We start from the raw sequence: 71,312 nt of genomic DNA, 5'->3' as shown, positions 1-71,312 counted from the left end.
AAACAACCAAGACTTCTCTCAGCACAGTGCTTTGCCTGTCTGTAACCATGGCCTCCAATTATCTGCCCTAACACATCCCTGGGGAGGCTTTGTTAGTAACAGCCCTCAGTGGGCCCATTAATACTCCAAGTCACTTCAACTTTTCTTTCTGACTTTACTTTCTCTAGCAGTTGCAGCATTCTCATCTCAGTACATGATCTTCATAGACTTAGCACTACAATACACCATGGCACTCATTAAAATGCAGAAATTCCTAACATCTCTTCCATAGTATTCTTCATGCCTTGTGTAGCTAATTACAGAGCTTGCATGATGTAGTCAAAGAAGATTTGAAAAAGCACCTAATAAAAAGATTTTCTTGTTTCAAAGGCTGAATTTTGCTGCATTTCAGTTGTGAACATCATTCTATTGCTATTGATCCATGGTGACTTCTTTGGAGACCACTGGGAGGAAAAGCAGAGTCAGGAGGTCTGACACCTCCACTGCCAGCAGTGGTCTTTGTCCCTGTAACTGTAGCCCAGCCCAGCACATGAAACCCTTATAAGTCAGGGGTGCCTTCAGAAAATAAATAATAAAATAAAATAAAATGAAATGAAATAAAATAAAAAGATTTAAATGACCATTGGATCCTGAGAAACTCAGCCTGAATCTCAGTAGACATCTAGACATCCATGGACTATCTTGGGTCTTCTGTGGAAAACTCAGGGTGAAAAATAAAGAAAATATATCATTATTGGCTGTAGCTGTGCTACAGATGCAGAAATCAAAAAGAATTGCATTGTGCCTGACACTACTCTGGGACGTGTAACTCAGGTCAGGCAACTTTACCTTAGTGCTGACAAGTCCATCACATATGCACGCTCCCAAGCTCTACATCTACCCCTTGGCTCTCCAGTCAATGACCCAGCTCATGGATGGCAATCAGGGAGTCTCCGTTAGCGTGACGCTGCCTCAGGTGCGCCACTATGGCAGCCATTGGCACCTGCTGTTCTTCAACCCTCAGCAAACCTACCACAGAAGGATTCTGTGGAAGGCCAAGCAAGGTAGACAACAGTTTCATGTCCTTTGTCTCCAAGGCAGCTCTGCCAAAGCCCCACCGGTGGTGCCCTCTTGGAACTCTGAATTCCCTCTCCTGAAGCAGTCTATGCCGAGGATGCACATAGCCTCTGGGCCAGTCCCAATCGGGTGCTTTTGCCATTCCTTCCCAGTTCGACTCAATTCAGCCTCCAGTACAGTTAATGCTTGGGATGCCCCTGTCGCTCCAGAAATACAGGTGGGTTCTACCTCTTTCTAGCTTGATGGCATTAGGGTACACTGTGCACTGGTGTCCAGTAGAGCCTGATGCATTTGTGGATCTGATGTACCAGGCCATTAAATATACCCAGTCCTGTAAACCCAATTCTCCCTTTCCTCCCTGCCTCCCCCTGGCTGGAAGCAGGACCCTTCTAGTCCTGCTCATAGTATTCATTACCGTGTCCGGTAGACGGCCCAATGGAAACACGTGCTGCCCTAGCACATTCATTCCATGGGGCATGGGAATGGAGCCGACAGTCAAGGGACACATTTGGGTGGGGAATGTGGGGCCCAGCAGAGACAAGGAGTCAAGGCAGTGGGGTGGGGGAAGCCAGCAGAAGCAGCCCAAGGGGTGGTGCTGCTGGTGAGGACATGTTTGTGGCAGCAGCCTGAGTGGGCAGAAGCTGTGCGCAGGTGAGGGGAGGCCAGGAAGCGCATGCCAAGAGCGCTCCTGCCAGCAAAGCCAAGGCTGGGGCCGAGCCCAAGGGCAGAGGCAGGCCCAGGGCAGGGGGCTGCAAGGGCCATGCTGAGCTCCCTGCCCCTGCAGCAGCCGCCCTGGCACTCAGCAGACGTGCTGGAAGGCTGCGGGGAGGGTTCGAATGCCCTGGGCCCCCTTCCTTCTCTGCCCACCCCAGCAAGGGCCCAGAGCGGCCTCCTCTCCCCTGCCCCTGCAGCTCTGGGCTCCCTTCGCACAGCCCTGGCTCTGCAGCACCAAGCCCTGCTGGGAGCCCTCCCCTGCATGCTGCCACCGCTCCCTGATGCTGCTGTTGCCCTCTGCCGGGCACTGCCCAGCCCAGCCCAGCCCCTGCCCACCTCTCCCCACCTCTCTGCCCTTGCCTGCTCGCCCAGTCTTTTGGCCCATTCTGCTTGTTAACTGAAGGCCTTTGAGACCTTTGTTCTGTGACCCAGCTGTGTGCCTTGGCATTGCAGAGCTCCTATCAGCCCATGAATCCTTTGGCTTAGCTTTACTGTGAAGATCCACTCACTGCCCACTCAACACAAGGCACTCAGTGTCCCAGGCGAACCCTTAGCATATATTGGTGGCACCCAATACCTCCTTGATGCCACCAGTCCTGTCATGTTTCAAAACCAGGAAGCTGCTTCTTGACAGGTCAGGGTCTCCAGGGGCAATGAGCATCCACCAGTGACGACTCAGTCCAGCCCTGACTCCCTCACCCAGCACCCCATGCCCTCATGCCCCTGTGTCCAGGTGGAACCCAAGTAGAAGACCGAGGCCTTGAGCCTGGTATTAACTGAGCATCTTCTTCACTCCAGTTTGGGAAGAAGAGCCCTGAGCACTGAGCAACTTCATTTTATGAACAAGATGCCACAACACACTACAGGTGTCATTTAGAAATAAACATATTCAGAGAAAGCCTCTGGGTCACACAGAGGACTGGTCATCTGGAAAAGAGGAATGAAAGCAAACATCTAACTGGAAACAGAATTTTAAAGAATGCTATACCTAAAGGTCACAAATTGCCTGAGATTAACATGAGTAAAACCAGAAAAGTGAGATAGCCAATTTAATGCTAAGTAAATAGAATCAGTTTCTTCAGTGTGGCTTTCAGCTCCTGGTTCCTCATGCTGTAGATGAGGGGGTTCAGTGCTGGAGGAACCACCGAGTAGAGAACTGCCATCACCATGTCCAAGGATGGAGAGGAGATGGAGGGGGGCTTCAGGTAGGCAAACATGACAGTGCTGACAAACAGGAAGAACACGGCCAGATGAGGGAGGCACGTGGAAAAGGCTTTGTGCCGGCCCTGAGAAGAGGGCATCCTCAGCACTGCCCTGAAGATCTGCACATAGGACACCACAATGAAAACAAAACAACCAAAGGCTAAAGAAACACTAAACACAAGTGCCCCAACTTCCCTGAGGTAGGCATCTGAGCAGGAGAGCTTGAGGATCTGGGGGATTTCACAGAAGAACTGGTCAACAGCATTGCCATGGCAGAGGTGGAGAGAAAATGTGTTGGCCGTTTGCAGGACAGCATTGAGAAAGCCACTGCCCCAGGCAGCTGCTGCCATCTGGGCACAAGCTCTGCTGCCCAGGAGGCTCCCGTAGTGCAGGGGCTTGCAGATGGCAACGTAGCGGTTGTAGGCCATGACAGTGAGGAGATAGTACTCTGCTACAATCAAGAAGACTGAAAAGAAGACCTGAGCAGCACACCCTTGATAGGAGATGGTCCTGGTCTCCCAGAGGGCATTGGCCATGGCTTTGGGCAGAGTGGTGGAGATGCAGCCCAGGTCGAGGAGGGCGAGGTTGAGGAGGAAGAAGTACATGGGGGTGTGGAGGCGGTGGTCACAGGCTACGGTGCTGAGGATGAGGCCGTTGCCCAGGAGGGCAGCCAGGTAGATGCCCAGGAAGAGCGCGAAGTGCAGGAGCTGCAGCTCGCGCGTGTCTGAGAATGGCAGCAGGAGGAACTCACTCACACAGCTGATGTTGGGCATTTGCTGACTTTGGACATGGACACTGCCAAATGAGAAAAAAATATAAATAAAGAGAGTGTCACGAGTAATGTCTGTTAGTAAAATTCAGTTAATTCCCGTTGAAAGCCTTAAATTCCCTGTTTCAAGAGGACCTTTGTCTATCTCCCTGTCTGGAACCCTTCTGTGTGCTTGCTGAGTGTCCTGTACACTGCAGCCTCCTCTGCCCAGCAGCTCTCAATGAGCCTGCTCTGCTCCATTCGAGGTTCCAAGAGGAAGGTTCCTGGGCAGTGGCTCCCTCTGCTGAGTGTGGGGTGTTTGGCTGTGTGACTCTGTTGTGCGTCTTCCCTGCTCAATACCCAGGAGACAAAACCAGAAGGTGGATTGTGCATGTCTGGGCAGAGAGAACAGGGAGCATCTCCTCCTGCTTCACCTGCCGTGCACAGCACTCCCTGTCAGAATCAGGCACCACCAGCTGCCACGCTGGACAAGGGAGAGAAACAGGCATGGGCAGGCAGGGCGGACCCCACCCAGTGCAGAGGCTGCAGTGTCGGTGAGGTAGAGCCTGTCCTCACAGCCCTGTGCCATCTGCCCTGCACAGACAGCAGAGGGACAAGAGCTCTGGAGTTTAAGAAGCATTTGGAATGTGCTCCTGGTCATATGGTAGGAGTTTGGGGGTAAGACCTGTGTGGAGCCAGGAGTTGGACTCGAAGATCCCTGTGGGTCCCTTCCAACTCGGGATACTTTATGATTCTCTGATTCTGTGCCTTCTTCCATGGAGGAAGGTAGAGGGGGTCTGCAGCAAATGTGACTACTTACACAGAGATTTAGGGTTCAGACACCTCATATTCTCAGCCCCACAGGTTATACATGCTGTGACAGAAGCTGTGAGGGGAAGAGAGAAGACCAGGGGCTGCTGCAAGGAAGGCGCCTGAACTGCAGGGGATGGCAGGGAGGGAGAAGCTCCCTCTCACTGCCTGCCCATGTCCCTGCTGCCTGCAGATGTTCTGCCAGCAGCTCCTTCTCTCTCCCCACGGCTCCTCTCGTCCATGCTCACAGCCCCCATCCCACCACCTGTGTGCCCAGCTCAGCCCTGCAGACACCTCCTGGGGATGGGGACAGCTTGGGGACATCTCCCTGTCTGCAGCTCCTAAAGAACAGCTCAGAAAAGCTCTGGTGCAGTCTGTAAGCAGAGAGAAGGGAAGGGATACTCTCAGGTTCATCACTGATGTGTTCATGTCTCGTTTAAATGCAACAGGAAGCTCCATCACCTGTGCAAACCCAGCCAGGCAGACCCTCTCTTCTCTTTGCAGGCAGACCCTGCCCTGCCCTTCCTCTGTCCAAGGCTGCCCTGCAGCACCTTCTCCTCCACACCGCACAAGCCACGAGAGGCATCATGGCAGCTCCTGGCCAGGCAGAGATGCCCCGCAACCAGGAGCCCCTTCGATAAACCTGCCCTGCACTGTCCTGCAGCCAGAGACTTACCATGGGCAGAGCTGTGAAGGTTTCTCCTGCTCTGAGCTCTCCTTTGCACTCACCCTCCAGGCTGCCTGGAATCCCTTTCTGCCAGGCTGCCTGCGGTCAGAGCCCCCAGCTCTGCTGCACTGTGCAGAGGAGCTGCTCCTGGGCACAGCTGTCTCTCTGCACCAGGGCCCTCTTGCCACGAGCTCTCTCTGTCCCATGAGCCCAGTCCAGCTCAGCAGCACAGCACCAGCCCAAGGCACTGCAATCACCCCTCTGGGGGCTTTGCTGATGAGCCCACGAACCTCAGGCCCTCAGAGACAATTGAAGACATCTCTCCAGAAGTCCAAGTCAGAGGCAAGTTTCCTGCAGTGTCCCCCTGAGGGCCAGCACTGACACAGCCTCCCTTGGAGCTCGTTAGAGCAGAACCCTGGAGGCAGTGAGGACAAGGAGACAAAGGCAATGTGAAGGTGACACTGATGTGTGGACAAACTGTATGTGTGTCACCAAACACAAGGGCCAGGGAAGGGACCCCAAACGCCAGGGAAGGGAGATCCTTTTCCTTCAGGCACTGCTCAGGGCTCTTTGTGGGGCAGTAGGAGATGGGGATGTGCATGGCCAAGTGCAGGAGAATGGTACGACCCCTGCGTGGTTCATGGCTGGGGGCGAGGAGGCAATGAGGCCCTGGTGCTTCAACAATAAGCTGTCTCCTCATAGGCCTCAGTGACAGAGACAACAGCCATAGCCATGGATGCAAGGACCTGGGTCCTGTTGGGACTTTCAGCCTTGGTAGAGCCCAAGATCCTCTCCACACCAGGCTGTCCTAGGGACTCCTAGACCTGTACCTTTTTCCCCATTCCTGTAAACCATTGTGTTTGTGGTGTCTCACTGTATCTGAGCTGAGTCTGATAACTCACATTTTCTTGGTGGCCGTGCTCTTCGTAAGGCAGCTCTGTAGGAAGCTGACCTGGTTCCTGGTGAGCAGGCATCACTGCTCGTATGGCATCCCTCATGGTGCCCAGGCCTTCCTCCTCCTGGGCACTGCTCACACAACAGGGTCCCAGTCTGCCCTGATATGTGGGGTTCCTCTTCTTCTGGTGAAGTACGAGGCTCATCTCCTTGTAAATGAAAAGATTTTTCCATAGGCAAAATCCTGCAGTTTCTCAAGGTTCCTTCACACTGATGCTCCATTCTGTCAGCCATACGTGGCTGCAGGCAGACAGTTCAACCTTCGTGTGATTGTGCTGTCTCTGAGAAGAGACAGTTGCAGGAAAGTTTGGATAATACAGGAGTAACCAGTTGAATGGAATTGCAGCACAGAGTCATTGAAGGGTAGGGGATGGAAGGCTGTCAGGTTCCATTTCTTCTGTCTTCCTTCTCATGCATGCTGTCAGTTTGTCTGGAGCTGTTTCCTGAATGTTATGGGGCTGTGCAGGTAAAAGTTAGAAGGGCCAAACCCAGCTGGAGTTCAATCTGGCTATGACTGTCAAAGACAATAAAAAAACTGTTTATATAAATACTTTAAATAAAGCAGGATTAAGAAGAATCATAATCCCTTATTGGATGTGGGGAGAATCTGGTGAATATCTAGAGATAAGGTAAAGGCAGAGGTACTTAATGCCTTCTTTGCCTCTGACTCTAGCAGCAAGACCAGTTGTTCCCCTGGACATTTCTTCCTCCTCATGGCCAGTGCCAACCTTCCAGGGCACACTTAGTGGGTGTTTCTTCTCACCTGCTCTTTCCTACTACCAAAGGAAGCTCCATCAGGGTGGAAACCACTCCTGAAGTAGGCATCCCAACACAGCAGGCTCCTTGCGGCCTGTCAGCCAACCAGACACAAGTCACCTCAGCAGCACCTTCCAAGCCAGGGGCCTGCTGCTGGCCTTGCAGCTTCTTGGCTAGACACAGCCAAGCCTTGTGCCTCCTGCTGCCCACTCATGGACTGAAGCAGAAGGGACAGAACAACCTATCTGGGGGCCTTCTTTCTGTCTGGGTCTTCCTGGGTCTGGAGGAAGAGGGGATCCCACAGTCAGCATGCCAAGCAGGTGCCTTCTGCTGGCCTAACAGGGCCACTGCCAGATGTCAGCCCAAAAGTGCAGCTCCCAGGGAGAAGCCAAGGCTTACCTGCCACCTCCAGACACAGGTGACCTCCCAGTCCCTTTCCGTGACATGTTCCTGCTGCTGCCCTATCAAGTGCAGAGACAGAAGTGACCTCACAGTCACATTCCTCGTGCTGGGGCAGGAGATCCTGAGGCAGAGCTGAGCTTTCTCTAGCCCTCTTGGTATCTCTTTTTACTTTCTGGGTTAAGCAAAGTTTTTGTGGGATTGTTTGGTGTTCTGCTTGTGCTATCACGTCTGTGGTTGAGATATGGATAAGCTCTGTGGTTTACGGGTGTACATCTGCCAAGGAGTTTAGGGTTAAATAGAGCATTTTAATGTTAGTGTTTAGTGAAGGGATTACGGTTATCAAGAGAGAAAATTGATTCCTTTCAGAGTGTTGTAATAGCATTTAGGTTTAGGGATTAAAATCACTGTTCCCAGTAAGGTAACGGCCATATGTGACTGTTTTAAGTCAGTGTTCCTGCACTACTGGCATTGCATGAATGCTCTTACCTCTATGAAATCATTAATTTCTGCTGGCCATGATCCTCTTACCACCCCAAAATCTCACATGTCTCTTGTTCAGGCTGCTCCTGACCTCCCCATATGTTACTGGGATCAGCTTTCTGATGACATTTACCATCTCAGTCTATCTGTCTCACCTCTGTTGGCTCCTCCATTCCTGAGAAGGAAGTGGCATTGTAGTCAGGAGGAGAAGGACACAAAGATCTTTAGGCGCGTCCTGCACAATGTGCCCATCAGCTCTGCACCTCCACAAAATCACAATTCCTACCTACAAGTTTTTTTTCCCAAGTGGCTTCTGTGGATCCAGGGTTCCTTTTCCCAGGCTCTGTCACATGTTTCAGTTTTGGATGTGCAGGGATGGGATAAGGAAAGCCAAGGCATGGATGGAAATGATCTTCTCAAGGGATGCAAGTAATAATAGGAAGAGATCCTATAGGTACTTTGCTCAGAAAAGAAAGGCCAAGGACAGTGTACCCCCTTCTGATGGATGAGAAAGGTGGACTTATAATGACAGACATGCAGAAGCCTGATGGACTCAACAAAATCTTTGCCTTAGTCTTCCCTGCCAGTCAGGCTTCCCAAGTCTTTCACTTCCCTGAACCCATAGATGCAGGCTGGGGAGCAAAGTCCTACCCGCTGTAAGTAAAGAGGACATCTGAGACCACCTGAAGAAACTGAGCACATGCAAGTCTATGGGGCGTGGTGACATGCATCCCAGAGTCCTGAGGGAACCGCCTGATGTAGTTGCCAAGCCTCTCTCCATCATATTTGAAGAGTCCTGGCAGTCAGGTGAAGTCTCTGCTGAATGGAAAAAGGAAACATCACTCCCATTTTTAAAAAGGGTAGAAATGAGAATCCATGGAACTACTGAATGGTGAGCCTCACCTCTGTGCCTAAAAAAGATCATGGAAAAGATCCTCCTGGAATCGATGTCAAGGCACATGCAAGACAAAGAGGTGATCTCAGAAAGCCAGCATGGCTTCACCAAAGGATAAATCTTGTCTGACCATTCTGGTGGCTTTCTACAATGGAGTGACCACATCAGACAACAAGGGAAGACCAGCCTATGTCATCTACTTGGATTTCTGTAAGACCATTGCCATGGTCCCACATGACATCCTGGTCTCCAAATTAGAGAGATACACATTTCATGGGTGCACCATTAAGTGGATAAAGGAGTTGGCTTGAAGGTCACACGCAGAGAGTGTTGCTCAATGGCTCTATGTCTAAGTGGAGGCTGGTGATGAGTGATGTAGCTCACGGGTCTGTCTTGGGACTGGTACACTTTAATATCTTTATCAATGACATAGTGGGATCGAGTGCACCCTCAGCAAGTGTGCAGATGACACCAAGCTGAGTGGTGTAGTTGATGCAACAGAGGAAGGGGTGCCAACCAAAGAATGCTGGACAAGATTGAAATTTGGGTCCCTGTGAATCTAAGGAGGTTCAACAAGTCCAAGTGCAAGATACTGCACCTGGGCTCAGGAAATCCCAGACACGAGGATAGGCTGGGAGAAGAACTCATTGAGAGGAGCCCTGCTGGGAGGTACTTGGGAGTTCTGCTGTACAAAAAGCTCGACATGAGCCAGCAGTGTGCCCTTGTGGCCCAGAAGGCCAACTGCATCCCGGGCTGCATCAGCAGAGCAGTGGCCAGCAGGTGGAGGCAGGTGATTCACCCCTTCTACTCTACCCTTGTGAGGCCCATCTTGGAGTCCTGCATCCAGGACTGGGGCCGCCAGCACAAGAAGGGTGTGGGTCTGTTAGAATGGGTCTAGAGGAGGGCCACGAAGATGATCAAGGGGCTGGAACACCTCTCCTATGAAGAAAGGCTGAGAACACTGGGGCTCTTCAGCCTGGAGAAAAAAAGGTTCCCAGGTGACCTCATTGCAGCCTTTCAGTACTTAAAGGGGGTTTATAAAAAAAAATGGAGAGTGACTCTTTGCTCAAGGACATCACAGTCCCTGCCCTGCCCCAAGGGGACAAACAGCTGAAGATATGGATAGGAGTGGGTTTGAAGATGAGATGTGTTGTGTGTGTGGTGGAGGGTTAGGTGGTCAATTTAACGTTTAGGGATTAGAGGTCAACTTCTAGGGCTAATGCAATGGAAGGGCTTTGAGGGAAGGACTGGTGTTCTGCTCAAGATGCCTGCTCAAGTTGTAGGATAAGGGCAAGCTTTGTGGGTCAGATTTTTGTTTAGTTCTTGGCTGGGGGCTAGGGCTAACGCTGGCATTCTAATTCATGATTAGGCTTAATCATCATTCTATTTGACCTTCAAGTACAAGATGTGTTTGACTTTTGCCTTTTCCAAGTCCCGAGGAACCTCTGATCAATCTGTCCTTTCCAAGGCCTCTCAGATAGATCTTATGACAACGTCTGCAGCAGTTCCACCAGCATGTCTCTCACCCTTCCCACTCAACTGCTAAGCAACCTGAGGACTGAGCAGGGGGATGATGAAGGTTTGGGAAAGGGCTTGGTTAAAACCTCTGAGCACAGCCTTTATGGGCTTCACACAGACAGTGAGGGTGGTGTCACAGAAAACAGTGACACTCATGAGAACTAAAGAGCATGTGGATAAGACCTTGGGCCTGCCAACATAGGACACACACACATTAAAACTGTATGGGAAGGAAGAGGAAGATTGGATCCAAAATGTAGATTATGAAAGGAAAGACCATGAGTATCACCGTGACACTGCAGGACAGCTCCAGAAATAGAACAAAACCACAGAAGGTGTCTATGACACTGGGGCCACAGAACTGTAGCTGGGAGGAGGAAAAAGAATTCCTGTACATGAGAGAAATTCCCCGGGTTCAGGTACAGCTGCCTTCTGGAGTCAGACCTTCCACTTCTCGAGCCTTGCAGAGAACAGGGATGGCATACAGCCCAGGGCTGACCGTAGGACATGGCCCCAGCAGGAAGCACTGTGGTCATGCAGAAGGTGCAGCTCAGAGTGCTGCCACCTCTGTGAGCAAAGGGGGTGCTGTCCCCAGCCAGGAAGCTGGCCAGCATCTAGCACAGGGTGGCGGAGCTGTACAAGGCCTGCAAGGAAGAGAAATCTCCCTCAGGAAGAAGGCCACGGGCATCTGCAGGTGTTTGGTGTCAGGCACCAGCACAGTGATGAGGGTGTTTCACATCCCAGTCACTGTGCTGGTCACGTAAGAGAGGAGGAAGAGATGTGTGTAAGGGTTGAGGAACTTCCATATTCACAGCAGTGGAAACTCAGCCAATGATGTCTTATTGCACCATTCCCCTTTCCTCATGGAAACCCCTTTTAGAGCATTCTGGTCCCCGCTGTCTTGTTGGGATAAAAATTTCCAAGCAGTTTCTTCCCCAGTTCCTAAACGGAACAGTGAAGAAATTTCAGAGAGGTGAAATTATCCCTGCCTGTCATGGCCGAGGTATCCTGCAATACAACAGGAACAAAATAGGGGTTAAGGAATCATTGGTTCTCATGTTTGACAACCACACTCTAATAGCACAAATCACACTCCTAAAATGTATCTTCCCTTTCTTCAGAGAAGAGAATTCGGTGACGACTTTGGTCTGCCTCAATCAGCACACCCCAGGAGAGACCCTGCTGCCTTGGGGAGCTGTCAGCTCTGAGGCCTTGGGGACACCTCGAAGGAGCCCAAGGGCACAGAGCAAGCCATGCCATGGTCGGGTGCTGTGGTGCTGAGCTGGGCCGGGCTCGTGGGACAGAGAGAGATTGTGTCAAGAGGGCCCTGGTGCAGAGAGACACCTGTGCTCAGGAGCAGCTCCTCTGCACAGCGCAGCAGGGCTGGGGGCTCTGACCGCAGCTGGCACACAGAGAGGACAGAAGGAGAGAGGGCTTGGAGACACTGAGGAGCTCAACTACAGAGGGCAGCGTGTGGCAGGACACATCTGCAGGCTCCTGACACTGTGAGGCTCTGGCAGAAGGGCACTGCAGGTGGGGTTGCCAGAGGGGTCTTCTACAGCTGGCACATCTGATGGCTGATAGCATCTGCCAGGGTCGTTTTCTCTCTTTCTACAGAAAGGAGTAGTAAATGCTTTCGAGAATGGGAAATATGACTGGATATTTCAGGAGGAAGACCAAGGCAGGGGCTACCTGAAAGGCAAGACTTTTTTTGTAGACTGTGCTTGCAGATTCCTGCAGTGGAGGGGAGGCAGGTTTCATGGTAATGGATTGTCAGTATTGTATTGGAGACTGAGACTCCAAGAGAATTGCAGTGAAAGATCAGTTTGTCAGCAATGAAGTTTATAAAGTTCCTCCCCACACCTCAGAACAGAAACTGCACAAACATCATGCTTGTGGTCGTCTCAGGTTTTATCCTAGCTGATCTTTACGAGCTGCAAGCCCCCCAATGTCCAGTGCTGGGAGACATCCCTGTCTTTGGGAGGTCTCTGCTGGCTTGAAGTGAGCACAGATCATTTGCAATGAGCATGAGCTGCCTCCTCTGCAGGCAGAGCTGCAGCACAGGAGGGTCTGCTGAGTGTCCGTCTTTCCCTCCCTGGCCTTGCCTCCCCTGGCAGCAGCACGCTGGCATTCCTGCTGGCTTCTCCAGCTGGCTGTGCTGCTGCTGGTCTTGTTCCCAGGCTGGCTGGGGATGGGGGTTTCAGAGGCATTGGTGTGCCCTCCGGGTGTTTGGGGAAAGGTGAGTACGGGGACAAGGTGAGGGGTGTGGAGATGGGCATTTTGAGCCTGGATTTCTCTGCCCTCAGAAGTGTTCAGGTCCTTTTCACATGAACAACTGAGTACAACTTTCCTGCAGCTCTCAAAGGGCAGCTGAGACCAGCACTGATGGAGAGGCTGGCTGTCGGCTCTGACACTCTGCACTGAAGGGACAGTCTCTTTGCCTCTGAGGATCCTCAAGGTTTTACTTGGAGAGCAGCAGACTGTCCAGGATTTATGCCTTAGAAACAGTTCTCCGGTGTGGTGGGGCAGCTAGAACCAATAATACAAAACGAATAATTACATAGCTCAACCTCCACACGTCTGCTCTGCAGTTGGGTGAAATAGCAGCAAAACTGGGGAAATCTCTTTGATATCAGCAGTAAAGTTAATCTGAGACTACCCCATGTTCCTACCATGTTCCTACCATGCTACTCCCTCTGGCTGTAGTGCAGGACTGATTCTTCCATTGCCCACAGAGGATCCCCTGATCCCAGAGGCACTCTCAGGCAGAATCAGTGAAAGAGAGCTTAAAAATATCTTCCTGGAAATGGGCAATATTTTGGTGATTTTAAATGAGAATATGGAAAGGGGTTTTCGTCAGATATGTCTGTGGTACACAATCACTGCTTTTCTCTTCTTTGTACAGGACCTCATGACCAGAAATAACAGATGTCCAACATCAGCTCCATCACAGAGTTTCTCCTGCTCGCATTCGCAGACATGCACGAGCTGCAGCTCCTGCACTTCGCGCTCTTCCTGGGCATCTACTTGGCTGCCCTCCAGGGCAATGGCCTCATCCTCAGCGCCGTAGCGTGCGACCACCGCCTCCACACCCCCATGTACTTCTTCCTCCTCAACCTCACCCTCCTCGACCTGGGCTGCATCTCCACCACTCTGCCCAAAGCCATGGCCAATGCCCTCTGGGACACCAGGGCCATCTCCTACCAAGGGTGTGCTGCACAGGTCTTTTTCTTTCTGTTCTTTATATCAGCAGAATATTTCCTTCTCACCATCATGGCCTATGATCACTACGTTGCCATCTGCAAGCCCCTGCACTACGGGAGCCTCGTAGGCAGCAGAGCTTGTGCCCAGATGGCAGCAGCTGCCTGGGGCAGTGGCTTTCTCAATGCTGTCCTGCAAACGGCCAACATATTTTCCCTGCCCCTCTGCCAAGGCAATGCTGTGGACCAGTTCTTCTGTGAAATCCCCCACATCTTCAAGCTTTCCTGCTCAGATGGCTACCTCACGGAAGTCAGGATTCTTCTGGTTAGTGCCTGTTTAAGTATTGGTTGCTTTTTTTTTCATTGTGCTGTCCTATGTGCAGATCTTCAGGGCAGTGCTGAGGATGCCCTCTGTGCAGGGTCAGCACAAAGCCTTTTCCACGTGTCTCCCTCACCTGGCCGTGGTCTCCCTGTTTGTCAGCACTGGCATATTTTCCTACCTGAAGCCCCCCTCCATCTCCTCTCCATCCCTGGACCTGGTGGTGTCATTTCTATACTTGGTGGTGCCTCCAGCAGTGAATCCCCTCATTTATGAGGAATAAGGAGCTCAAGGAGGCACTGAGGATGTTATTGCAATATTCAGTATTTCAGAGAGGAACCCGTCTTCTGCATCTGATTCCCTGAAAAATACATGGACAAGGCAGAAACATCTTTGTTCGTATATTTAAAAAATTGTTCATTATTTTCAATATTATTCCAATATGCTAAATATTTTTTATCTTTTTATTTTATAAATTTAAGATATTTCTATTCCTCTTCTACCTTTTCTTTTAACCCAAAGACCTCATGTAGAGGTGCTGCTAAGCTCTTTGTAACTAACTAAATAAAGGAACCAGCAGGTAGTCAGTTTCTGTGGATCTCATTTCTCATACACTCTTCTCAGGTACAGCAGTGGTTGTGGGATGAAGATCCCTGCTGCAACGTGGTGGAAAGCCCTGGTTTACTCTGGGGCTGCCCTTTCTGCCCTGGCAGGCACTCCCTCCCTTCAGCCTTTGAGTCAGGGTCACCACTTCCTTGGACCCACAAACACTGACAGCAGCAGGACATGGTCGTTTTAGTGCTGGTCACCCCTCTCTTCCACACTGTTGTCTTGTAGCACCACTGAATCAGAACTGGCCTTCCATCTAGCACCCCTAGAAGTGCGGCTTTCAAAAGTGAGGTGGAGGAAGCACTGAGGAAGCAGCCTGATCTAATGTGAAAGTTCTTCCCAGCTCAGTGCAGATCTTGGCACTGGAAATCTCCAGAGGTCCTTTATGACTCTAATCCTGAAGGAAAGAAGGGGCAGGAGAGTGGAGGCAGGGGGAGGGAACACTGCTATGGACAGAGGTGTTGCTGACATTTCTAATCCCTGCTTCATGTTGTCCTCAGGGTTACATCATGAACGAGTTCATCCCCAGAAGATCCTCTGCCCATGAGCACCCAGTGTCCAGCTGTTTTGAAGATACTGTAGAGAAGTTCTCAGAAACAGTGCCAGGCTCTGCAGAGTGATACGTTCACTGAGACTGGAGGGGACCTCCAAAGCCCATCTAGCCATGCATGGACACCTACACCAGGCAGCCCAGGCCCATTTCCAGTTGGGTTTGGGGTATCTCCAGTTGAGTAGGACTCTCCCACTTTTGGGGAAACCTGATCGAGTGCTTGGTATTGGAAACATGATCCAGTTCTTGATATTGCTCACAGTAAAAGTGTTCTCCTGTGTGCAGTTCCCATGTCTTGTCCAATCACTGGGCATTGCTGAGACTGTCAGAGGAAAAGATCTGAGAGCAAATCCATGTCTCACAGTCACTTCATAGCAGCAGAAAGAGATGGGGCTGAGGGACTCCATGTTTCATCTGTATTAGTTTGTACCAAAAAGTACAGGCCCTTGCAGCCCCCTGGCCTGGGCCTGCCTCTGCCCTTGGGCTCGGCCCGGGCCCCGGCCTTGGCTCTGCTGGCAGGAGTGCTCTTGGCATGCGCTTCCTGGCCTCCCCTCACCTGCGCACAGCTGCTGCCCACTCAGGCTGCTGCCACAAACGTGTCCTCACCAGCAGCACCACCCCTTGGGTGGCTTCTGCTGGCCTCCCCCACCCAACTGACTTGACTCCTTGTCTCTGCTGGGCCCCACCTTCCACACCCAAATGCATCCCTTGGCTGTCAGTTCCCTCTCCCCTACCCCATGGGATGAGAGAGCCATGGGTGGGACACGTTACCCTTAGGTGTTGTAGTGTTTGTTTGCTTTTTTGATGGCACAAAATGTTCCTTCACCAGTGATGTACATCCTTCTTCATGTTAGGCCCATGATTCAGTAGCCTTCACAATTTTTAAAGTGTTTGCTTTATCTCAGAGATGAACTGGATTATGTCTCCTTGATTAGTCTGAGGCCCAATGCAATGCCTTTTGCCTTCTGCCACTCCAGCACAATACCTATGACTTTCCCTTACTCTGTGCATTGACCTGATGGGTCATCTCTTATTTTGCACTTTCATACCCATAGTTGGAAGGGGATGGATTCCCAAAGTGCAGCAAGCTGATGGGTTGTATCCTGGCTATTTGACGTTTCCTGTTCTTGAGTCTTGTAACCTGAATTTGCTGCAGATGACCCAAGATGGTAAATGGATGCTCAGCTGTCTACTAGGAAGAAAGGTGAGTATCTTGGGTTCCCAATGGTCATTTCAACTTTAGGTCAATCTCCGAAATTCACTGAAGAAGGGGCATTGTCTTTGAAGAGGTTTTGTGTGCTGGACTGGACTGTAGTTGCAGGGGTAAAGACCACTGCCAGCAGTAGAGGTACCCTGGGAACTCCACCTGGCTCCACCTGAATCCCCCAAAGGGCTCTGGTCTCCTCCAGGCCCTTTCTGATAGCTGCAAATCCAGGGAAGTACTTCAAATACAAGGTCTCTGGTGGTTTTCCCTGATTGCTTATGGTCAGACAGCAAAGCTCTGCTTCAATACCCAGTAAATTCATTTGTACTTAACTAATAGAGCGACTACTCATCACTTCAAATGATTCAATCTCTTCCATGAAATGTCACACAGTGTAGTTTCTACCATGAAGAAATGTGAATTTTCCAGATGTATTTTCATCACAGGAGAAGAAATACTGGTGTTCATCTGTAGTTGCAGTGTCCTCTCATAGTCTGTCACAATGTGCTCCCTCATCTTCCAGGCACATCCACAGGTTTTGATTAAACAGACCCTGTTAATGTAGCTTTTCCAGCTGCCTGTCTGGACCCATGCACTTCCCATGGTTCTGGTTTGCCCTCCTCTTACTCTTTGATCATTCAGACTGCTCTCACCAACATAGCTGCTGCTTTGAGCTTCAGGTAGAAGCAGCTCAGCTTGCCCATCTATCAGCAATCTGTAATTTTTTCCTTAGCAAGAACCTCATACTTCATCGCTGAAGTCGTATGGTATGGATCAATGCTAATACTATTGTTCATAATTTCAAATCTATCAATATAAAATACTTCTTGTACATTCAATCTTTTGGAAAGGTAAACCTCAGAGAAGGAATAGAAGATGAGGAGCTTGTTATTTTATTTTATTTTATTTTATTTTATTTTATTTTATTTTATTTTATTTTATTTTATTTTATTTTATTTTATTGCTGCATGTTTTCATTTTCTTTGGTTGGAAATAACAATGACCCTTCTGCACCTGTGTACAGCCACATCTCTTAGGAAAGCAGGTAGAAGCTGCTGCAAAGGGGCTGTAACATCCAGCTGCAGCCTTGAGTGAAGTCTGGTGTAAGGAAATGAGAAGCAAGCGCCAGGTGGCCAATGAGAGAAATGGCAGGGCTGGGGTGGTGAGGAGCAAGGCTGTCCATGCAGTGTAAGACCTCCAGTCTGCTTTTCCTCCCCAAGCGCATCTCTGAAGGAGACACTCAGGATCAATATCAATTAGGGAATAATGCTCCCAACCAAAAGTCAACTAAATGCCACCTTTAAGATGAGACAAGATTTTTATTAGGTGCTTTTTGAAATCTTCCTCCTCAGCTACACCATGAAAACTCTCCAATTAGCTGTACAAGTCTTGAAGTCCTGAACAAAAATACAGAGGAGATGTTAGGAGTTTCTTCATTCTAATGAATTCCATGGTGTATTTTGGTGCTGAGCCTGTGACGCTCAGGTACTGAGAGGACAATGATGTAACCGCTTGAGCAAGTAAATTCAGAAGGAAAAGTTGAAGTGACTTGGAGTATTAATGGGCGCCACTGAGAGTTATTACTAAGACAGACTCCCCAGAGACTTGTTAGGGCAGATAATTGGAGGCCATGATTACAGACAGGCAAAGGCACCGTGCTGAGAAAATCTTGGTTCATTTTAGTGAAGCAGAAGAGCCAAGGCCTGCCACCAGCTACTGGGAGAGAAGATCCTGCTCCCCCACGTCTGGCTCAGGGCTTTTCCTAGGGATCTGTGGGATGTGGTGGGCAGTGTGATGGCACGAGATCGGTGGTATGATACCTCTGAGCTTCTGCACAGGGTTGCAAGGAATCAATGTGGCCCCATTGCAATGAGTATAACACATCTCCTCATAAGCTCTAGTCAAGGGGACAAAAACCTCAGGGCTGTTGGGGCCTTCCCTTTTTACCAGCACCCTCTGCCTTCTCCTCTGCAGGCTTTCCTATCGTGTGCCACAGTCTGACCTATTTCCTTGAAGTCTGCAGACACCCATCTCTGTTCACCACCTTGCTCTCATCCCTTTCACCCATATCTCGTCAACCCTCACCAGCTGTTCCATGAAACACAAAGCCAGGGTCTGATCAGAGGGTGACCTCTGGCACCACAGCATGACCCTTTGAGAGATATTTCTTCCTCCTCATGGCAAATGTGTAACTTCCAATGTATACTCCATGGAAGTTTTTCTTTCCTGCTCTTTCCTACTACAAAAAGGAAGCTCCATCAGGGAAAAAAAACCCTCCTGAAGTAGGCATCCCAACCCAGCAGGCTCCTTGCGGCCTGTCAGTCAACCAGACACAAGTCACCTCAGCAGCACCTTCCAAGCCAGGGGCCTGCTGCTGGCCTTGCAGCTTCTTGGCTAGACACAGCCAAGCCTTGTGCCTGCTGCTACCCACTCATCGACTCAATCAGAAGGGACAAGACAACCCATGTTGGGGCCTTCTTTCTGTCTGGGTCCTCCTGGGTCTGGAGGCAGAGTGGATGCCACAGTCAGCATGCCAAGCAGGTGCCTTCTGCTGGCCTAGCAGGGCCACTGCCAGATGTCAGCCCAAAAGTGCAGATCCCAGGGAGAAGTCAAGGCTGACCTGCCCCCTATGGACACAAGTGACCTCACAGTCCCTTTCCGTGACATGTTCCTGCTGCTGCCCTATCAAGTGCAGAGACAGAAGTGACCTCACAGTCACTGCCACAGTCACATTCCTTCTGCTGGGGCAGGAGATCTTGAGGCAGAGCTGAGCTCTTCAGAGCACTCCCATCCATCTCCACTTTGTGGCCCTACAAGCTGATCACACCCATGACCCCTCACATCCATCTTTGCATGCAATGTGACTACACAGCAACCTCACATTTCTTGGCCTGCACCAAGGGGCTGACCCAGTACATTGCCTAAAGTTAGGGGTTAGGAGAGGGGCTGAAGGTGAGGAAGTTAATGCACAGGAACGGGGGAATCAGCTGTTAGGTGTTCATGCATGGGTTCAGGGACTAGGGCTCACCTTTCTGGGTTTGAATTTAAAGAAAGATTTATTGGGAGGGTTTGGTGTTCTGCTTTGCGTATCAGGTCTGTGGTTAAAGTGTGGACAAGCTTTGTGATTTAGGGTTTGTTTATTTTTTCCTATAATTCTAGGCCTAAATAGAGCATTTAAATCTAGTGTTAAGGGTAGGTATCAAGGTAAGCAAGAGAGTAAGGGTAAGGAAAAGAGGCTATGGACTGAGTTTTGGCTTCAGTGCATATTTAGAGGTCAGGCATAGGAGTAGTAGATTCCTGTCTGGGTGTGAAGTAGCATTTAAATTTAGGAATTAAGTTTACTTTTTGAAGCTGGGGAATAGCCTCATATAACTGTTTTAAGACACGGTTACAGCAGCTTCCGCATAGCCTGAACCCTCTTACATTTTACAAAATCTTTAATTTCTACTGGATAATCCCCTATTCCCTCCTCCAAATCTCACATTTCTCCTGACCAGGTCTTCTCCTGACCTCCCTATATCAGTTATATTCTTAGGGGCATTTTTCTGGTGGCTTTCATGATCTCAGAGTATCTGTCACAGCTCTGTTGGGTACTCGATTCTTGAGAAAAGCGGCTCTTAAGACACCATAGAAAAGGACAAAAACATCAATCAGAGCACCCTGCACAATGTGCCCAGCAGCTCTGTACAATCACAAAAGTGCGGTTCCTGTCTACAAGTTTTCTTTCCAGAATGGCTCCATGAGGATCCCCAGAAAACAGAAGAGCTGGGAGCAACCCCTTGGTTCTATTCCTGACAGCACATTTAGAAGAGGTATCCAGGCTTCTGGGTTTGCCCTGAGCAAGACCCTCTTGGTACTGTTGTGCTAGCAGGGAGGCAGTTGTGACCCAGGGCTGCACAGTGCCTGCTGCTGCCTGCAGCCACAGGGATGCCACTGCAGAGACAACAGGACTGTCACCAAGGTACACAAGATATCAGGGCTTACACGGATACAAAAACCACGATGTGGAAGCCAAAAGAGAGTGCCCGAGGGCTACTGGGGCTGCTCCTGCATGTGGCAGCGGGGCTCTTGGCCCTGAGCTCCTCCTGCGTGCTGGGGCTTCTCCCCCAGCTCTAGAGGGAATGGGAAGAGATGGCAGCTCAGACCAATGAATTTCTGATGGCTTTCTTTATACCACCCTGGCAACGCCCGATCTCGTCTGATCTCGGAAGCTAAGCAGGGTCGGGCCCGGTTAGTACTTAGATGGGAGACCTCCTGGGAATACCGGGTGCTGTAGGCTTTTTTTTTTGTTTGCAGATGACACCAAGTTAGGTGCGTGTGTCGATCTGCTCGAGGGTAGGAAGGCTCTGCAGGAGGATCTGGATAGGCTGGACCGATGGGCTGAGGTCAACTGCATGAAGTTCAACAAGGCCAAGTGCCGGGTCCTGCACCTGGGGCGCAATAACCCCAAGCAGAGCTACAGGCTGGGAGATAAGTGGTTGGAAAGCTGCCAGGCAGAGAAGGACCTGGGAGTGATGGTGGACAGTCAGCTGAATATGAGCCAGCAGTGTGCTCAGGTGGCCGAGAAGGCCAACGGCATCCTGGCTTGTATCAGAAACAGTGTGACCAGCAGGGCTAGGGAGGTGATCGTCCCCCTGTACTCGGCTCTGGTGAGGCCGCACCTCGAGTACTGTGTTCAGTTTTGGGCCCCTCGCTACAAGAAGGACATCGAGGTGCTTGAGCGGGTCCAGAGAAGGGCGACGAAGCTGGTGAGGGGCCTGGAGAACAAGTCCTACGAGGAGCGGCTGACGGAGCTGGGCTTGTTCAGCCTGGAGAAGAGGAGGCTCAGGGGCGACCTTATCGCTCTCTACAGGTACCTTAAAGGAGGCTGTAGCGAGGTGGGGGTTGGTCTGTTCTCCCACGTGCCTGGTGACAGGACGAGGGGGAATGGGCTTAAGTTGCGCCAGGGGAGTTTTAGGTTAGATGTTAGGAAGAGCTTCTTTACTGAAAGGGTTGTTAGGCACTGGAACAGGCTGCCCAGAGAGGTGGTGGAGTCAGCATCCCTGGAAGTCTTTAAAAGATGTTTAGATGTAGAGCTTAGGGATATAGTTTAGTGGGGACTGTTAGTGTTAGGTTAGAGGTTGGACTCGATGATCTTGAGGTCTCTTCCAACCTAGAAATTCTGTGATTCTGTGATTTCTTGTGAGGTTTATCTACACAGGAATCCATCTTCTACAGAAAAATAATTGACTTGTAGGGGGCTAGGAATAATATTTAATCAAAAGTGAAATAATGAGAGAAAATAATAATACAGACATTTAATAATAGAAGACATCATATTATTTTCTTTCTGAGAAGAGCTGGGATTTCAAATATTGGACATAGTATTATAGATGAATTTGCTGAAGATGTGTGTATTCAAGTAGAGTCCTGATGGAATCCCTTAGTTCCCGGTTCCTCAAGCTGTAGATGAGGGGGTTCGCTACTGGAGGAACCATGGTGTTAGAAATGGCTCAATCTTCAAAATAGGATTAAATAAAAAATAGGATTTATTAAAAGAATATAAAAGAATAGAGGTAAGCAAACAGCGCTGGGTGCACCGGGAGTCTCCACTCCACCAGGACGCACACCAGTTACATCAAGTAGCTGAGTTTTATGCTCCTAGACTAATACATATTCATTACTACTTCTAAAAAAAACAGGTTATTATAATTAGCTTCCGGGGTCCAGTCCCTCCTACTGGAGCATGCGCATCAGTCTCCTCCGGGGGTCTCTAGGGGTCTTTCATGCTGAAGGCTCGTAGTCTTCCTCTCCAAGTTTTTTTCTCGTCCTTCCCCTTTGTACTCCTTTGGCACCATATCAAGTTTATAGAACATTCCCTGCAGGTCTTGTCTCCCAGCCATCCTTCAGCTTCTTTTTTCTTCTTAATCTCTTGGACACATGGCCAGATATCAGAGGGCTTCATAGTATCCCATAACAGTCACTAGTTGTTATCAGTTGTTCTGAAACCCCCAGACATCAAAGACGTCATACAAACACAAATAGCTTTCTTATTGACACTTCACCAGTAATTAAAACATTCTTCACCAGCCATTCACAGGGACAGTCACACCTATAGCAGTGTTAAGTTAATCTCGAAGAAGACAGAAAAAAGGCTGTAACTGTTAGAAATAGAAGTCCGGAATAACAAAAGCAAACAGGTTCATAAATTTAAGGAGTATTTTCTGAAGACTTGATAAATTGACTAGAATGAGGGGGAGACTGGGACACACTGCATCTGTGGTTCAAGAATTAAACTGCCAGTGCAGGGCCCAGAGGCAGACAGGACTGTTCTTTATTGACACGAATTGTTAAAACATTCCTCACAACGGTGTACAGAACTGTGACCCCCAGGTCCAGGGATGGGGAGGAGATGGAGGGGGGCTTCAGGTAGGCAAACATGGCAGTGCTGACAAACAGGGAGACCACGGCCAGGTGAGGGAGGCACGTGGAAAAGGCTTTGTGCCGGCCGTGCTCCGACGGCATCCTCACCACTGTCCTAAAGATCTGCACATAGGACAGCACAATGAAAACAAAACAATCAAAGCCTAAAGAAACACTAAACAAAAGTGGCCCAACTTCCCTGAGGTAGGCATCTGAGCAGGACAGCTTGAGGATCTGGGGGATTTCACAGAAGAACTGGTCCACAGCATTGCCTTGGCAGAGGGGCAGGGAAAATGTGTTGGCCGTTTGCAGGACAGCATTGAGAAAGCCACTGCCCCAGGCAGCTGCTGCCATCTGGGCACAAGCTCTGCTGCCCAGGAGGCTCCCGTAGTGCAGGGGCTTGCAGATGGCAACGTAGCGGTCGTAGGCCATGACGCTGAGAAGGGAAAACTCTGCATCAAAAAAAAAGACTAAAGAAAGTACTTGGGCAGCACAACCTTGATAGGAGATGGCCCTGGTGTCCCAGAGGGCATTGGCCATGGCTTTGGGCAGAGTGGTGGAGATGCAGCCCAGGTCGAGGAGGGCGAGGTTGAGGAGGAAGAAGTACATGGGGGTGTGGAGGCGGTGGTCACAGGCTACAGCGCTGAGGATGAGGCCGTTGCCCAGGAGGGCAGCCAGGTAGATGCCCAGGAAGAGCGCGAAGTGCAGGAGCTGCAGCTCGCGCGTGTCTGCGAATGCCAGCAGGAGGAACTCGCTCACAGAGCTGATGTTGGGCATTCTCTGACTTTGTACTGGCTTGTCTGTTGAAGCGGGGAAGGCAGAGCAATGTTAGAACAGACTTCTCTGAGGAAAATAGGAAATAAAACAGAATGGTGGATAACTCAAAGTCAGAAAAATGCCAGACCAATGAGCTTTGCAGTATTGTTGCAAACAACTGAGCTGATTGTGGAGCAAAGCTGCAACTATTTTCCTCACTTTATTTTATCCTAGTTGCCCGTATAACACATAGGAGAGGTATTGAAGAGTGGAATGCCCTGACATTACTTCCACACTCCAGGTGATATCCTGTGGGTGCCAAGAGGCAAAGGACTTGTCCTCTGGGGAAGACTGAGCAGAGCAGCTCTGCCCATCACTCCTGCTCTCTGCTGCCCTGGGCTACCCCTCTATGAGCTACAGGACCATCCCTCTCAGGTGCTGCCCTGAGAAGAAACAGGAGACAGCTGAGAGCAGAGAAGCCCCACTCCAAGTGCAGCTGAACAGAATCTTCACCTTTTCTCCAGGGGACTGATCAGGATCTCAGCTCTTCCCACCTAGACAGGGCTGCAGAGGCCTCATTCCTGCTGCCCACAGACAGCCAGCCAGCAGCATGGACATGATGTTAGTATGGTGTCTTTTCCTTGGGCACCTGGATAACACAAGGATGCCACGAGAGAGCTGCATCCTGCGGGAGAGCAGCCTGCAGCCCAGGAGGATGCCCCACGGACAGAGCTGGATATCTGAAAGCTGGAGTGTCGCATAGCTCAGCTGCACTCCTGCAGTGTCTGGAGGAGGCTTCTCCACTCCTCTCTTATCTGACCAGGGGTAGCTAGGTTATGACATTCCAAGGGGCTTCTGCCAGACTTCCTCACCTCGCAGGGCAATCCAGCAGGGCTCTCAAAGCCTACTGCATTGCCCACTGCCCTCCCAGAAAGAAGACCCAGCAGGAGACCCTTCCAGGACCTGCAGCTGCATGGCCCTGCAGCCAGGCACTTACCTTGTCAAGGGCTGTGCAGGTTTCTCCTGCAGGCAGCTCTCAGCATCTTACTACTCACAACTGCCTCCAAGCCCTCTCTCTTTCTCTGCTCTCCCCATGCCAGCTGCGGTCAGAGCCCCCAGCCCTGCTGCGCTGTGCAGAGGAGCTGCTCCTGGGCACAGCGCTCTCTCTGCTTCATGGGACTTTCTGAAATGTGTTTACTCTGTCCCATGAGCCTGGCCCAGCTCAGCAGCACAGACTCAGCCCGAGACATTCTGTTGCCAGAAATGCTGTGGCAGGGGGGATTTGGGCACCTCGTGGCCATGCCCTGCAGTGCAGATGCCTTCCCCTGGAGCAGCCCCTCCCTGGCCTCCTCTCCCCCTGCAGCCCATGGACTGTGGGGCAGGCAGGGGTAGAAGAGAAGGTAGAGCTCAAAGAGATGCTCCCAAGCTCTGTCTGTGTGAGAATTTCACTCAGAGACAAGGTGAGGTTTCTGTCCAGCTGCACTTGGACTGGGGATTCTCTGCTCTCAGCTGTCTCCAGTTTTTTCTCAGGGAAACTCATGAGCTGGATGGTCCTGCAGGCTAGATTAGAACACGACTTGTGGGCAGTGGTGTGTAACTGCCTTCAGATTTGTTGTTTGAAATAACACTGAAAAGCTTACTGATCTGACCAGTGAACTGAACTTGAGCTTCTCCCATGTTCCTGATTTATTCCTGATGTACAGCAACAAGGACTCTCTGCAACCCTCAGCAGCCCCTGCTCTCAGTGCCACTCTCAGCCAGCACCAGCTGGACCTCAAGTAAGAGAGCTGCAGAAAGGTTCTCCTGCAAAGAGAGATGCTCAGAGAGATGCTTGTAATAAGTCTCCCTCAGAGATGTGCGAACTAACATTGTTCTGGCTTCTCCTCTTCAACAGACAACTGTGTTCAATGTCAGTAAATGTCCAACAGCAGCTCTGTGAGCGAGTTCCTCCTGCTGGCATTCGCAGACACGCGCGAGCTGCAGCTCCTGCACTTCGCGCTCTTCCTGGGCATCTACCTGGCTGCCCTCCTGGTCAACGGCCTCATCTTCAGCGCCGTAGCCTGTGACCACCGCCTCCACACCCCCATGTACTTCTTCCTCCTCAACCTCGCCCTCCTCGACCTGGGCTGCATCTCCACCACTCTGCCCAAAGCCATGGCCAATGCCCTCTGGGACACCAGGGCCATCTCCTACCAAGGGTGTGCTGCACAGGTCTTTTTCTTTCTGTTCTTTATATCAGCAGAATATTTCCTTCTCACCATCATGGCCTATGATCACTACGTTGCCATCTGCAAGCCCCTGCACTACGGGAGCCTCGTAGGCAGCAGAGCTTGTGCCCAGATGGCAGCAGCTGCCTGGGGCAGTGGCTTTCTCAATGCTGTCCTGCAAACGGCCAACACATTTTCCCTGCCCCTCTGCCAAGGCAATGCTGTGGACCAGTTCTTCTGTCAAATCCCCCACATCCTCAGGCTCTCCTGTTCAGGTTCAGACTACCTAAAGGAAGTTAGACTTCTGGTGGTTAGTGAGTGTTTCTTTAACATTAGTTTGTTTTGTTTTCATTGTGGTGTCCTATGTGCAGATCTTCAGGACATTGCTGAGGATGCCCTTTGAACAGGGCTAGCACAAAGCCTTTTCCACTCACCTGGCCGTGGTCTCTCTGTTTGTCAGCACTGCCATAGTTGCCTACCTGAAGCCGCCCTCCATTTCCTCCACATGCTTGGACCTGGTGGTGTCATTTCTGTACTCAGTGGTACCCCCAGCAGTGAACCCCCTCATGTACAGCTTGAGGAACCAAGAGCTGAAAGCCACACTGAAGAAACTGATTCTGGTGATAATATGTACTTAGGAATAAATTTTCTATCTCACTTTTCTAGTTTAACTCAAGTTAATCTCAGGAAATTTGTGATCTCTAGTTTTAGCATTTGTCTTGTCTCAGCTTGGATAGAGTTAATTTTCCTCCTCATAGCTGGTAGGGTGCTATGTTTTGGCTTAGGATGAGAGGAGTTCTGATAACACACTGATGTTTTAATTGTTGCAGAGCAGTGCTTACACCAAGCTAAGGACGTTTCAGCTTCTCACTATGTCCTGCCAGTGGGCAGGCTGGGGGTGCAGCAGGAGCTGGGAGGGGACAGAGCCAGGACAGCTCACCCCAACTGGCCAAAGGGGTATTCCATACCTTCTGACTTCATGCTAAACAATAGATAGGGGTGGCTAGTCGGGGTGGGGGGGCCGGACAGCTCAAGGTTAGGCTGGGCATCAGTCAGCGGGTGGTGAGCAATTGCACTGTGCATCACTTTTTTGTACACATTATTATTAGTGATACTGTTGTTGTTTATTATTATCATTATTATTATTATTATTATTATTACTATCACTGTTATTATTACTTTCCCTCTGAAGCACAATCACAGAATCAGAGAATCATACAACGGTTGAGTTGGAAAGCACCTCGACGATCATCTAGTTCCAACCCCCCATAGGCAGGGACACCACCCACAATATCAGGTTGCTCAGGGCCTCATCTAACGTGGCCTTGAACACCCCCAAGGATGGAACATCCACAGCCTCAGCCACAGCATTCAACTCCCTGGAATGCAAGTCATCAAGTCCCATAGATTGGTACTTCTTGAGCTTCTTCAGGTGGCCTCAAACCTTCTCTTCACTTACAACAGGTGGGAATTTGCACCCCCCAGCCTCCATCTATGGGTTCAGGGAATGAAAGACTTGGGAAGCCTGACTGGCAGGGAAGACTGAAGAAAAGAAGTTGTTGAGTCCCTCAGGCTTCTCCGTGTCTGTCATTACCAGTTCACCCTTCTCATCCATCAGAGGGGGTACACTCTCCTTGACCTTTCTTTTCTGAGCAAAGTACCTGTAGAATCTCTTCCTGTTATGCTTTTCATCCCCAGATAAGCTGAGTTCCATCCATGCCTTGGCTTTCCTTATCCCATCCCTGCACATCCAAAACTGAAACATGTGAGATGGCCTGGGAAAAGTAACCCTGGATCCACAGAAGCCTCTTGGGAAAAAAAACTTGTAGGTCGGAAGCATGATTTTGTGGAGGTGCAGAGCTGATGGGCACATTGCTCAGGATGCGCCTAAAGATTTTTGTGTCCTTTTCCCTCCTGACCACAATGCCACTTCCTTCTCAGGAATGGAAGAGCCAACAGAGGTGAGACAGATACACTGAGATGGTAAATGTCATCAGAAAGCTGATGCCAGTAAGATATGGGGAGGTCAGGAGCAGCCTGAACAAGAGACATGTGAGATTTTGGGGTGGTAAGAGGAGCATGGCCAGAAGAAATTAATGATTTCAGAGGTAAGAGCATTCATGCAATGCCAGTAGTGCAGTAAGACTGACTTAAAACAGTCACATATGGCCCTTACCTTACTTGAGCCAGTAATTTTACCGCTAAATAAACCTAAATGCTACTACAACAAACTGAAATAAATCAATTTTCTCTCTTGATAACTGTAATCCTTTCACTTAACACATACATTAAAATGACTTATTTAACCCTAGACTCCTTGGCAGACGTAAAACACCCGTAAACCACAGAGCTTGTCCATACCTTAACCACAGACCTGACACCACAAGAACACCAAAAACTCCTACTAAAACTTAGCTTAATCTCTAACCCGGAAAGTGAAAAAGAGATACCGAAGGGGCTAGAGAAAGCTCAGCTCTACCTCAGGATCTCATGGCCCTGCAGGAAGAATGTGACTGAGGCAGTGACTGTGAGGTCACTTCTGTCTCTGCCATTGATAGGGCAGCAGCAGGAACATGTCACGGAAAGGGACTGTGAGGTCACTTGTGTCTGGAGGTGGCAGGTCAGCCTTGACTTCTCCCTGGGATCTGCACTTTTGGGCTGACATCTGGCAGTGGCCCTGTTAGGCCAGCAGAAGGCACCTGCTTGGCATGCTGACTGTGGCATCCCCTCTGCCTCCAGACCCAGGGGGACTCAGACAGAAAGATGGCCCCCAGATGGGTTGTCCTGTCCCTTCTGCTTGAGTCCATGAGTGGGCAGCAGCAGGCACAAGGCTTGGCTGTGTCTAGCCAAGAAGCTGCAAGGCCAGCAGCAGGCCCCTGGCTTGGAAGATGCTGCTGAGCTGACTTGTGTCTGGTTGGCTGACAGGCCGCAAGGAGCCTGCTGGGTTGGGATGCTTACTTCAGGAGGGGTTTCCACTCTGAGGGAGCTTCCTTTGGTAATACGAAAGAGCAGGAGAGAAAAACTTGCCACAAAGTGTGCCCTGGAGGTTGGCGCTGGCCTTGAGGAGGAAGACATGTCTCTCAAATGGTCGTGCTGTACTGCCACAGGTCACCCTCTGATCAGACCATGGCTTTGTCTTTCAAGGAACAGCTGGAGAGGGTTGATGAGATATGGGAGAAAGCAAGGGATGAGAGCAAAGTAGTGAACAGAGATAGGTGTATGAAGACTTCAAGGAAATCGGACAAATTGTGGGACAGTGTAGGAAAAGCTACAGAGGAGAAGGCAGAGGGTGCTGGCAAGAATGGAAGGTCCCAACAGCCCTGAAGGTTTCGTCGCCTTGGCTAGAGCTTATGAGGAGAGATGTTATACTCATTGCAATGGAGCCTCATTGATTCCTTTAAACCCTGTGCAGCACCTCAGAGGTGTCATACCAGTGTTCTTCTCATGGCATCACACTGCCCACCACAGCCCACAGACCCCAGCAAGAGCCTTGAGACAGACATGGGGGTGCAGGATCTCACCTCACAGTGGCTGGGGCCAACCCTTAGCCCTTCTGCATCACCAAAACCAACCAAGGCTTTTCTCAGCACAGTGCTTTGCCTGCCTGTAACCATGGCCTCCAATTATCTGCCCTAACAAGTCCCTGGGGAGGCTTTGTTAGTAACAGCCCTCAGTGGGGCCCATTAATACTCCAAGTCACTTCAACTTGTCCTTCTGACTTTACTTGCTCAAGCGGTTACATCACTCTCCTCTCAGTACCTGAGCTTCATAGACTGAGCACCAAAATACACCATGGAACTCATTAAAATGCAGAAACTCCTAACATCTCTTCCATAGTATTCTTCAAGCCTTCTCGCCTTGTGCAGCTAATTGCAGAGCTTGCAAGATGTAATTAAGGAAGAAAATTTCAAAGAGAAACCAATAAAAATATTTTCTTGTTTCAAAGACTGAATTTTGCTGCATTTTAGTTTTGAACATTATTCTCCTCTTGCTATTGATCCAGGGTGACTTCTTTGGAGACCTTCACTGGGAGGAAGAGCAGACTGTTCTCGTCTGACACCTCCACTGCCAGCAGTGGTCTTTGTCCCTGTAACTGTAGCCCAGCCCAGCACATGAAACCCTTTCTAAGAGAAGTCAGGGGCACCTTCAGAAAATAAAATAAAAATAAAATAATATAGAATAAAATAGAATAAAATAAAATAAAATAAAATAAAATAAAATAAAATTATAACTGACCATTGGATCCTGAGAAATTCAGCCTGAATCTCAGTAGACACCTGGACATCCATAGACTGTCTTGGGTCTTTTGTGTAAAACTCAGGGTGAAAAATAAAGAAAATATATCTTCATTGGCTCTAGCTGTACCCATGAGCTTGGCCTCTTTTGGGAAAATGTCCCCTTCCAGACACAGAAAAAGAAATTGAGTAATGTGAAAAGACCTGCCCAGTCAATAGAGTAGGGTAAAATCCTACTTCCTGTGCTATAGATGCAGAAGGTAAAAAAAATTGCATTGTGCCTGTCCTGGTTTCAGTTAGAATTAATTTTCTTCCTAGTAGCTGGTGGAATGCTGTGTTTTGGCTTAGGATGAGAAGAGTGCTGATAACACCCCGATGCTTTAATTGTTGCAGAGCAGTGCTTATACTAAGCCAAGGACATCTCAGCCTTTTGCTCTGTCCTGCCAACGGGCAGGCTGGGGGTGCAGTAAGAGCTGGGAGGGGACAGACCCAGGACAGGTGACCCAAACTAGCCAAAGGGGTATTCCATACCATCTGACGTCATGCTAAACAATATATAGGGGTGGCTAGCCGGGGGGAGGGGGCCGGACTGCTCGGGGTTAGGCTGGGCATCGGTCAGCGAGTGGTGAGCAATTGCATTGTGCATCACTTGTTTGTACATATTATTATTACTTTCCTATTATCACCATTGTATCATTATTATTATTATTGTTATTATTATTTTTGTTATTATTATTTTTCCTGTCTTATTAAACTGTCTTTATCTCAACTCACGGGCTTCACTTTCCATTTCTCTCCCCCGTCCCAGAGAGGGAGGGGGGAGGGTGAGCGAACGGCTGCGTGGTGTTTAGCTGCCGGCCGGGTTAAACCACGACAGTCTTTTTGGCGCCCAACGTGGGGCTCGAAAGGTTGAGATAACGGCAGATCTGATCAGAGTGTGTTAAACTAAAATTGGTGTAAGGATTAGACCTGCTTAATAGTCACTTGTCATGATGCTGATTGCTTTAAACTCAACTCTGCTGCGCCTGTTTTCCAAATTGAGTATTATAGTACATTATTTTCCGTATTTGCTCTCTGTAGTGTTGTTTATCCTCTCCGGGCCCTGGTTTCAGATCATTATGGTACTGAGTGTTATAGCAATGGCTTATGAGACGATAAGATATCTGGTCATGACTCTAACTTGGTATTTATACTCAGTAACATCGTGGACTCTGTACTTTGGAAACAGTATCTTGGGAACTATTAGCAATTATACCTATTGTTTTTTTTCCATTAGGGAGTCAATCTGTGGAGGGGAAAGGGGAAGATATTTTTTCTTCCTTGATTACTCTCCCTTTCTCCTTCACCACCCCTGTATCCTCCTGGATCACTCTGCCTTCCTCCTTCACCACCCTCTTATCCCCTGAGCTTGTCACAATAGCTCTCCAAGATATTGAATATTCTTGGGATACTCAGACTACCATAGTCTTGTTGTTCTGCCTCCTGAATGCACTTCAGATTCTGCTTAAAGTTAAACAACTACTTAGGAAGCTCATCCGGAGATCTGCCCGGAGGCAGGATAGTTGTGGGTGGCAGGGAGTATGGGTGGATATGGGCAGGCATCTAGAGCAGTTGGCACCCCCAGTGTGTTGGAAATTCACCCCTGAACAATGGCAAAATCCTCAAAAACTGGCAGAATGCTTGAAAAAAAGGTGTCATGATTCTGGCAGTTCCAAAGTAACACAAATCATTGTAACGTGCTGGGGCCTGGCTCATGCCTATCGAGCTGCCATTGATACTGCTATCAACTTAATGACAGACCCTGCGGCCACTCCAAGCCCTGTGACAGATCCAACGGCCACTGTGACCCCTACGGTGGACTCTGCAGCCGCTCCAGTCCCAGCCCCTGCAGCCGCTCCAGCTCCAGCTCCTGCAGCCGCTCCAGTCCCAGTTCCTGCAGTCGCTCCAATTCCAGCTCCTGCAGCCGCTCCAGCTCCAGCTCCTGCCGCTACTCCAGTCCCAGCTCCTGCAGCCGCTCCAGCTCCAGCTCCTGCAGCCGCTCCAGCTCCTGCAGCCTCTCCAGCTCCTGTGGCCGTGTCAGAGAAATGAGCTGTAGCAGTGCAAGTTGACCCTGCAGAGGGTATTCCAACCCCTGTAACGGGGTCAGAGAAACGAGCTGTAGCAGTGCAAGTTGACCCTGCAGAGGGTATTCCAACACCTGTAACGGGGTCAGAGAAACGAGCTGTAGCAGTGCAAGTTGACCCTGTAGAGAAGGTGAAAAAATGGTATAGAGATTCAGGTCGTTTAGAACGCAGAGAGTCTTCTGCCAATCCAGGTAAGGCTTCTGCCAAATCTAGGTATAGAGATGACGAAGATGACGACGACGCTGGGCCATCAAGGATTCAGGAGGAGGAAGATGAGGATGCCGAAAAATCAACAGTAACTACCCGAAGCCTAAACGAGCGCAAGCTACGAGATGTGCGAAAAGATTTTGGTCGCTGTATAGGTGAGCAGCTTGTCACCTGGCTGCTCCGGTGCTGGGACTCTGGAGCCAATTGTGTGGAATTAGACGGCAGGGAAGCCAAGCAGCTGGGATCCCTTGCTCGAGACGCCGGCATTGACAAAGCAATTGCAGATTGTGGAGCACAATCCACCAGCCTCTGGAGGCGTCTCCTCTCAGCTGTGAGGGAAAGGTATCCCTTCAAGGAAGATATTTTATGTCTACCAGGCAAGTGGACCACTATGGAGAAGGGAATCCAGTACCTGAGGGAATTAGCCGTACGGGAAGTGATTTATGAGGATCCAGACCTCAGACAAACATCCAAAGACCCAGATGAAGTCAAGTGTACACGACCCATGTGGCGGAAGTTTGTACGGAGTGCACCATCATCATATGCCAGCTCATTGGCAATAATGGCCTGGAAAGAGGATGAGGAACCCACAGTGGATGAAGCGGCTAAACAACTCCGGCAGTACGAAGAAAGTCTCTCCTCTTCCTTACAGGCCTGCGTCTCAGCTGTGGAGAAACTTTCTGAAAAGGTTCACCAACTTGAAGAGAATCTATTGTCCTCCCCACCTGAACCAACCAGTGCCCACCGACCAAAAGAGAACACTTGGGAGAAACTTTCTGAAAAGGTTCACCAACTTGAAGAGAGATTATTCTCCTCCGTACCTGTACAAAGCAGTGTCTCAGCTGTCAGGGGTAGGCGTTCACCCGCACAAGGAAGACGATATGGTGGGTACTCACCCCGTGCCACCCTGTGGTTTTACTTACGAGACCATGGAGAGGACATGAGAAAATGGGATGGAAAATCTACCGCGACCCTAGAGGCACGGGTACGTGAGTTGCAAAAGAAAACAATCAGGAAAAAGGGATTCTCCGAAAAGTTTGCTGCTCCAACTTCCAGCAGACAGTCCTTCAAACACAGAAACGAAGAAGATTCTGACCAGGATTAGGGGGGCCCTGCCTCCAGCCAGGGGGAGGAAAGGGACAATCGAGTTTATTGGACTGTGTGGATTCGATGGCCTGGCACATCACGCGCACAGAAGTATAAGGCTTTAGTAGACACCGGTGCACAATGTACTATAATGCCATCGAGCTATAAAGGACCAGAGCCCATCTATATTTGTGGAGTGACAGGAGGATCTCAGCAGTTGACTGTATTGGAGGCTGAAGTGAGTCTGACTGGGAATGAGTGGGAAAAGCACCGCATTGTGACTGGCCCGGATGCTCCATGTATCCTTGGCATAGACTATCTTAGAAGAGGATATTGCAAGGACCCAAAAGGGTTCCGGTGGGCTTATTGTATAGCTGCCTTAGAGACAGAGGGCATTAAACAATTATCTACCTTGCCTGGTCTCTCAGAGGACCCCTCTGTTGTGGGGTTGCTGAGGGTCGAAGAACAGCAAGTGCCAATCGCTACCACAACTGTGCACCGGCGGCAATATCGCACTAACCGAGACTCCCTGATTCCCATCCATAAGCTAATTCGTCAATTGGAGAACCAAGGAGTGATCAGCAAGACCCATTCACCTTTCAATAGTCCCATATGGCCAGTACGAAAGTCTAATGGCGAGTGGAGACTAACAGTGGACTATCGCGGCCTGAACGAAGTCACGCCACCACTGAGTGCTGCAGTGCCGGACATGCTGGAACTTCAGTACGAACTTGAGTCGAAGGCAGCCAAGTGGTACGCCACAATTGATATCGCTAATGCATTTTTCTCCATCCCTCTAGCAGCAGAGTGCAGGCCACAATTTGCCTTCACTTGGAGGGGAGTCCAATATACTTGGAATCGGCTGCCCCAGGGGTGGAAACACAGCCCTACCATTTGCCATGGGCTGATCCAGTCTGCGCTAGAGCAGGGGGAAGCTCCTGAACACCTGCAGTACATCGATGACATTATTGTGTGGGGTGACACAGCAGAGGAAGTTTTCGAGAAAGGGAAGAAAATAGTCCAAATCCTTCTGAAAGCCGGTTTTGCCATAAAACAGAATAAAGTCAAAGGACCTGCACGAGAGATCCAGTTTTTAGGAATAAAATGGCAAGATGGACGTCGTCAAATCCCAATGGATGTGATCAACAAAATAACAGCTATGTCTCCACCAACTAACAAAAAAGAAACACAGACTTTCCTAGGTGTTGTGGGGTTTTGGAGAATGCACATCCCAAATTACAGTCTGATTGTAAACCCGCTCTACCAAGTAACCCGTAAGAAGAATGAGTTTGAATGGGGCCCTGAACAACGACAAGCCTTTGAACAAATCAAGCAGGAAATAGTCCATGCAGTAGCCCTTGGGCCAGTCCGAACAGGACCAGATGTAAAGAATGTGCTCTACACTGCAGCCGGGGAGAACGGCCCCACCTGGAGCCTCTGGCAGAAAGAACCTGGGGAAACTCGAGGTCGGCCCCTGGGGTTTTGGAGTCGGGGATACAGAGGATCTGAGGCCCGCTATACTCCAACAGAAATGGAGATATTGGCAGCATATGAAGGAGTTCGATCTGCTTCGGAGGTGGTCGGTACTGAAGCGCAGCTCCTCCTAGCACCCCGATTGCCGGTACTAGGCTGGATGTTCAAGGGAAGGGTCCCCTCTACGCATCATGCAACTGATGCTACATGGAGCAAGTGGGTTGCCCTGATTACTCAGCGGGCTCGAATAGGAAACCCCAGTCGCCCAGGAATATTGGAAGTGATCATGGACTGGCCAGAAGGCAAATACTTTGGGATATCATCAGAGGAGGAGGTGGGTCGTGCTGAAGAAGCCCCACTGTACAACCAGTTACCAGAGAATGAAAAGAAATATGCCCTGTTCACTGATGGGTCCTGTCGTATTGTGGGGAAGCATCGGAGATGGAAGGCTGCTGTATGGAGTCCTACGCGACGAGTTGCAGAAGCTGCTGAGGGAGAAGGTGAATCGAGTCAGTTTGCAGAAGTGAAAGCCATTCAGCTGGCTTTAGACATTGCTGAAGGAGAAAAATGGCCAGTTCTCTATCTCTACACCGATTCATGGATGGTAGCAAATGCCCTGTGGGGATGGTTACAGCAATGGAAGCAAAACAACTGGCAGCGTAGGGGCAAACCCATCTGGGCTGCTGCATTGTGGCAAGATATTGCTGCTCGGGTAGAGAACCTGGCTGTGAAAGTACGCCATGTAGATGCTCATGTGCCCAAGAATCGGGCTACTGAAGAACATCAAAACAACCAGCAGGTGGATCAGGCTGCTAAGATTGAAGTAGCTCAGGTGGACTTGGATTGGCAGCATAAAGGTGAATTATTTATAGCCCGATGGGCCCATGACACCTCAGGCCATCAAGGTAGAGACGCAACATACAGATGGGCTCGTGATCGAGGGGTGGACCTGACCATGGACGCTATAGCACAGGTTATTCATGACTGTGAAACATGTGCTGCAATCAAGCAAGCCAAACGGTCAAAGCCTCTTTGGTATGGAGGACGATGGCTGGAATATAAATATGGAGAGGCCTGGCAGATTGATTACATCACACTCCCTCAAACTCGCAATGACAAGCGCCACGTACTTACAATGGTGGAAGCAACCACCGGATGGCTGGAAACATATCCGGTGCCTCATGCCACCGCCCGGAACACCATCCTGGGCCTTGAAAAGCAAGTCCTATGGCGACATGGCACCCCAGAAAGAATAGAGTCAGACAATGGAACTCACTTCCGAAACAACCTTATAGACACTTGGGCCAAAGAACATGGTATTGAATGGGTGTATCACATCCCCTATCATGCACCAGCCTCCGGGAAAGTTGAACGATACAATGGCCTGTTAAAGACTACCTTGAAAGCAATGGGCGCTGGGACGTTCAAAAACTGGGATACGCATTTGGCAAAGGCCACCTGGTTAGTCAATACTAGGGGATCTACCAACCGAGCTGGACCTGCCCAATCAAACCTGTTACGTACAGGTTTGGGGATAAAGTTCCTGTAGTGCATGTAAAAAATATGCTGGGTAAAACAGTCTGGGCTACTCCTGCCTCAGGAAAAGGCAAACCTATTCGTGGAATTGTTTTCGCTCAGGGACCTGGATACACTTGGTGGGTGATGCATAAGAACGGAGAGGTCCGGTGTGTACCTCAAGGAGATTTAATACTGGGTGAGAATAGCCCATGAACTGAATTGTACCATGTTAATTAGTATATTATACTGTATGTTATCACTACCATGATTACTATAGGTGACTAATTAGAATGTATGGAAAAGAGTGTAACCTGAGCATGACATAAATGGTATGGAATAAGGGGTGGATAGATGTCCTGGTTTCAGTTAGAATTAATTTTCTTCCTAGTAGCTGGTGGAATGCTGTGTTTTGGCTTAGGATGAGAAGAGTGCTGATAACACCCCGATGCTTTAATTGTTGCAGAGCAGTGCTTATACCAAGCCAAGGACATCTCAGCCTTTTGCTCTGTCCTGCCAACGGGCAGGCTGGGGGTGCAGTAAGAGCTGGGAGGGGACAGACCCAGGACAGGTGACCCAAACTAGCCAAAGGGGTATTCCATACCATCTGACGTCATGCTAAACAATAGATAGGGGTGGCTAGCCGGGGGGAGGGGGCCGGACTGCTCGGGGTTAGGCTGGGCATCGGTCAGCGAGTGGTGAGCAATTGCATTGTGCATCACTTGTTTGTACATAGTATTATTACATAGTATTATTACTTTCCTATTATCACCATTGTATCATTATTATTATTATTGTTATTATTATTTTATTTTATTTATATTTTATTTTATTTTATTTTATTTTATTTTATTTTATTTTATTTTATTTTATATTTTCTGAAGGCGCCCCTGACTTCTCTTAGAAAGGCTTTCATGTGCTGGGCTGGGCTACAGTTACAGGGACAAAGACCACTGCTGGCAGTGGAGGTGTCAGACCTCCAGACTCTCATTTTCCTCGCGATGGAGTTCTCCAAAGAAGTAACCCTGGATGTGTAGCAACAGGAGAATGATGCTCCAAACTGAAATGCAACAAAATTTAGGCTTTGAAACAAGAAAATATTTTTATTATGTTCTTTGTGAAATCTTTTCCCTTAACTACACCATGCAAGCTCTGCAACACAAGGCGAGAAGGCTTGAAGAATACTATGGAAGAGATGTTAGGAGTTTCTGCATTTTAATAAGTTCCATGGTGTATTTTGGTGCTCAGTCTATGACGCTCAGGTACTGAGAGGAGAGTGATGCAACCGCTTGAGCAAGTAAAGTCAGGAGGAAAAGCTGAACTGACTTGGAGTATTAATGGGCCCCAGCGAGGGCTGTTGCTAACAAAGCCTCCCCAGGGACTTGTGAGGGCAGATACTTGGAGGCCATGGTTACAGACAGGCAAAGCACTGTGCTGAGAAAAGTCTTTGTTGGTTTTAGTGAAGCAGAAGAGCCAAGGCCTGACCCCTGGAACAGGGAGAGGAGATCCTGCAACACGAAATCTGGCTCAGTACTTTTCCTGTGGGATCTGTGGGATGGGGTGGGCAGTGTGATGCCGTGAGAAGAAGAGTGGTATGAAAACTCTGAGCTGCTGCATGTGTTGAAAGGAATCTATGAGGCCCCATCACAATGAATATAACATATCTCCTCCTAAGCTCTACCCAAGGGGACAAAACCTTCACGGCAGTTGGGGCATTCCCTTTTTATCAGCACCCTCTGACTTCTCCTCTGCAGGCTTTCCAATGATGTCCCACACATTGCCCTATTTTCTTGAAGTCTGCAGACACCCATGTCAGTTCACCATCTTGCTCTCATGCCTTGCTTTCACTGACCTCGTCAGCCCTCACCAGCTGTTGCTTGAAATACAAAGCAAGGGTCTGATCAGAGGGTGACCTCTGGCACCACAGCATGACCCTTTGAGGGACATTTCTTCCTCCTTGTAACCAGTGCCAGCCTTCCATGGAACACTATGTAGCAGTTTTTTCTTTCCTGCTCTTTCCTACTACCAAAGGAAGCTCCATCAGGGTGGAAAACACTCCTGAAGTAGGCATCCCAACCCAGCAGGCTCCTTGCGGCCTGTCAGCCAAGCAGACACAAGTCACCTCAGCAGCAGCATCCAAGCCAGGGGCCTGCTGCTGGCCTTGCAGCTTCTTGGCTAGACACAGCCAAGCCTTGTGCCTGCTGCTGCTGTGCAGTCATGGACTGAAGCAGAAGGGACAGGACAACCCATGTTGGGGCCTTCTTTCTGCCTGGGTCCTCCTGGGTCTGGAGGCAGAGGGGATCCCCCAGTCAGCATGCCAAGCAGGTGCCTTCTGCTGGCCTAGCAGGGCCACTGCCAGATGTCAGCCCAAAAGTGCAGATCCCAGGAAGAAGTCAAGGGTGACCTGCCACCTCCAGACACAAGTGACCTCCCAGTCCCTTTCTGTGACACGTTCCTGCTGCTGCCCTATCAAGTGCAGAGAGAGAAGTGACCTCACAGTCACTGCCACAGTCACATTCCTCCTGTTGGGGCCATGAGATCCTGAGGCAGAGCTGAGCTCCTCAGAGCATCCCCACCCATCTCCTCCTTGTGGCCTACAAGCTGATCAGATCAGGGTGAGCAAGAGAGTAAAGGTAAGGAAAAGGGGCTATGGGCTGACTTTTGGCTTGAAGGGATACTTACATCTCTCCTGGCCAGGCTTCTCCTGACTTCCCCATATCAGTCATCTTCATAGGGCAGCTTTCTGATGGCTTTCATGATCTCAGAGTATCTGTCTCATATCTGATGGCTACTCCTTTCTTGAGACTGACGTGGCACCTAAGTCAGGATGGTGAAGAACACAAAGGCTGTAGGTGAACCCTGCACAATATGCCCAGCAGTTCTTGTACCACCCCAAAATTTTGTTTCCTGCCTCCAAGTTTTAGATATGGAATGGCTTCTGTGCACCCAGGGTACCTTTTTCCAAACCCTCATGCATGGTTCAGTTTGCCCCAAGCGTCTTGGAGGCAGTGGCCCCCTCTGTGTAGAAAACTGAATGAAGTCCTAAAGGATGACTTCAGGCAAAAGCTGACACCTCTGACATGACAACCACTACCGAAGACCTCTTCCTCTATGCAGCCTACCAGGTACTTAGAACGAGCCGATCTCAGAAACTACATGCACAGCAAGTGCCTTCTGCTGCCCTACCACGGACACTGGCAGATGTGAGCCTAAAGGCACAGATCCCAGCCAGGAGTCAAGGGTGACCTGTCAGCTACTTCGGAAAGCTGTCACTTCACAGGCCATTTAACAGCCATTCACTTCCAGCTGGACTTAATGTTTCTGATACACCACTGAGCTAGTAATACCACAACTAGAAAACACCCCGTTTTTGGGCCCAGATCTGCCCAGGTAGAAATGATCTGGTTGTGATCCTCCAAGTTCATGGCACACCTGCTGGGCTCCCAGCCTCTCTGACACTCAGGAGCCAGTTTCGTGCCAGTCCTGGGTGGTGCTAGGGCAGGAGGGACCTTGCAGGCAATGTTCCAGCCCTATTCCTGTTGGCGGTCTCTCAGCTCCTAGTGCACAGTGGGGATCGCATTCGTATCTAGAAGCCATGAGCCTGAAGCTGGCCTAGAAGGCACTCAGGGGAAGCACCCTCTCAGCCCCAGCCCCAGCCCCAGCCCGAACCCCATCTGGCGGTGCTGCTCTGCAGAGTGAGGGTGCTGTGGTGCCCGCTGCCCTGGGGCTGCTGAGCTCTCCTCTGCCTGCTCACACCACACTGAGCACTTGAGCTCTAGACAGTCCACACAGGACACAACATGGTGCTCAGCAGTAAATATTGGAGTCATCTTTCTAAGACAAGGTATCAGTTTCTCAGAGACTGGCAGCACAGTGGTCTGCTTGTGGGTATTGATGAGTTACTAAATATTCCTCATGTTTGGGGTTGGAATTTCTTTTTCTTTCATTTTTCGTTTCCTTTCCCTTACTTATGTGTCTAGGCAGGGCCATGGGGTGTCTCTAAGGGCACAAAGGGCAGGCGAGTCCTGGTCCATGAGGCCTCAAGAAGGTTATCCTCAATTACTCTACACTCTTAGAGGTCTTTGTCCTCTGGCTCTTCAGCACCACTCCTGGCATGGCAGAGCTGTCCTTACCCCATGGACTCCTCAGATTCCCCTTTTCCTTTACCAGGGTCTTCTTTGGATGGCCATTAATTTTATGAGGTTCTAATCCCTACCAACTCAGCGTTGCATGTTGTCGTGGTTTAACCCGGCCGGCAGCTAAACACCACGCAGCCGTTCGCTCACCCTCCCCCCTCCCTCTCTGGGACGGGGGAGAGAAATGGAAAGTGAAGCCCGTGAGTTGAGATAAAGACAGTTTAATAAGACAGGAAAATAATAATAACAAAAATAATAATAACAATAATAATAATACTTGCTTTTCAAGGCCCAGGATAGTGTTCCGGGCGGTGGCATGAAGCACAGGATATGTTTCCAGCCATCCGGTGGTTGCTTCCACCATTGTAAGTACGTGGCGCTTGTCATTACGAGTCTGAGGGAGTGTGATGTAATCAATCTGCCAGGCCTCTCCATATTTATATTCCAGCCATCGTCCTCCATACCAAAGAGGCTTTGACCGTTTGGCTTGCTTGATTGCAGCACATGTTTCACAGTCATGAATAACCTGTGCTATAGCGTCCATGGTCAGGTCCACCCCTCGATCACGAGCCCATCTGTATGTTGCGTCTCTACCTTGATGGCCTGAGGTGTCATGGGCCCATCGGGCTATAAATAATTCACCTTTATGCTGCCAATCCAAGTCCACCTGAGCTACTTCAATCTTAGCAGCCTGATCCACCTGCTGGTTGTTTTGATGTTCTTCAGTAGCCCGATTCTTGGGCACATGAGCATCTACGTGGCGTACTTTCACAGCCAGGTTCTCTACCCGAGCAGCAATATCTTGCCACAATGCAGCAGCCCAGATGGGTTTGCCCCTACGCTGCCAGTTGTTTTGCTTCCATTGCTGTAACCATCCCCACAGGGCATTTGCTACCATCCATGAATCGGTGTAGAGATAGAGAACTGGCCATTTTTCTCCTTCAGCAATGTCTAAAGCCAGCTGAATGGCTTTCACTTCTGCAAACTGACTCGATTCACCTTCTCCCTCAGCAGCTTCTGCAACTCGTCGCGTAGGACTCCATACAGCAGCCTTCCATCTCCGATGCTTCCCCACAATACGACAGGACCCATCAGTGAACAGGGCATATTTCTTTTCATTCTCTGGTAACTGGTTGTACAGTGGGGCTTCTTCAGCACGACCCACCTCCTCCTCTGATGATATCCCAAAGTATTTGCCTTCTGGCCAGTCCATGATCACTTCCAATATTCCTGGGCGACTGGGGTTTCCTATTCGAGCCCGCTGAGTAATCAGGGCAACCCACTTGCTCCATGTAGCATCAGTTGCATGATGCGTAGAGGGGACCCTTCCCTTGAACATCCAGCCTAGTACCGGCAATCGGGGTGCTAGGAGGAGCTGCGCTTCAGTACCGACCACCTCCGAAGCAGATCGAACTCCTTCATATGCTGCCAATATCTCCATTTCTGTTGGAGTATAGCGGGCCTCAGATCCTCTGTATCCCCGACTCCAAAACCCCAGGGGCCGACCTCGAGTTTCCCCAGGTTCTTTCTGCCAGAGGCTCCAGGTGGGGCCGTTCTCCCCGGCTGCAGTGTAGAGCACATTCTTTACATCTGGTCCTGTTCGGACTGGCCCAAGGGCTACTGCATGGACTATTTCCTGCTTGATTTGTTCAAAGGCTTGTCGTTGTTCAGGGCCCCATTCAAACTCATTCTTCTTACGGGTTACTTGGTAGAGCGGGTTTACAATCAGACTGTAATTTGGGATGTGCATTCTCCAAAACCCCACAACACCTAGGAAAGTCTGTGTTTCTTTTTTGTTAGTTGGTGGAGACATAGCTGTTATTTTGTTGATCACATCCATTGGGATTTGACGACGTCCATCTTGCCATTTTATTCCTAAAAACTGGATCTCTCGTGCAGGTCCTTTGACTTTATTTTGTTTTATGGCAAAACCGGCTTTCAGAAGGATTTGGATAATCCTAACAATAATAATAATAATAATAATAATACAATGGTGATTTTCTTTCTGAGAATAGCTGGGATTTCTAATATTATGCATAGTATTATAGGTGAATTTGCTGAAGATGTGTGTATTCAAGTACAGTCCTAATGGAATCCCTTAGTTCCCGGTTCCTCAAGCTGAGGGGACAAGATGAGGGGGTTCAGTGCTGGAGGTACCACTGAGTACAGAACTGTGACCAGATGGGGAGGAAATGGAGGGGGGCTTCAGTTCGGCAAAGATGGAACTGCTGATCATCAGGGAGGTGACAACGAGGTGAGGGAGGCATGTGGAAAAGGCTTTGTGCCGGCCCTGCTCAGAGGGCATCCTCAGCACTGCCCTGAAGATCTCCACATATCCACAAGATCCACAATGAAAACAAAAAAAAACAAATTCTAACAAAATGCTAAACAGAATTGCCCAGACTTCTCTGAGTTAGGAATCTGAGCAGGAGAGCTTGAGGATCTGGGGGATTTCACTGAAGAACTGGTCCACAGTATTTCCGTGGCAGAGGGGAAGGGAAAATGTGTTGGCCGTGTGCAGGACAGCATTGAGAAAGCCACTGCCCCAGGCAGCTGCTGCCATCTGGGCACAAGCTCTGCTGCCCAGGAGGCTCCCGTAGTGCAGGGGCTTGCAGATGGCAACGTAGCGGTCGTAGGCCATGACAGTGAGAAGTGAATACTCTGCATCAAAAAAAAGACTAAAAAAAGTACTTGGGCAGCACATCCTTGATAGGAAATGGCCCTGGTCTCCCAGAGGGCATTGGCCATGGCTTTGGGCAGAGTGGTGGAGATGCAGCCCAGGTCGAGGAGGGCGAGGTTGAGGAGGAAGAAGTACATGGGGGTGTGGAGGCGGTGGTCGCAGGCTGTGGTGCTGAGGATGAGGCCGTTGACCAGGAGGGCAGCCAGGTAGATGCCCAGGAAGAGCGCGAAGTGCAGGAGCTGCAGCTCGCGCGTGTCTGCGAATGCCAGCAGGAGGAACTCGCTCACAGAGCTGATGTTGGGCATTTGCTTGTTTTGTTTATGTTCTTCTGCTAAAGGAACAGAAAGAGATTGAAAATATATCAGGATTATCTGAGAAAAAATCATTTCCGTTTTTCAATTAAACCTCTCAAAGCATTTGCCGAACTGCACTTAGTTGGCAGTTCTTTTTGCTTCATTGGTTTCAGTTGTTCTCTGCTGGCGTGTCCTTGAGCTGCAGGGCAAATGCACCAAGGAGGTTCTCCTGAGAAGAACCTGGACACTGCTGAGAGCAGAGGAATCCAGGCTCAAAGTTCACATCTCCAGACCCCTCACCGTGGCCCCATACTCCCCTTTCCCCAAGCACATTAAATGTCAGAGTGCTGCTGTCAGGAAAGTTGTACTCAGTTGTTCATGTGAAAAGGACCTGAACACTTCTGAGGGCAGAGAAATCCAGGCTCAAAATGCCCATCTCCACACCCCTCACCTTGTCCCCGTACTCACCTTTCCCCAAACACCCGGAGGGCACACCAATGCCTCTGAAACCCCCATCCCCAGCCAGCCTGGGAACAAGACCAGCAGCAGCACAGCCAGCTGGAGAAGCCAGCAGGAATGCCAGCGTGCTGCTGCCAGGGGAGGCAAGGCCAGGGAGGGACAGACAGACACTCAGCAGACCCTCCTGTGCTGCAGCTCTGCCTGTAGAGGAGGCAGCTCCTGCTGGGGACACCGGGGGCTTGAGGGTAGAGGCTCTGCTGGTGGGAGAGGAGAGCAGGGGATGTCCCAGGGAAGGCGCCTGCCCTGCAGGGGATGGCAGGGAGGTGCCTGAGCCCTCCCTTGCACAGCATTTCTGGTAGCAGCTCCCTCTCACCGCCTGCCCTGCTCATATCTCTACTGCCTTCCTATGCACCTGCTGGAAACAGGATCTCTGTCCCCATGTATCTTCCATGTCCTTGCTCACAGACCCCATCCCACAAGCTGTGTACTTCCTGAGTACAGGACATCACAGGGGCTGCAGATCCTGAAGACCTGATATGGCCTGAGGAGACAACAAACGTTGTTGTTTCAGTCTTTAGGCAGAGGTGCCTGAAGGGATTTGATCACGTTAATTGCTGCCGTGTTGATCTCTCCCTGCAATACTCTTGGAGTCTCAGTCTCCTGTACAATCCAGACAATTCATTGTCATGAACCCTGCCTCCCCTCCACACCAAGAATCTGAAAGCATAGAATCCAAGCAAGTCTTCCATTTCAGATAAACCAAGCCTCGGTCTTCCTGCTAAAATGCCCCCTCAAAAATACCATTCTCTAAAACATTTTCTATGCCACATTACAGGTAGAATAAGACACATCCTGACAGATGCTATCAGCCATTGGATGTGCCAGCTGTAGAAGACCCTTCCAGCAACCCCACCTGCATGGCCCTGCTGCCAGAGCCTCACGGTGCCAAGAGCCTGCAGATGTGTCCTGCCACACGCTGCCCTCTGTTGTTGCGCTCCTCAGTGCCTCCAAGCCCTCCTTCTCTCCTCTCTGTGTGCCAGCTACGGTCAGAGCCCCCAGCCCTGCTGCGCTGTGCAGAGGAGCTGCTCCTGGGCACAGCTGTCTCTCTGCTTCATGGGACTTTTTAAAAAGTGTTTTCTCTGTCCCACGAGCCTGGCCCAGCTCAGCAGCACAGCACCAGCCCAAGGCACTGCAATCACCCCTCTGGGGGCTTGGCTGATGAGCCCACACACTAACCTCAGGCACTCAGAGACAATTGAAGACATCTCTCCAGAAGTGCAAGTCAGAGGCAAGTTTCCTGCAGTGTCCCCCTGAGGGCCAGCACTGACACAGCCTCCCTTGGAGCTCGTTAGAGCAGAACCCTGGAGGCAGTGAGGACAAGAAGACAAAGGCAGTGTGAAGGTGACACTGATGTGGAGGAAAACTGGATGTGTTTCACCAAGCACAAGGGCCAGGCCTTGACCCCTGTCCTCTGTGAAGGGACATCCTTTCCCTTCAGACACTGCTCAGGGCTCTTTGTGGGGCAGTAGGAGTTGGGGATGTGCATGGCCAAGTGCAGGAGAATGGTACGACCCCTGCGTGGTTCATTGGAGGGGGTGAGGAGGCAATGAGGCCCTGGTGCTTTCACAGTTAGCTGTCTCGTCATAGGCCTCAGTGACACAGAGCCACAGCTATAGCCGTGGATGCAAAGACCTTGGTCCTGTTGGGACTTTGAGCCTCTCCACAGCCATTGCTCCTCTCCTCACCAGGCTGTCTGAGGGACTCCCAGACTTCCAAATCTTTCACTACTGGATGCAGACCCTTCTGTGTGTAGTGTCACATGGGATCTGAGCTGAGTCTGATAACTCAGATCTTCTTGGTGGCCTTGCTCCTCATAAGGCAACTCTGTAGGAAGCTGACCTGGTTCCTGGTGAGCAGGCACCACTGCTCGTCTGGCATCCCTCGTGGTGCTCAGGGCCTCCTCCTCCTGGGCACTGCTCACTCAGCAGGGTCCCAGTCTGCCCTAATGCATGGAGTTGCTCTTCCTCTGGTGCAGGACTGGGTCCTTCTCCTTGTAAACATCAAGAAGATACTTTAGGCAAAATCCTGCAGTTTCTCAACATTCCCCCACACTGATGCTCCATTCTGTCAGCTGTTCATGTCTGCAGGCAGATGCTTCAACCTTTGTGTGACTGTGTTATCTCTGACAAGATAGTAGCATTACGAGCTGCAGGAACTTTTGGATGATACAGGAGTAACCAGTTGAATGGAACTGCAACACCGAGTCACAGAAAAACAGAGAGTGGAAGGCTGCCAGATTTTACTTTTTCTGTTCTTCCTTCTCATGCATACTGTCAGTTTCTCTGGAGCTATGTCCTAAATGTTATGGGGCTGTGCAGGTCAAAGTTAGAAGGGCCAAAGCTCAGCTGGAGCTCAATCTGGCTATGACTGTCAAAGACAATAAACACTGCTTATATAAATAACTTAAATAAAGGAGGATTAAGGAGAATCATCATCCTTTATTAGATGTGGTGGAAATCTCGTGATGATTTAGAGATTAGGTTGAGAAAGGCTGAGGTAAAGGAGCTCAAGGATGCAGTAAGGAAACTCTTTGGAAACCTGCTTTTTTGGAATCAGTAATGACTGTGAGTTCCCTGATTTTTTCAGGAACTGCAAAGAAAAAACAATTATTACATTTCTCTAAAATATTTTGTTCAAATTATTTCTTTTGATTTAAATAATATTATCCTTAACTTGGTACCTGATTTTTTTTTTTTTTCATTTTAAATACCCAGTCTTCTAATTACCTAAAGAAGCAGGCTTACCATGTAGAGAAATACACACAAAAAGAAAAACTAAAACAAAAACAAACATCAGAACCACTTTGTTATCCGCTTTCATCTCTTCCCATCTCCTCTGGAGCTGGGGGAGCAGACCCAGCATGCAGGAGGGGCTAAGGACCAGGAGCCCTGGTGTCAGATGGAGGTTGGGTCAGGGCTGCTGCTTCCCTGGAGCCAGGGCCATGGCCTGCAGCAGAACGTGGCCTTTTCACTGTTACTCTCTTTTGGTCTCCACATTTTTCTCCTTTTCTCTTTTATTTGGCTAAGCCATCAGATCTCCTGTACCTTGGTGACAGTCCTGTTGTCTCTACAGTGGCATCCCAATTCCTGCAGGCAGCAGCAAGCACTGTGCAGCCATGGGTGACAGCTGGCCTCCCTGCTGGCACCACAATAACAAGAGGGTCTTGCTTAGGGCAAACCCACAAGCCCAGACGCCTCTTCCAAAGCTGCTGCCAGGAATACAGCCAAGGGGTTGCTCCCTGCTCTTCTGTTATCTGGGCATCTTTGTGGAGTTCAGGCTTAAAAAGTCCCAGGGTGTTCTGTGAGGGATCAAGGGCTGCACCAAGAGCTCTCTTTATCTTGGCACTTGCCAAAGTAGACAACTGGATTGATCTCGATGGGACTGCACCTCCTGCAGTGGGGCTGATGGCCGATTCAGGCCTGCAGAGGAATCTGGAGCTGCCGGAGATGTCAGGGGATCTTCAGGGACAAGGTGTTCAGTGGGCAGTGATTAGGACCTCATAAAATGAGTGACCATCCAAAGAATTTTTAGGTGTATTTTTCAGAGGGAAAAGTGAATCTGAGGTGTCTTTGTTCTAAGGAAGTCGTGGTCTCCCTGATGGTATGCATTGGCATGTGTTCCTACCTGAAGTCCCCCTATATCTCCTTCCCATTCCTGGACCTGGTGGTGTCATTTCTGTACTCAGTGTTGCCTCCAGCAGTGAACCCCCTCATCTACAGCATGAGGAACCAGGAGCTCCAGGCTGCAGTGAGGAAATTGTTTGAATACTTGCTTCTTCAGCATCATTAGTGTACTTGTAATACTAATAGGACACCCAGGTTTTCTGAGAAACCGTTAGGGCAATCGACTGCAAATATTAGTGGCAGTTTTTATTTTTGTTTATATAATATTATTCTTGTCCTTCTACCTGTTATTTATTTTATTATTTGAGAATGTGGCTTCACATGCAGATAAACACAAAAAAGACCCAATAATGGGTAAAAAGGCAATATCTCATCACCTCCTACCAGCAGACTGATGCTCATTAGGCTTTTGAAAAACTGTTGCATTGGAGTGCCTGCCCCAGGAGTCATTGATGAACACTGCGTTATGTGCCATGGAATATATGCTGGGTCAGGCTGGGTCAGCAGTCACAGCCCTCCAGACCTAGTTCCCACCCGCAGTCGAGTCAGTGATGGGTCAGAGTGAGAAGCAGAGAAGGCCTCGATGTTGTGCAAACACTGCTCAGGGACAGCGACCACAGCCGTGGGTGACCAACACTGCTCTGGTCACATCAAAAACACAGCGCTGCAGGGACTGTTCTGCAGAGAGCAACTCCATCCCAGCCAGAGCCAGTGTCCTCATGAGGGACAAGAAGGCCCTGGAAGGAGCCATGAAGGTGCTAATAAGCACCAGGACAGCTGAGGAAGCCCAAAGGCCCTTCTGAAGGGTCACTGAGTGCCACCTGAGAGGCAGTGCTGGGCAATGGGGAGGGCCAGTAGAAAGACTTGTGAGAAGGCTGTGAGAAACAAGGAAATCTATGGCTTTAGCAGATCCTTAAAGGCCTGCCTGAGTCCCCAAATGGAAAGCAATCTATGTCTGTGGGTTGACGAGAAGGAAGTGGTGAGTCCCAGGTGGGGGACAGGGCTGAAGGTCCCTGCGTGAAGCTGGGCTGATGGAGAAGTGTCCACCCTGCATGTGTGCCTCAGCCTGGGAGCAGGGGCCTGCCCGCGGTGCGGGATGTCTGGGCTGTGCTCAGCCATGCCCCAGGAGATGACCTTGCTCTCTTCCGCCCCACCACTCCCCACACGGGGCAGGCCCTCAGGAAACACCCCTGAGCCTGGAGATGCACCAACCTGCTGCAGTGAGGTGCCACTACTGCAGGGGAAGAAGGAAGGGTTGGAGAGACACGTGGGGTCTGTGGGCAAGAGTGGTGTGGCCTAGGGAAGTGAGTGCCTGGGAAAAGTTACCCTGGAGCCATAGAAGCCATTCTGGAAAGAAAACTTGGAGGCAGGAACCTCACTTTTGTGATGGTGCAGAGCTGCTGGGCACATTGTGCAGGATGCTCTGATGGACTTTTGTGTCCTTTTCCAGCGTGTCTTAAGTCCCACTTTTCTCAGATACAGAGTAGCCAACAGAGGTGTGATGAATACTCTGAGATCATGAAAGCCATCGGAAAGCTGATCCCAATGAGATAACTGAGATGGACGGATCAGGAGAAGAATGGACAGCAGAGATGTGAGATTTGGGGGAGGGAATAGGGGCTTGGCCTGCAGAAATTAAGGATGTTGTAGAGGTAAGAGTGTTCAGGTTATGCTGAGGCAGCTGTAACTGTGACTTGAAATAGTCATACAAGGCTATTCCCCAGCTTCAATCTGTAAACTTAATTCCTAAACCTAAATGCTACTCAGCACCCTGACAGGAATCCACTACTCAGGTTTAGGTTAAGGTTAAGACTGACCTGAAAGTATCCCTTGAAGACAAAACTCAGCCCATAGGCGGTTCCCCTAGCTCTTAATCACTCTCATCTCTGCCCTTAACACTAGCATTAAAATGGTCTATTTAACATTAGAAAAATGCTTAAGAGACCTAAACAAGCCGTAACTCCAAACAAAAGTGAGGGGCCATGGATCTGATCAGCTTGTGGGCCACAAGGAGGAGAAGGGTTGGGATGCTCTGAGGAGCTCAGCTCTGCCTCAAGGTCTCCTGCCCCAGCAGAAGGAATGTGACTGTGGCAGTGACTGTGAGGTCACTTCTGTCTCTGCACTTGATAGGCAGCAGCAGGAACGTGTCACGGAAAGGGACTGGGAGGTCACTTGTGTCTGGAGGTGGCAGGTCACCCTTGACTTCTTCCTGGGATCTGCACTTTTGGGCTGACATCTGGCAGTGGCCCTGTTAGGCCAGCAGAAGGCACCTGCTTGGCATGCTGACTGGGGGATCCCCTCTGCCTCCAGACCCAGGAGGACCCAGGCAGAAAGAAGGCCCCAACATGGGTTGTCCTGTCCCTTCTGCTTCAGTCCATGACTGCACAGCAGCAGCAGGCACAAGGCTTGACTGTGTCTAGCCAAGAAGCTGCAAGGCCAGCAGCAGGTCCCTGGCTTGGAAGCTGCTGCTGAGGTGACTTGTGTCTGCTTGGCTGAGAGGCCGCAAGGAGCCTGCTGTGTTGGGATGCCTACTTCAGGAGGGGTTTCCACCCTGATGGAGCTTCCTTTGGTAGTAAGAAAGAGCAGGAGAAAAAAACTTGCCACAAAGTGTGCCCTGGAATGTTGGCACTGGCCATGAGGAGGAAGAAATGTCCAGGGGAAAAACTGGTCTCACTTCTATTGTCAGAGACAAAGAAGGCATTAAGTACCTCAGCCTTTACCTTATCTCAAGATCGTCAACAGATTTCCTGCATATCTAATAAAGGATGATGGTTCTCCTTAATCGTTCTTTATTTATAGTATATTTATAAAGAGTTTTTCATTGTCTTTGAGAGTCACAGACTGATTGAGCTCCACCTGGGCGGGCTTTGTTACTTCTAATTTTTACCTGCACGGCCCCTCAACATTCAGGACACAGCTCCAGACAAACTGACAGCATGCATGAGAAGAAAGCACAGAAGAGGTGGAACCTGACAGCCTTCCATTCCCTACTCTTATGTGACTGTGCTGCAATTCCATTCAACTGGTTACTCCTGTATTATCCAAACTTTCCTGCAACTCTCTCTTCTCAGAGACAGCACAATCACACACAAAGATTGAACTGCCTGCCTTCAGACATGAAGAGCTGACAGAATGGAGCATCATTGTGGTGGGAGCTTGAGAAACTGAAGGATTTTACCTACAGAAACCTCTTGACATTTACAAGGAGAAGAGCCCAGTCCTGAACCAGAGGAAGAGGAACCCCAGACATTTGGGCAGACTGGGACACTGCTGAGTGAGCAGTGCCCAGGAGGTGGAGGGCTGGGACTCCATAAGGGATGCCATACGAGCAGTGTTACTTGCTCACCAGGAGCTAAGCCAGCTTCCTACGGAGCTGCCTTACGAGGAGTATGGCCACCAAGAGCATCCTAGTTATCAGACACAGCTCAGATCTGGGATAAGGCTGACCCCCGCCTCATCACAACCTCAACAGCATGTGTTCTCACCTTGGCAATTCCAAAGGGACACAATTACTGGCATGTGCTGGGACTTGGTCTGTGCTTACTGAGCCTCAGTCAGTGCCACTGACTGAGCAGGTGCAGATGGTTACCACCACACTGTTCTACCAGTTGGGGACAGGCTGGACATCAGTCAGTAATGAGCAATTGCACTGTGCTTAACTTGCTTTCTACATAACAATAACAGCAACTATTTCAGTCCTTTAAACTGCCCTTATCTCAACACATAAGCATTTGGGGGGTGGGGGGCTGGTGTGAGGCAACAGCTGTGTGGTGCTGAGCTGCCCACCAGGTTAAAGCACAACATGTTTGACAACAACAGAGGGCAGCTTGTGGCAGGACACATCTGCAGGCTCTTGACACCGTGAGGCTCTGGCAGCAGGGCACTGCAGGTGGGGTTGCCAGAGGGGTCTTGTTCAGCTGGCACATCTGATGGCTGATAGCATTGCTCAGGACGGGTCTCTCTGTTTCTGCAGTGCTTTAGACAATAGCATTATGAGGGCATTTCAAGAAGAAGATCAAGGCTAGGCTTATCTGAAGGGTAAGGCTTTTTTTCCAGTCTGTGGCTTCAGACTCCTGCAGTAGAGGGGAGGCAGATTTCATGGTAATGGACTGTCAGGATTGTACAGGAGACTGAGACTCCTGGAGCATTGCATTGAGAAATCAGTATGTCAGTGATGAAATTGGTTAAGAACCTTCCCAAACATCATCTCCTGGGCTGCACCAAGATCATATTGTGGTCCTCTCAGGTTTTATCCTAGCCGGTCTTTAGGAGCTAAAAAAGCCCTGATATCTCCTGCCTTTGGGAGGCATCTGCAGGCCAAAGCAGAGTACACAGCATTTGCAAAGAGCAGGAGCTGCCTCCTCTGCAGGCAGAGCTGCAGCACAGGAGGGTCTGCTGAGTATCCATCTGTCCCTCCCTGGCCTTGCCTCCCCTGGCAGCAGCACTTTGGCATTCCTCCTGGCTTCTCCAGCTGGCCGTGCTGCTGCTGGTCTTGTTCCCAGGCTGGCTGGGGATGGGGCTTTCACATGCCCATGAGGTGAGCCCTCGGTGTGCTTGGGGGAAGGCGAGTATGGGGCCAGCGTGAGTGGTCTGGAGATGGGCACTTTGAGCCTGGATTCCTCTGCTCTCAGCAGTGTTCAGGTTCTTTTCAGATGAACTACTGAGTACAACTTTCCTGGAGCTCTCACAGGGCGGCTGAGACCAGCACTTATGGACAGATTGTCTGTCCTCACTAAAGGACACTCTGCACTGTAGGTACAGTCCCTTTTTCTCTGAGCAGACACAAAGTTTCCCTTCAAGTGCAGGGGGAATGCCCAGGATTTCTGTTTTAGAAAAACTCAGCAGTGTCCAGGTTCTGTAGGCACTGGAACAGGCACCACAGGGAAGTGGTCACAGCGCTAAGGCTGTCCGAATTTAAATATTTGGGCAACCCCCTCAGGCATATGGACTGATTTTTGGGTGGTCATGTACAAATTCAGTGGTGGGATCTGATGATCCTTGTGGAACACTTTCAAGTCAGGATATTCTATGATTCTATGACTCTAGGAACATAGGAGCAGAATTGCACTGTAGCTAAAAGACCGGCCAACATAGGGCAGCTGAGCCCAGAACTGATGGACTGGGTGTCTCTCCTCTTGGAAGAGCATTCTGCTCTAAAAATGCAGTATCTGTGACTCTGAAGTTGTACAAGGTTTCACTTGGAGTGCAACTGAATGCCCAGGATTTACGCCTTAGAAAGACTCATCAGGTGTGGTGGACCAGCTGAACAAAGAGTACAAATCAAATAAAAAAAGAAACAAATAAATAAATAAATCTCCACACGTCTGCTCTGTGATGAACTTCGAGCAAAACTAGGGAAATCTCTGATATCAGGAGTGAAGTGAATCTGAGACTGCCCCATGTTCCTACCATGTTGCTACCTTGAGCTGTAGTGCAGGACTGATTGTTCCATTGCCCACAGAAGAACACTCTTCTCCCAGAGAGACACACAATCACCTAGAAGTCATTAAAGGGACCTTAAAAATAACTGCCTGCAAGTGGACAATCAATTGATTTTAAATGAGAAAACTGAGTTTTCCTCTGATAAGTCTGTTGTACATTACTACTATTCTATCTCTTTGTGCAGGACCACTTCACAGAAATAATGCAAATGTCCAACAGCAGCTCAGTCACTGAGTTCCTGCTGCTGGCATTCGCAGACACGCGCGAGCTGCAGCTCCTGCACTTTGCGCTCTTCCTGGGCATCTACCTGGCTGCCCTCCTGGGCAACGGCCTCATCTTCAGCGCCGTAGCCTGCCACCACCGCCTCCACACCCCCATGTACTTCTTCCTCCTCAACCTCGCCCTCCTCGACGGGGGCTGCATCTCCACCACTCTGCCCAAAGCCATGGCCAATGCCCTCTGGGACACCAGGGCCATCTCCTATCAAGGCTGTGCTGCACAGGTCTTCTTTTTTGTCTTGTTGATGTCATCGGAGTATTTCCTTCTCACTGTCATGGCCTACGACCGCTACGTTGCCATCTGCAAGCCCCTGCACTATGGGAGCCTCCTGGGCAGCAGAGCTTGTGCCCAGATGGCAGCAGCTGCCTGGGGCAGTGGCTTTCTCAATGCTGTCCTGCACACGGCCAACACATTTTCCCTTCCCCTCTGCCACGGAAATACTGTGGACCAGTTCTTCTGTGAAATCCCCCACATCCTCAAGCTGTCCTGCTCAGATGCCTACCTGAGGGAAGTTGGGGCACTTGTGTTTAGTTTTTCTTTGGCCTTTGGTTGTTTTGTTTTCATTGTTCTGTCCTATGTGCAGATCTTCAGGGCAGTGCTGAGGATGTCCTCTGAGCAGGGCCGGCACAAAGCATTTTCCACGTGCCTCCCTCACCTGGCCGTGGTCTCCCTGATGGTCAGCACTGGCATTTTTGCCTACTTGAAGCCCAACTCAATCTCTTCCCCATCCCTGGATCTACTGGTGTCACTTCTGTACTCGGTGGTACCTCCAGCAGTGAACCCCCTCATCTACAGCATGAGGAACCAGGAGCTCAAGGATTCAGTCAGGAAACTGTTTTTGTATGTGCTTATTAAATATCAATATTGTTAGTATTATTGTGATTTTTATCATATTATTTTTATCCTTGTAAACATTAATAATAATCCTGTCAGGACTACTATTGTATTTGAGAAATGAACATGACAAATTTTCATATCTTTTTTCTTTTCTTTATATTATTTTCATGACTTCTGATATTGGTTGAATTTATTTAGTAATTTTTTACTTTGAGTACATCTTCTAATCAACCTATTGAACTAGGCATCCTCTGTATGTATAGACAATAAAGAAGACAGCATAAATTCACTGGTCTCAGCTGCCATCTCTTGCCATCTACTCTGGATCTGGGAGAGAAGCCCCAGCACGCAGGAAGGGCTCAGGACCAGGAGAGGCCAGCAGAAGCAGCCCAAGGGGTGGTGCTGCTTGTGAGGACACATTTGTGGCAGCAGCCTGAGTGGGCAGCAGCTGTGCGCAGGCGAGGGGAGGCCAGGAAGCGCATACCAAGAGCGCTCCTGCCAGCAGAGCCAAGGCCGGGACTGAGGCCAAGGGCAGAGGCAGGGCCAGGGCAGGGGCCTGCAAGGGCCATGCTGAGCTCCCTGCCCCTGCAGCAGCCGCCCTGGCCCTCAGCAGATGTGCTGGCCGGCACGCATGGGGAGGTGCTGGCGTGCATCAGAGAGCAGCAAGGAGGGCGCTGGAGAGGGCCGGGGCCAGGCGGGTGTCAGAGCCCCATGCAGGGGCTGGCTGGGGGTCCCCTCTGCTGCAGCCAGTGCACGCAGCTTGGCAGGAGGAAGGCAGGCAGGGCTTGTGGCCACCTTGCTGGGGAAGAGCCCTGATCTGGAGGACAAAGAGCAGCCCTCCTTGCTGCTCTCTGATGCACGCTTTTGACATGGTGCCAAGGAGTACAAAGGGGAAGGACAAGAAAAAAAAAAAACTGAGAGGAAGACTACAAGCTTTCAGCATGAAAGACCCCCAGACACCCCCAGGGGGACCACCGGAGACTGATGCACATGCTCCAGTAGGAGGGACTGGATCCCAGAAGCTAATTATAATAACCCAGGTTTTTTTTAGAAGTAGTAATGAATATGTATTAGTCTAGGAGCATAAAAATCAGCTACTTGATGTAACTGGTGTGCGTCCTGGTGGAGCGAAGACTCCCGGCACACCCAGCACTGTTTGCTTACCTCTATTCCTTTAATAAATTGTAAACTTTGATTATAATCCTATTTAGAAGACTAAGCCATTTATAACACAGCCAAGCCTTGTGCCTCCTGCTGCCCAGCCATGGACTCAAGCAGAAGGGACAGGACAACCCATGTTGGGGCCTTCTTTCTGTCTGGGTCCTCCTGGCTATGGAGGCAGAGGGGATCCTCCAGTCAGCATGCCAAGCAGGTGCCTTCTGCTGGCCTAGCAGGGCCACTGCCAGCTGTCAGCCCAAAAGTGCAGACCCCAGGTCTATGTGAAGGGTGACCTGCCAGCTACAGACACAAGTGACCTCACAGTCCCTTTGCGTGACACGTTCCTGCTACTGCTCTATCAAGTGCAGAGACAGAAGTGACCTCACAGTCCCTGCTACAGTCTTCCTCCCGCTGGGACACGAGATCCTGAGGTAGAGCCGAGCTCACTCTAGTCTCCTCGGTACCTCTTTTTACTTTCTGGGTTGGAGATTAAGCAAAGTTTTAGTGGGAGTGTTTGGTGTTCTGCTTGTGCTGTCAGGTCTGTGGTTAAGGTATGGACAAACTCTGTGGTTTATGGGTGTTTTTTGTCTGTCAAGGAGTCTCGGGTTAAATAAGGCATTATAATGTTAGTGTTAAGTGAAAGGATTACAGTTATCAAGAGAGAAAATTGATTACTTTCAGTTTGTTGTAGTAGCATTTAGGTTTATTTAGCGTTAAAATTACTGCCTCAAGTAAGGTAAGGGCCATATGTGACTGTTTTAAGTCAGTGTTACTGCACTACCAGCATTGCATGAATGTTATTACCTCTATGTTATGTTATATGTTATTATGTTATAATATCTATGGTATTACCTTAGAGCCCAAGTGTAGATGTAGAGCTTGGTAGCGTGGTATAGTGACGAACTTGTCAGCACTAAGGTAAAGTTGCCTGACCTGGGTTACACATCCCAGAGTAGTGTCAGGCACAACGCAATTCTTTTTGCCTTCTGCATCTATAGCACAGGAAGTAGGACTTTGCCCTACTCCATTGACTGGGCAGGTCTTTTCACATTACTCAATTTAGGTTTCCATGGCTGGAAGGGGACATATTCCCCAAAGAGTCCAAGCTCATGGGTACAGGTACAGCCACTTGAAGATATATTTTCCTTAGTTTTCATCCTGAGTTTTCCACAGAAGATCAAAGAGATACCATGGATATCTAGGTGTCTACTAAGATTCAAGCTGAATTTCTCAGATTCCAAAAGTCACACACACAGAATCACACACAGAATTTCTAGGTTGGAAGAGACCTCAAGATCATCGAGTCCAACCTCTAACCTAACACGAACAGTCCCCACTAAACCATATCCCTAAGCTCTACATCTAAACGTCTTTTGAAGACTTCCAGGGATGGTGACTCCACCACCTCCCTGGGCAGCCTGTTCCAATGCCTCACAACCCTTTCGGTAAAGAAGTTCTTCCTAACATCTAACCTAAAACTCCCCTGGTGCAACTTTAGCCCGTTCCCCCTCGTCCTGTCACCAGGCACGTGGGAGAACAGGCCAACCCCCACCTCTCTACAGCCTCCTTTAAGGTATCTGTAGAGAGCGATAAGGTCGCCCCTGAGCCTCCTCTTCTCCAGGCTGAACAAGCCCAGCTCCCTGTGGTCATTCTTTTGCATGACCCACCAGGTATACCCTGTACGCAGGTATATCCTTGTACGCTCTTTCTGAGCAACCCTAAATAACCCTAGCCAGCTTGGGAGACGACTGAAAAATCGGGCCCCTGAAAACGAGATGCAAGCCCTATTCGCCCATCCAAAAGTGCCCCCAAAGGAAGGCTTTGTGTACAAGTGAACTCCCCAGGGGAGCCTTTACGCAGTCCCACATTAAACTGGAACCTCCGTGTACCCTTTTTCACATTAAGCCTAAATATAGCCCTAACTGCCATAAGAGACGACTGAAAAATCGGGCCACTGAAAACGTGTTGCGAGCCCTCTTCGCCCTTCCAAAAATGCCCCAAAGGAAGGCTTTGCGTACAAGTGAACTCCCCAGGGGAGCCTTTACGCAGTCCCACATGCAACTGGACCTGTCGGGTTCGCTCTTTCTAAGCAACCCTAAATATAGCCCTAGCTGGAAAAGAAGACGACTGAAAACTCGGGCCCCAGAAAAAGCGTTGCGAGCCCCTTTCGCCCATCCAATACTGTCCCCAAAGTAAGGCTTTGGATAACTCTGAAGTGCCCAGGGCAGCCTTTACGCAGCCCCACATGCAACTGGAACCTCCGTGTTTGCTCTTTCCGAGGAACCCTAAATATAGCCCTAGCCGACTTCGGAGACGACTGAAAAATCGGGCCCCAAAAAAGGCATTACGAGCCCCTTTCGCCCATCCAAAACTGCCCCCAAAGGAAGGCTTTGTGTACAAGTGAACTCCCCAGGGGAGCCCTTACGCAGCCCCACATGCAACTTGAACCTCCGTGTTCGCTCTTTCCGAGGAACCCTAAATATAACCCTAGCTGGACACGAAGACGACTGAAAACTCGGGCCCCAAAAAAGGCATTACGAGCCCCTTTCGCCCATCCAAAAGTGCCCCCAAAGTAAGGCTTTGGATACAAGTGAACTCCCCAGGGCAGCCTTTACGCACCCCACATGCGACTGGACTCTCAATGTTTGCTGTTTCGGAGGAACGCTAATGTGGTGGTTTTACCGTACTGGGCAGCTAAACCCCACAACCGCTCTCTCACTCCCCCTCCTTTAGATGAGGAGGGGGAGAAGTAAAGCAAAGAACAACTCACGGGTTGAGATAAGGATAATTTAATTAAAGGGAAATAATTATAATAATTAAATAAAGACTACCATGAACTAAACAATTTAACTAAGGGGAAATAAAAAGGGAAAGGGGAAAGGGAGGGGAAAAAAGGAAAATAAAAAGAAGGGAGGAAAACAAAACAAACAAAATAAATGAAGGCTATATGGAAGTGCAGAGGAAAGAAATTACTCTCTACTTCCCACAAATGAGCGATGATTGACCACGTCCTTGAAGCAAGGCCTCAACGCACGCAGCCGGTGTTCGAGAGGAGGACCGACGTCTTCCAAACGAGAGCCCACCCCTCCCCTCTTCTTCCTGTTTCCACCTTTTATTGCTGAGTGTGACATCACATGGTATGGAATATCCCTTTGAGAGGTTTAGGTCAGCTGCCCTAGTGATGTTTCTCTCCTCACCTTTTGCCCACCCCCTAGGAGGGTTAGAGAAAGGCCTAATACTGTGCCACTGCTGCTCAGCAGCAGACACAACACTGGTGTGATAACACTGCTGTTCCAGCTACAAGTACAGAGTACGGCACTGTATGGGCTGCTGCTGGGAAAGTTAACATTCCAGCCAGACCCAATACAACCTCCACCCCTTATTCCATAACATTTGTGTCACACTCAGATCCCCATACTTTAGCATACAAGCATCCTCATCATTATTCCTTGTCCTTTAACAGGACAAGGATTTAATAGGGCAGGATTAATAGGCAGGTGTATCTTCTCATTCCATAGGTCTTTCTTGGAAAACATTCATAAGAACTGTTGATGATTAGGTCTTCATCTGCCAAAGTGGCCACTCAAGGCAGGTGGAGTTGGATGTCTGGACGCGAGCACCAGCTTAGCTCAAGTCCTTGTTGCACTGCCCGGCTCCTTGCAACGTTGACCTGTCGTTGATCCTACAGCATCTTCCTACAACATATAACTTAGATTACAGATTAGTTTTCTCTCAGTGTCAAATCTCCTTGAGGCACAAACTTGATATCCCCATTCTTTTGCATGACCCACCAGGTATACCCTGGTCCTTGGGCGAAGACAATCCCACGAGTGGGTTTGCCTTTTCCCGAGGCAGGAGCAACCCACACTGCCTTCCCCATCCACCTTCCTACATGCACTACGGGAACTTTAGCTCCTTTCACAGTGTGTAGGGGTTTTGTTTCGGCAGGACCAGCACGGCTGTCAGACCCCCTATTGTTAACTAGCCAAGTGGCTTCTGGTAGATTTGTGTCCCATTGTTTCCATGTCCCAGCACCTAATGCTCGTAACATAGTCTTTAACAGTCCATTGTACCTCTCAACCTTCCCAGAGGCTTGTGGGTGATAAGGGATGTGGTATACCCACTCAATACCATGCCTCTTTGCCCAGGAGGTAACAAGATTGTTTCGGAAATGACTCCCATTGTCAGACTCAATTCTCTCTGGTGTACCATGACGCCACAATACTTGTCTTTCCAGGCCCAAGATAGTACTTCGGGCCGTGGCATGGTTTACAGGGTATGTTTCCAACCACCCGGTAGTTGCTTCTACCATGGTGAGTATGTACCGTTTGCCTTGGCGGGTTTTTGGAAGTGGTCCAATATAGTCAATTTGCCAGGCCTCACCATATTGAAACCCTAGCCATCTCCCCCTGTTCCAGGGAGATTTTACCTTCATGGCTTTCTTGATTGCAGCACAGGTCTCACACTCATGGGTAACCTGTGTGATGGCTTCAATGGTCAAGTCCACCCCTCGATCACGAGCCCATCTGTAAGTGGCATCCCTCCCCAGATGTCCTGATGTTTCATGGGCCCATCGAGCTACAAACAGCTCACCCTTACGTTCCCAGTCTAGGTCCACCTGAGCCACTTCAATTTTCGAAGCTCGATCCACTTCTTCGTTGTTCCGATGTTCTACAGTAGCGCGACTCTTGGGCATGTGGGCATCTACATGACGTACTTTAACATCCAGGTTTCCTACCCGGGCAGCAATATCTTGCCACAGGGTAGCAGCCCAGATAGGTTTACCTCTGCTCTGCCAGTTGCTCTCTTTCCATTGCTGCAGCCACCCCCACAGAGCATTTGCCACCATCCATGAGTCAGTATAAAGATACAATACTGGCCAATTTTCTCTTTTGGCGATATCTAGGGCTAGTTGTATGGCTTTTACTTCTGCATACTGACTCGACTCACCTTCCCCTTCCATGGCCTCCACAACTCGTCGTATGGGATTCCACACAGCAGCTTTCCATTTCCGATGACTCCCTATCACACGGCAGGATCCGTCAGTAAACAACGCATACCGCTTTCTGTCTTCTGGCAACTCATTGTATGGTGGTGCCTCTTCAGCACGGGTTACCTCTTCTGTTGGTACTCCGAAATCCCTGCCCTCTGGCCAGTCCATAATCTCTTCCAGGATTCCTGGGCGATTGGGTTTTCCCATTCGAGCCCGCTGTGTAATTAGCGCTATCCACTTACTCCATGTAGCATCAGTTGCATGGTGTGTAGTGGGAATTTTCTCTTTGAACATCCAATGTAACACAGGTAACCGCGGTGCCAAGAGGAGCTGTGCCTCTGTACCCACAACTTCTGAAGCAGCTCGAACACCCTCATATGCTGTGAGTATTTCTTTTTCAGTTGGGGTGTAATTGGCTTCTGATCCTCGATAGCCCCGACTCCAGAAGCCCAGAGGTCGGCCTCGAGTTTCTTCTGGGGTTTTCTGCCAAAGGCTCCAGGTGAGGCCATGCTCCCCAGCTGCAGTGTACAGTATATTTTGCACAGCTGGTCCAGTACGGACAGGCCCAAGGGCTACTGCACGAGCTATTTCTTGTTTGATTTGTTCAAATGCCTGTTGTTGCTCAGGGCCCCACTCGAAATAGTTTCTCTTTCGAGTCACTCGATATAGAGGATTCACAAGCTGACTATAGCCTGGCACATGCATTCTCCAGAATCCCACGAGGCCTAGGAAAGCTTGCGTTTCTTTTTTGCTAGTTGGCGGAGACATTGCTGTTATTTTATTGATCACATCCATTGGAATATGGCGACGTCCATCCTGCCATTTTACCCCCAAGAACTGGATTTCCTGTGCAGGCCCCTTGACCTTGCTCTGTTTAATGGCAAAACCAGCTTTCAGGAGAATTTGGATTATTTTCTTCCCTTTCTCGAAAACTTCTTCTGCTGTGTTGCCCCACACGAGGATGTCGTCAATGTACTGAAGGTGCTCAGGGGCTCCCCCTTGCTCCAGTGCAGACTGGATCAGTCCATGGCAAATGGTAGGGCTGTGTTTCCACCCCTGGGGCAGCCGATTCCAGGTGTATTGGATGCCCCTCCAAGTGAAAGCAAACTGCGGCCTGCATGCTGCTGCCAAAGGGATGGAGAAAAATGCATTAGCAATATCAATTGTGGCATACCACTTGGCTGCCTTTGACTCTAGTTCGTACTGAAGTTCTAGCATGTCCGGCACTGCAGCACTCAGTGGTGGCGTGACTTCATTCAGGCCGCGGTAGTCCACTGTTAGCCTCCACTCGCCATTAGACTTTCGTACTGGCCATATAGGACTATTAAAGGGTGAGCGAGTCTTGCTGATTACTCCCTGACTCTCCAGTCGGTGAATCAACTCATGGATGGGAATCAGGGAGTCTCGGTTGGTGCGATATTGCCGTCGGTGCACCGTTGTAGTAGCAATTGGTACCTGTTGTTCTTCAACCTTCAGCAATCCTACAACAGAAGGGTCTTCTGAAAGGCCAGGCAAGGTAGACAGCTGCCTAATCTTCTCTGTGCTCAAAGCAGCTATGCCAAAAGCCCACCGGTATCCTTTTGGATCCTTGAAGTACCCTCTCTTGAGATAGTCTATGCCAAGGATGCATGGAGCCTCTGGGCCAGTCACAATGGGATGCTTTTGCCACTCATTCCCAGTTAGACTCACTTCAGCTTCCAGTACAGATAGTTGTTGGGATCCCCCTGTCACTCCGGAGATACAGGTGAGTTCTGTCCCTTGGTAGCCTGATGGCATTAAGGTACATTGTGCGCCAGCGTCCACTAAAGCTTTGTATTCTTGTGGTTCTGATGTGCCAGGCCATCGGATCCACACAGTCCAATAAATCCGGTTATCCCTCTCCTCTACCTGGCCAGAGGCAGGGCCCCTCTAGTCCTGGCTGGAGCGTCTGCCACTTAATTCTTGCAAATGAGAGGTAGAGGTCTCTTCATCAGGGTCAAGAATAACATCAGCTCTTCTACTGCCTCTGGGGTACTGCCCCATGGAAACTGGAGCAGCATTTCTCTTAGGAGCCCCTCTTCTTGCTGCTGTATTTCCTTTCAGTTCACGTACCCGAGCAGCTAGAGTTGAAGTAGGTACACCATCCCATTTCCTCATATCTTCCCCATGGTCACGCAGAAAAAACAACAAGGTGCCACGTGGTGTACGTCTTGGGTACTCTCTCTCTTGAGCACGCGAATGCTGATTCTTAGTGACTGAAGTATCGCTCTGTCTAAATGAGGGGGAATAAACTCGTTCCACGAGCTTGTCAAGTCCTTTAGACAGTTTCTCCACAGCTGAGACACTGGACTGTAGCGGAGCAGAGAGATTGTCTTCATATTTTTGAAGCTGGCAGGACATATCATACATTGTTGGTCCCATCCCCTCATCCCAGTTAATTGATGCCAGGGTACTGGCATGTGCTGGTGGTGCACTCCGCACAAATTTACGCCACATGGATGTTGTGCACTGGACTTCATCGGGGTCTTGAGGTGTCTGGGCATTGTCCAAATCACTATAAATCATCTCCTGCACAGCTAATTCCCGCAGATGCTGGAGACCTTTATCTATAGTGGTCCACTTGCCTATTTGATATACAATATCTTCCTTATGGGGATATCTTTCTCTCACAGCCGCCAGGAGTCGTCTCCAGAGGCTGAGGGCCTGTGCTCCTCTCCCGATTACTTTGTCGATTACCCTTTCTCTAGAGAGGGATCCCAGCTGCTTGGCTTCATTGCCTTCTAATTGTAGGCTATTGGCCCCAGCATCCCAGCATCGGAGCAGCCAAGTGAGGATGTGTTCACCTGGGCGTCGACCATAATCCTTTCGTATTTCTCGCATCTCACTCAGGGATAAGGATCGAGTGATTTCTGATTCCTTTATGATTTCTGTCTCGTCTTCCTGCTGTTTTTGTGATGGCCCTGCTTTAGAGGTGCCTGCCATTTCCCCTTCTCCCTCCTCCTTAGGAGAGCCTTCTTCCCTTACTAAACGAGATGACCTCCGTTTCCATTTTTTTGACTTGACTATGGGGGCGACTTGTGACTCACCACAAGACTGTTTCGGGACAGATTCCCAAGTAAGTTTTCTAAACAATCGACTAATCTTAGAGAGAAAATGAAACTGGTTGTTCAGAATTAGAAATAGCAATACATGGGTTACAGATGGATCTTCAAAATACTCCCAAACGGTTGTAATTAGCCCACTGTGAAAGAAGGGAAAGGTACCATTCTTAATATTATTAATAAACTGGTGTCCAGATGAGAAAAGGAAGGCAGTGTAGTTCTGAATATTCTCTGAAAGATAGTTTCCATGGGACCCAAATGATAACAGTGCAGAGCATGAATTCCAGATTAAAACCAAGGTCAGTGCTTGGCAGCACAGCGAATTAAAAAAAGTGAACACAGATTGTAGCACTTTGTCGGATTGGATATATAGGAGAAAGGAGAATATGACACGGATTGCATGACATAGGAACAAAGCTATTATTATTAACAGGGCAATGTATATGGTTACTAGCAAGCAAGTGTGTTAGTTATATGCGTTTAATCAATTCTATTGTTATCTCAACCCTTCGAGCCCCACGTTGGGCGCCAAAAAGGACTGTGGTGGTTTTACCGTACTGGGCAGCTAAACCCCACAACCGCTCTCTCACTCCCCCTCCTTTAGATGAGGAGGGGGCGAAGTAAAGCAAAGAACAACTCACGGGTTGAGATAAGGATAATTTAATTAAAGGGAAATAATTATAATAATTAAATAAAGACTACCATGAATTAAACAATTTAAGGGGAAATAAAAAGGGAAAGGGGAAAGGGAGGGGAAAAAAGGAAAATAAAAAGAAGGGAGGAAAACAAACAAACAAAATAAATGAAGGCTATATGGAAGTGCAGAGGAAAGAAATTACTCTCTACTTCCCACAAATGAGCGATGATTGACCACGTCCTTGAAGCAAGGCCTCAACGCACGCAGCCGGTGTTCGAGAGGATGACCGACGTCTTCCAAACGAGAGCCCACCCCTCCCCTCTTCTTCCTGTTTCCACCTTTTATTGCTGAGTGTGACATCACATGGTATGGAATACCCCTTTGATTGGTTTAGGTCAGCTGCCCTAGTGATGTTTCTCTCCTCACCTTTTGCCCACCCCCTAGGAGGGTTAGAGAAAGGCCTAATACTGTGCCACTGCTGCTCAGCAGTAGACACAACACTGGTGTGATAACACTGCTATTCCAGCTACAAGTACAGAGTACGGCACTGTATGGGCTGCTGCCGGGAAAGTTAACATTCCAGCCAGACCCAGTACACTCCCTCAGCCGCTCCTCGTAGGACTTGTTCTCCAGGCCCCTCACCAGCTTCGTCGCCCTTCTTTGGACCCGCTCAAGCACCTCGATGTCCTTCTTGTAGCGAGGGGCCCAAAACTGAACACAGTACTCGAGGTGCGGCCTCACCAGAGCCGAGTACAGGGGGACGATCACCTCCCTAGCCCTGCTGGTCACAGTGTTTCTGATACAAGCCAGTATGCCGTTGGCCTTCTTGGCCACCTGAGCACACTGCTGGCTCATATTCAGCCGACTATCCACCATCACTCCCAGGTCCTTCTCTGCCTGTCAGCTCTCCAACCACTCATCTCCCAGCCTGTAGCTCTGCTTGGGGTTATTGCGCCCCAGGTGCAGGACCCGGCACTTGGCCTTGTTAAACTTCATGCAGTTGACCTCAGCCCATCGGTGCAGCCTATCCAGATCCTCCTGCAGAGCCTTCCTACCCTAAGTAGTTCATTTCAATTTTATTTTATTTTATTTTATTTTATTTTATTTTATTTTATTTTATTTTATTTTATTTTATTTTATTTTATTTTATTTTATTATTTTATTTTATTTTATTTATTTTATTTTATTTTATTTTATTTTATATTTTATTTTATTTTATTTTTTATTTTATTTTATATTTTATTTTATTTTATTTGTTCTCAAGGAACCCAAGATGTCTTAGAAAGGGTTTCATGTGTGGGCTGGGCTGCAGTTACAGGGACAAAGACCACTGCTGGCAGTGGAGGTATCTGAACTCCAGACTCTGCTTTTTCTCCAGAAGAAGGTCTCCAAAGAAGTCACCCTGGATGAACAGCAATAGGAGAATTATTCTCCAAACTGAAATGCAGCAAAATTCAGGATTTAAAATGAAAAAGAAAAAAAATTTGTATTTGATGCTTTTTGAAAACTTCTTCCTTAAGTATGCCATGTAAGCTCTATAATTAGCTGCACAAGGCATGAAGGCTTGAAGAAACTATAGAAGAGATGTTAGGAGTTTCTGCATTTTAATGAGTTCCATGGTGTATTTTGGTGCTCAGTCTATGACGCTCAGGTACTGAGAGGAGAGTGATGTAACCGCTTGAGAAAGTAAAGTCAGGAGGAAAAGTTGAAGTGACTTGGAGTATTAATGGGCCCCACTGAGGGCTATTACTAACAAAGCCTCCCCAGGTCGTTGTTAGGGCAGATAATTGGAGGCCATGATTGCAGACAGGCAAAGACACTGTGCTGAGAAAAGTCTTGGCTGGTTTTAGTAAAGCAGAAGAGCCAAGGCTTGACCCCTAGAACTGTGAGAGGAGATCCTGCACCCCCACGTCTGACTCAAGGCTTTTCCTGGGGTCTGTAGGATGGGGTGGGCAGTGTGATGCCATGAGAACAACACTGGTGTGATACCTCCAAGGTGCTGCACAGGGTTGAAAGAATCGATGAGGCCTCATCACAATTAATATAACATATTTCCTACTAAGCTCTAGCCAAGAGGACAGAAATTTCAGGGCTGTTGGGCCTGCCATTTCCATCAGCACCCTCTGCCTTCCCCTCTACAGGCTTTCTTATCATGTGTCACAGTTTGACCTATTTCCTTGAAGTCTGCAGACACCCATCTCTGTTCACCACCTTGCTTTCATCCCTTGCTTTCTCCCATGTCTCGTCAGACCTCACCAGATGTTCCTTGAAACACAAAGCCAGGGTCTGATCAGAGGGTGACCTCTGGCACCACAGTAAAACCCTTTGAGGGACATTTCTTCCTCCTTGTGGACAATGCTTAACTTCCAAGGTGCACTCTGTGGAAGTTTTTTCTTCTGCTCTTTCCTACTGCCAAAGAAAGCTCCATGAAGGTAGAAACCACTCCTGAAGTAGGCATCCCAACCCAGCAGGCTCCTTGCGGCCTCTCAGCCAACCAGACACAAGTCACCTCAGCAGCAGCTTCCAAGCCAGGGGCCTGCTGCTGGCCTTGCAGCTTCTTGTGGAGACACAGCCAAGCCTTGTGCCTCCTGCTGTGCAGTCATGGACTGAAGCAGAAGGGACAGGACAACCCATATGGGGGCCATCTTTCTGTCTGGGTCCTCCTGGGTCTGGAGGCAGAGGGGATCCCCCAGTCAGCATGCCAAGCAGGTGCCTTCTGCTGGCCTAGCAGGGCCACTGCCAGCTGTCAGCCCAAAAGTGCAGCTCCCAGGGAGAAGTCAAGGGTGACCTGCCAGCTACAGTCAGAAGTGACTTCACAGTCCCTTTCTGTGACATGTTCCTGCTGCTGCCCTATCAAGTGCAGAGACAGAAGTGACCTCACAGTCCCTGCCATAGTCACATTCCTGATGCTGGGGCAGGAGATCCTGAGGCAGAGCTGAGCTCCTCAGAGCATTCCCACCCATCTCCTCCTTGTGGCCCAAAAGCTGATCAGATCCATGGCCCCTCACATTCATTTGGGGTAAGGGTTTTGTTTAGGTCTCTTAAGCAGTTTTCTAGTGTTAAATGGACCATTTTAATGCTAGTACTAAGGGCAGAGATCAGAGTGATTAAGAGAGTAAGAGCTAGGGGAATCAACTATGGGCTGAGTTTTGTCTTCTAGGGATACTTTGAGGTCAGTCATTAGAGTAGTGGATTCCTGTCAGGGTGCTGAGTAGCATTTAGGTTTAGGAATTAAGTTTACAGATTGAAGCTGGGGAATAGCCTTGTATGACTATTTCAAGTCACAGTTACAGCTGCCTCAGCATAACCTGAACCCTCTTACCTCTACAAAATCCTTAATTTTGTGCTGCCCAAGCCCCTATTCCCTCCTCTCAGTCTCACATTTCTTCTGGCCAGGCTTCTCCTGATTTCCCCATATCAGTTATCTTTTTAGGGGCATGCTTATGATGCCTTTCATGATCTTAGACTGTCAGTGCTCTGTTGGCTACTCTATTCCTGAGAAAAGCGCCACTTAAGACACGATGGAAAAGGACACAAACGTCCATCAGAGCACCCTGCACAATGTGCCCAGCAGCTCTGCAGTGCCACAAAAGTGCGGTTCCTCCCTACAAGTTTCCTTTCCAGAATGGCTCCTATGGCTCCAGGGTAACTTTTCCCAGACACCCAGTTCCCCAGGCCACACCACTCCTGCCCGCAGGCCCCACGTGCCTCTCCAACCCTCCCTTCTTCCCCTGCAGTAGTGGCACCTCAGTGCAGCAGGTTTGTGCATCTCCAGGCTCAGGGGTGTTTCCTGAGGGCCTGCCCCGTGTGGGGAGTGGTGGGGAGGAAGAGAGCAAGGTCATCTCCTGGGGCATGGCTGAGCACAGCCCAGCCATCCCGCACTGTGGGCAGGTCCCTGCTCCCAGGCTGAGGCACACATGCAGGGTGGACACTTCTCCATCCACCCAGCTTCACGCAGGGACCTTCAGCCCTGCCCCCCAGCCGGGACTCACCACTTCCTTCTTGTCAATGCACAGACATAGATTGCTTTCCATTTGGGGACTCAGGCAGGACTTTAAGGATCTGCTAAAGCCCTGAGTGTCGTTGTTTCTCACAGCCTTCTCACAGGTCCCCTTCACGCTGGGCCCGTCAGCCCTGCCCCAGTCCCAGGACTGACCTCGCCCTCCTACTCCATCCACAGACAGCTGCTAAAGCCCTGAGTGTCTCTGTTTCTCACAGCTTTCACCCATGTCTTTCTCCTGGCCCTCCCCACTGCCCAGCACTGCCTCTCAGGTGGCACTCAGTGACCCTTCAGAAGGGCCTTTGAGCATTCTCAATTGTCCTGGTGCTCATTATCACCTTCCTGGCTCCTTCGAGAGCTTCTTCTCCATTGCAGGGATGCTGACTCATGGCTGGAACAGAGTTTCTCTCTGCAGATCAGGCCATGTGGTGCTGTGTTTTTAATATGTGACCAGAGCAGTGTTGGTCACCCGTGGTTCTGATCGCTGTTCCTGAGAAGTGCTTGCACAGCATCAAGGCCTTCTCTGCTTCTCACTCTGTCCCAGACGTCACTTGGCTGCAGGTGGGTAAGAGGCTGGGAGGGGAACCTGCAGTGACAACTGACCCAGCCTGAGCAGTCTGAGCTGCCCATGCACTCCTCAGATTCACCTTGTTTGTTACCTGAAACGACTTTGCACAGTCATTTTATGAGCTTCTAATCACTACCCACTGAGCACCCTGTCCCTGGAGATCCCCTGACATCTCCTGGAAGCTCCAGATTCCTCTCCAGGCTGGCATCAACCATCAGCCCCACTACAGCGGGTGCAGTCTAATACAGATGAGTCCAAGACCAGTTCTCATCTGCTTGGGCAAGTGCCGCCATAAAAGGAACTTTTAGTCCTGCCCTTGTTTCCTCACAAACCACCCTGGGACTTTCATCCTGTGTCCTTCATTCCATGAAGATCCCCAGAAAACAGAAGAGAAGGAAGCAACCCCTTGGCTGTGTTCCTGATTGCACATTTGGAAGAGGTGTCCAGACTTCTGGGTTTGCACTGAGCAAGACCCTCTTGTTATTGTGGTGCAAGCAGGGAGGCCAGCTGTGACCCAGGGCTGCACAGTGCCTGCTGCTGCCTGCAGGGACAGGAATGTCACTGCAGAGACAACAAGACTGTCACGAAGGTACACGAGATATCAGGGTTTACCCAGAAAGAAAAGAAGCACAATGTGGAAGCCAAAAGAGAGCAGCAGTGAAAAGGCCACGTCCTGCTGCTGGCCATGGCCATGGCTCCAGGGAAGCAGCAGCCCCGACACGAAGGCAGCAGAGAGGCAGAGCCCAGAAGGCAGTGAGAGGCAGCCCTGAGGGCCACCGGGGCTGCTCCTGCATGTGGCAGCTGGGCACTTGGTCCTGAGCCCTTCCTGCATGCTGGGAATGCTCCCCCAGCTTCAGAGCAGTTGCAAAGAGACAGCAGCTGACACCACCAAAGTTCACAGTTTCTTTATTCTCTTTATCCACACAGAGAGCCTAGTACTGTAGGTATATTAGATGATTGGGTGACAGATACTAACATAATTAATAGGTAGGATGACGTGTAGAATTCAGTCAAAATTACAAGTTTAAGAAATAATTTTAAAAATAATAGAAGAATTACAAGCTAGTGTATGAAGAGTTTTTTCAGATAACCTCTCTGTCCTGTTAGTTTTATAGACACATTATTGATGACAAAGAAGCATGTGTCCAAAGAATTTCCACAAGGCTTCCATGAGGTCCTGGTTCCTTATGCTGTAAATGAGAGGGTTCACGGCTGGAGGCACCACCGAGTACAGAACTGTCACCACCAGGTCCTGAGACAGGGAGGAGATGGAGGGAGGCTTCAGGTAGGCAAAGAGGACAGTGCTGACAAACAGGGAGACCACGGCCAGGTGAGGGAGGCATGTGGAAAAGGCTTTGTGCCGGCCCTGGGAAGAGGGCATCCTCAGCACAGCCCTCAAGATCTGCACATAAGAAAATGAAATGAAAACAAAACATGTAAAGGCTAAACAGAGAGTAACTACAAGAAGCACAATCTCCCTCAGCCAGGACTCTGAGCAGGAGAGCTTGAGAATGTGGGGGATTTCACAGAAGAACTGGTCCACAGCATTGCCTTGGCAGAAGGGCAGGGAAAATGTGTTGGCCATGTGCAGGACAGCATCGAGAAAGCCACTGCCCCAGGCAGCTGCTGCCATCTGGGCACAAGCTCTGCTGCCCAGGAGGCTCCCGTAGTGCAGGGGCTTGCAGATGGCAACGTAGCGGTCATAGGCCATGACAGTGAGAAGGTAATACACACCCAGACCGAGTACCCGCTAAAGAATGCAGCGGTTCAGGTCACAGGGTGCAGGGAGTGTCAGAGCCTGTTCCTGCCATCGGCAGGAGGCAGAGACGCTGCGTGTGTTAGGTGTGAGCAAGTGGATGACCTGATCCGCATGGTGGCGGAGCTCAAGGAGGAGGTGGAGAGGCTGAGGGCCATCAGGGAGTGTGAGCGGGAGATTGACTTCTGGAGCAACTCCCTGCAGGGCATCAAGGAGAGGTACCGGGGTGAGACACCCCAAATGGGGGTGGACACCCTGCCCAGTCGCCGTCGGGCAGAGGGAGGGGATCTGGGAGCTGAGGAGGAATGGAAACAGGTCCCTGCTCGACGTCGCAGGCGATGCCCTCCTCTTCCGACCCCACCTTCCCAGGTGCCCTTACAAAACAGGTTTGAGGCCCTGGAGAATGAGAGATCAACAGAGACTGAGGAAGAGGTACAAAGTGTTCCCAGGAGGACTCCTAGGGTGAGGAGGTCAACTCCACACATCAGGACTGCCTCCGCCAAGAACAAAAGAAGGGTGATTGTTGTGGGTGACTCTGTCCTTAGGGGAACAGAGGGCCCTATTTGTCGGCCTGACCCTACCCGTAGGGAGGTCTGCTGCCTCCCTGGGGCCAGGGTCAGGGACATTGCCAAGAAGGTCAAGCACCTGGTACGGCCCACTGACTACTACCCGCTATTGGTCTTTCAGGCTGGTAGCGATGAAGTAGCAAAGAGGAGTCCGAAGGCGATCAAAAGAGACTTTAGGGATTTGGGGCGACAACTTAGAGGTTCAGGCGCGCAGGTTGTGTTTGCCTCTGTCCTTCCGATAGGGGGGATGGAAGCTGAAAGGTGCGCTGTTCGCATAAACTCGTGGCTTCGTGACTGGTGTGACCGGCACAACTTTGGGTTCTTTGATCACGGGAAGGTCTATGCTACACCGGGCCTGATGGCACCGAATGGGATGGGCCTCTCTCGGAGAGGGGTAAGGATCTTGGGTCAGGAGTTGGCAGGGCTGATAGATAGGGCTTTAAACTAGAGTCGAAGGGGGAAGGGGCTAAAACCAGGCACGCCGGTGAAGACCTAAGGGATGGTACGCTAGAATCAGAGGGGCTGTGTGCCAGTGAGGTCCTTCGGTTCGATCCACAAGGTGCTGAGTGTAAGGAGTCGCACCTGAAATGCTTCTACACAAACGCACGCAGTATGAGGAATAAAATGGATGAGCTAGAAGTCCTGGCCCAGTCCCG

General features: G+C 49.8%; 1 protein-coding gene and 1 pseudogene across 1 annotated transcript; both read left to right on the top strand.

Moving 5' to 3' along the window:
- The first annotated feature begins 20,246 nt into the window (after positions 1-20,246).
- On the top strand, positions 20,247-20,364 carry LOC119714343 (5S ribosomal RNA; annotated as a pseudogene).
- A 32,626-nt stretch (positions 20,365-52,990) lies between these two features.
- On the top strand, positions 52,991-53,932 carry LOC113840777 (olfactory receptor 14C36-like). Its single transcript, XM_027447517.2, has one exon. It carries the CDS (start codon positions 52,991-52,993, stop codon positions 53,930-53,932), a length of 942 nt encoding a protein of 313 aa, XP_027303318.2.
- Positions 53,933-71,312: the final 17,380 nt, after the last annotated feature.

Source organism: Anas platyrhynchos, chromosome W (assembly GCF_047663525.1).
Source record: "Anas platyrhynchos isolate ZD024472 breed Pekin duck chromosome W, IASCAAS_PekinDuck_T2T, whole genome shotgun sequence".
Lineage (NCBI taxonomy): Eukaryota > Metazoa > Chordata > Aves > Anseriformes > Anatidae > Anas > Anas platyrhynchos.
This window is presented reverse-complemented; position numbering and strand designations above follow the sequence as displayed.

Excerpts from the sequence above, each read along its gene's own strand:
- LOC113840777 (XM_027447517.2), top strand. The coding sequence starts at position 52,991 with ATGTCCAACAGCAGCTCAGTCACTGAGTTCCTGCTGCTGGCATTCGCA.